Genomic DNA, 72,089 nt, shown 5'->3' on the forward strand with positions numbered 1-72,089 from the left:
GAGATGAAGTCCCATAGTTGCTGCTACTAACTAGTGATTAGAAGAACTGTGAATTAAAAGATAAGTGATCTGCCATCCACACACCCAATATGCAATACACTAAGACACAATGGAGAGTCAGAGAAAGGACAGTCACGGCAAAGGGTGGTTTTCTCATCCCTGACCCCCTTAGCTCTGTGTCTGTCCTCTGCCTTTGGCTTTGGCTTTTGGACTCCTGATGCTATGCTCTCAGATGTCTCTTTTTCTCTAAGAATTGGCGCCTGGTCTTAACTAAGAAGCATTTTCAATCTGCTTCCTACCGGTAGGAAGTTGGGATGGGGGCGGAGGGCCCTTTTCATTGTGAACTGTCGCTATCAGTTTAGTACAAATAGATACCTGTCCTTTAAAAGCTTTGTAAGTTTCCTATGTATGAGATTATTGTCTGCTTCCTTTGGTAAATGCCACATGCAACATTACTCCTGAGGCAGGCCTTTTCCTGTGGATCATGGTGCTGTGAGACTCTTAGAAGTCCTCTCTTCATGCTGAAAGGATCTACACTGCATTGTCTTCAATCTTCCTGAGTTCTTAATAAAGGGTTTTATTTGATTTGACCTTTACTCGAGGCCATTTATTACGTTGCCAACCTTTTTCTGGCTGAAGAGACTAACTTGGGCTCTCTACATTTCTCTAAATTTTTCTTGAAATCAATTTCTTATTTCATTTATTTCTCTCTTTATGCACGTCATGCATTTAAAAGGAATTAAATGATTCTTTCTACATTCTGCCTGAAAATCTCTTTATCCAGATCCACAAATTCATTAGTGTGTTGTTAATTTTATGTGTCAACTTACTGGGCTAGCGGTACCCAGATTAAACATTTCTGGGTGTGTCTGTGAGAGTGTTTCTGAATGAGATGATCATCTGAACTGGTGGATTCAGTAGAGTAGATCTGCCCTCCCCAGTATGGGTGGGCTTCATCCAATCCATCGAGGGCCCGAGTAGAACAAAAAGTGGAGGAAGGAGGAATTCACCCTTTCCTGCTTTCTTCCTTTCTGTGCAAGCTGAGGCATACGTTGTCTTCTGCCCTTGGGCTGGGACTTACATCATTTGCTCCCCTGGTTCGCAGGATTTCAGTTTGGACTGGAATTTCACCACAGGCTTTCCTGGGTCTCCATCTTGCAGATGGAAAATTGTGGGACTTCTCAGCATTCCATAATCATGTGAACCAATTCCTCTTAATAAATCTCTTCACATATATTGATTCTGCTTCTCTGGAGAACCCTGACTAATCCAAGTAAGCATTATCAGCATTATTTCTTCCTTCCAAAGTATCACAGTCTACAGGGTTGCCAAATATTTCACTTCTATATAACATGAGTCACCCCCTTTCCAGCCTCCAGACATTGGAAACTGCAAGTGGAGTTTTGCCTTTCCCAAAGTTAAAACATGTGGCTAACAGAGGCGGGAAGGACAGCAAGGAGCTTATTAGCAGAGACTGGAAGAGAGTGAGGACTTTGGTATTGGAAGCTGCCATCCTGCTCACACTGTGTTGGCCGCGTAGGGGGCAGGTAATTGGTCTTTTTAGTTCACATGTTTCTGTATCAGCTGCATCTGAGGAATTGGACCCCAGGATCCTCATCTCCATCTGGATCTTGTTTAGATGAGGAGATTCTGAACTTCAGGCAGATTCTGTGATGAGGATTAGACTTAGGGTGAGGGTGAGGAAGAGGTTCATATGGTTTGCATATTCAAGAGATGTGACTCATATGGTCAAAGGGTAGAGAGGAGTAGATGGTTTCCAAAGATGGCCACAAAAGTTCTGCCATCATGCATGTATTCCTCATTTCTTACAATGTGTCTTTGCCATTTTCCCAGCAGGAGGCGGAGTCTAGTTCACCTCCCTTTGACTCTAAGCTGGCCTTTGGTCTTGCTTTGGCAATAGAATGAGGTGGAATAGAACTTGCAGTCTACTTTCCCCCTCTCCCTCGGGGCCTTAAGCCACCTTGCAAAGAAGTTTAGCTGTCTTTCTAGAGAAATACTCTGAAAAAGAGAGACCTGGTCTGGAAGAAATGCTAACCAGACAGGTACATGAGGCCACCAGGGGTCATCCAGCCCTGATGGAGCTTTCCTATGACTGCAGCCACATGACTAACTCCAGCCAGTGATGCAGGGAACAGGATGCTCAGTGGAGCCCAGCCAGCCTACAGAATCAGGAAAAATACATTACTTTAATCCAGTGGTTCTCAACCTTCTGGCCCTTTAAATACAGTTCCTCATGTTGTGACCCAACCATAAAATTATTTTCGCTGTTACTTCATAACTGTAATGTTGCTACTGTTATTTATCGTAATGTAAATATCTGATATGTAGGATGGCCTTAGGCAACTCCTGTGAAAGGGTCATTCGACTGCCAAAGGGGTCGCGACCCAGAGGTTGAGAACTGCTGCTTTAATCCATTAGGATAGGAGTAGTTGTTATACAGCATTAGGTCACTGATACAGGGATGGAGGCCTTGGTTTTTGGATCTCAGACTCTCAGTCCTTCAAATGCTTATGAAAGCAGTAGTTTTCTTTGCAAGGCCCAAATTACCTGGAGCCCAGAAATTCCCCTCCCAAACCTTTGGATTGGAGCCTAGCAGGTGGTTGATAGCTCTCCCTGGCCCCCCACTGTGCCCTGCCCAGCAGCTTGTTCCCCTTGGACTTGAGAGGTCCTAGTGAGAATAGTCACAGCAGCTGTGGGAACAGCTGTAAGACAGAAGGCACTGGGACTGCAATTACTCAGCAGTGAGCCGGTGCTGGGGCTGCAGGCTGCACCTGGGAGCAGTGGCTGGGAGGGACTGGGTGGCCTGGGAAGGCCTACCCCCTCAAGGAATTCACCAAGATTCAGGCACTCTTCCTTCCTTGAATAAGCCATATACTTTCCTGTGCCCCTGCCTTGAACATCCCACCTTTCTTGTTCACTAGAGGAAACCCTTATTTTAATTATTTTTTAATCCTCACTCAAGGATATGTTTCCATTGATTTTAGAGAGTGAGGAAGGGAGCGAGAGAAACATCAATGTGAGAGAAACTATGATCGGATGTCTCCCATACTCGCCCTGACAGTGGATCAAACCCTTCAACCTAGGTATGTGCCCTGACCAGGAATCGAACTCACAATCCTGTTGGTGTATGGGATGGCAGGGCAACCCTACTTCATTTTAAAGACACTCACACCACTTGGTGATGCTTTTGTTAACCTGCCTAGGCAGTAAGTCATTTCTGTTCCCACTGTGCACTGCTCAGAATGCTACTTAGTTCTTACTAAAGTCTGACTTGTTGGCTGCTATACTAGTTAGGATTCTATTTAACTGAGTGTAACAGAAAGCTCTACAATAATAGAATCTTAAACAAGGTCGAACTCTCCCTTTCATATATTGGAAGCCTGGAGGGAGGGAGTCCAGGGCGGAGAGGTACCCATGGAGTCGGGGCCCAGACACGTTCTGTTCTGTGCTCTACTGTATATAGGTTCTATTCCAAGGGTCACCTCAAGGGCAAAGGTGGCTGCTGCATGTCCAGCCTTCATGTTCACATTCCAGTCAGCTGGAAGCAGGAAAGGTTAAGAGGGGCACATTCCTTCCCTTTAAGCACATTCTTTAGAAATTGCACATGTCTCTTCTGCTTATGCTTTTGGTTTCAGCTTCAGGCAAAGCTGGGAAATAAGGTCTTTAATCCCAGCTAAAAACCGAGAGTTATATTTCTACGAAAGAGGCGGATAAATAATACAAGGGGGGCAATTAGTGGGTTTTGTCAAAGTCCTATCTGTCTTCCTCATTTGAATGACCTTCTTGAGACCAGAATATATACCCCATTCATCCACGTTTTCCCCATAAGACCCACTCTGTGCCTGATGGGAGATGGGAATGTGTTTGATGAACAAGGACATAGCAAATCTACTTGCTGATTGGAAGCCAGTAGCTCTGGGAAAGGTAGCACCGTTCAGTATGAATAACTCAGCAGAACTTGGTCTCTGCCAGTCCTGGCTTTCTGCTTTCCTTTCTGTATTTCCTCCGACTTTTCCATGCCCACTCTCTGCTGTCCCTGGGTTCCCAGGCCCTGATTTAGGAGCCAGGGGTGTACTGATTGGGAAGCATGAGCTGCTTTCATCAGGTGAGGAGATGGTGAGGGGTGCTGTGCATTCGAACTAGAGGTCAGGGAACCTGGGTTACAGGCTCGGTTTGGTCATCATGTAAATCTGTGACTCTGGTAAACCATGTTTATGATCTGTAGCTTAGTTTCTTTTTCTGTAAAGTTGTAAGGTATATATATATTATTCTCATCCTAGAGGTTCAGAATGTACAACAGCATATTAAAGGCCATGTCTACTATATATATATATATATATTGTGGTAAGTTAGGCTAAGTCCACCAATATCTATATGTATGTATATGTGTGTATATGTTGCAAGTTATTATCATATGGAACAAGTAAGCAACAACTGATAAAAAGATTCCTTGTATCCTCCCTCATTGCAACTGGTTTCCAGAAAGGTATTGGCATGAAAGGTACAGGAGGAGCCTTGATCTTGACCTTGTTCCTCTTTCCTCAGTGTTTTCTCCTGAGCGCCCTGTGCTGCAGCTCAGAGCCTCGAGGTCTTCCTCCCAGGCATTGCCACTGATGGGCCTGGAGTGACCGGGTGATGGGTGTCGCTGTCGCTGCACTGGGATGACATGTTTCTCTGGCTGGCCCTGGAAGTCTCCCTGCCATGGATTTTCTTCGGGCTCAGAAACTTGACCGATGTGACCAGAGGTGGCCGGCGGGGTCCTACGGGTGGACTGGCCCAGTGACTCACCCTTTGGGTATTTTTAGGGGCTGTTTGGCTTTTGAAGGATTTACTGCATCATAAAAGTTTAGAGAAGAAAAGAGGGAAATAAATGATGGAGGCGGTCTGAGGGCCATGCAGGCCTGCGCCGGGCAGACTCTCCTTGACCGCTTGGCTCACTGCCCTCCTCCGCCTGGGGATGTGGCAGAGTGGGAGAGGAAGGAGTCCTTCCAGAAAGCTCCTGTGTGTCAGGACTGGTCTCAGAGCTGCCACCCCAGGCTGCCTGCTCTGCTGTCCTCTGTGTTTGTAGGAGTGAGGGAGGGAGAGGGCTTGGTGGGGAGAGGGAGGCAGGGTAAGGTAGGGGCCTGGGCACTGCTGGAGGTGAGCTGTGGGCGTGGCGAAGTCTCCGCAGCCAGTGCAAAGTGAGCACAACACAAATGGGAAGACTTCCTTGTCCACGTGTGGGATCCATGTCCCACCTCCAGCCTGCTTACTTAGGAGAGCACAGCTGCTTCTGCCTGAAGGGGGAACTGTGACCTCCTTAAACTCATTGCCGTTAAGCCTGGGACACAGGGTGCCCTCCCGTTTTGTTCCTCTAAGGGCACCGTACAAATCCAGCAAAAAGTAAAGCAGAGAACAAGCCACACAACTCTAACCTGGAACAATGACAGCCCTCCTGGGCCTCCCTTTTCTCCAAACCCCTTTGCTTGGATAGCTACCCCTATTAGTCCCTGCAGGTCCATAGTGAGTTCTTAAGGCTGAAAAAAGAAACCCAAGAAATATTTCTGGTCTAGAAAGTGAGGCCAAAGGAGGAATTTGGAATCTTCTTGGGAGCCGTGCAAGAGAGAAAACAGGATTCTGAAGATCTCCATTTCTGTGACATAAAGGGGTTGTGCTGGGGAGGGTGGGGGCTCTGCGAGCTGAAGTCCTTTGTCCCCCCTGCTGCCTCTGGCTGCCTCCTCTGGTCTTGACTTGGGATAAGAGCTGGGTAGAGGCGCTGGATGTGGTGGGAGAGGTTTCTCTGCTCAGACAGGCTAACTCTGGGCTGCAAAGAGGCAGATACTGATTCCAAACCCTGGTCCCTCTGGGAGGGGGCAGGAATGCAGCCCGGACATGCTGTTGGAGCTGATGTGGGCTCTGGAATGTTCTTGATGTAAAATTGTGCGTATAAAGGGAGCTGAGGGACCAGTGAGCTCCATGGAGAGGAGTTAATTACATGGCCAGTTCCACTAGATGAAACAAAGAGACCGGCCGCATAGCCTGCTCCCTGGCAACACTGGCTGCTGATGGCCCTCCCTCCCGGCCCTGCTCAGTTCTGGGTTGGCACAGGCAGCCAGGGGGACGGTGAGGTCCTAGCCAGAGTTCTGGAGAAGCAAAAGCAGCCAGCTCCTTGAGGGTCAAGCAAATGCTAAGGCAGAGCCATCAGGTTTAAGAAGGTGGACTTAGCCAGAGGGGATATCTGTGCTAAAGGGGGACAGAGAGGGAAAGGGGGTGGGAAAGAGGATAAAAAGTAGGAGAAGCAGCTAACTGAGAGAAAGGCCACCTTGGAAGAAGGAAGAGGACTGAGGGTAAATTTTGCACAAATCCGCCTGTTTTGGCAAGGAAACCCTAATAAATGACTGAGAAAAATCCCGGAAAAGCACTGAATGTTTTGGGAATGTTCGTGGCTCTGCCACTTAACCTCTAAAGAAAAGGCAGAGCTGGGCATCCCAGAGGCCCTCTTCCTTAAGTAGCTCAGTCACGGTGGATCCTGAGCTCCAGCGGCAGGAGCTGGCTGCCCGGGCCAGCCCAGGGCTGTGGCAGCTGCAGGCTCCGTGTCTCTCCCCAAAGGGGAGCACAGCTGAAGAGGAGAATCCTGTGCAGGAAGTCAGGACAGAAACAGACGCAGTAGGCTGGGCAAATCAATTAACTCCCTGTGCCTCAGTTTTCCCACCAGTAAAATGGGAAGTATAATGCCTCTTACTCATTTATTTACACTTTTGCAAAGACCAAGTGAGACTGTCTTCTTTTTCCTCCCTCCTTCCTTCCTCCCTTCCTTCTTTCCTTCTTTCTATCTACCCATCCACCCATCCATCCACCCATCCACCCATCCATCCATCCATCCATCCATCCATCCATCCATCCATTTATCCATCCATCCATGAAGACAGGTGGGCTCCTATCCCTGCAACTTGGTTTATTTTGTTTTCCAAGAGTGAAATGCCAGCCTCCTTCCTACACGTTGTCCTAGCTCTGAGTCCCAGATTTGCCTCATTAGTCTTCTCCTCCAAGACCCCTGTCCACTCTCCCCACCCACCTCCCCAGGCTAAGTTAGATATCCCTCATCTTGTTCATAAACTCTTTTCTCATGACATTTTCTCCCACTACTATAGATGCAGAGGGAGTAGGGCCCCATCTTAATTCGTGCTCAGAGTACAGCACACAGTATGAGCAGTGTTTGATAAAAGCGGATGGACCTGAACTGAGCTGCTCTGACACCACAGGGAAAGACAGGCTGAGGAATCAGGACAGCCACCCACGAACTGGGTCTTGGTGTATGAGCAGGAGTTCAAGGGGGAGAGAAGGGAGGGAAGAGTGTTCTAGAAAGGGGAAGATGTATGCAAAGGCTGGGTCAGGGGATGTGAGCTGTGGGAGCTGGGAAAGGGGCAGAAGCAAAGTTGATGAGTGTGATGGTTAATTTTATGTGGCTTCTTTACTCAGCCTCAGGGTGTTCATATATTTGCCAATCATTATTCTGGGTGTGTCTGCGGTCGCTTTGAAAGGACAGAGCAGGACTGATGGAAGCCGCAGGGTGTATAAGTTACTCAGCCTGCCCTTATCTCGGCCAATGGGAAAGAGGGGGAAACTAGCCCAAGGCCAAAAGTATGCTGGCCACCCCCCCGTCTTTGTGTAACCAGACCCTAGCTGCACCCTGCCCCAACCCCTGACCCCAAGCCCTATAAATTCTTTGTTCTCTTGGAATTTGGGGCTCTCTCTTGCACCCAGTAATGGAGGCAAGGGGGGGACCAAGCGAGCTTGTATAGGAGACCCTCTGCTTTTGCATCGGACTGGCTGGTTCCCTGGTGTGGTTTCCTTGGGGATCTTGAAATCTGGGCATAACATTTTGGGGGCTCGTCTGAGATCCCCAGCACCATTGAGGGACCCCCCCAGTCTGGAGGGCCCGCCTGACTGACCGCGGTAGGTGTTTGTATGTCATTGTATGTTTTATATCTGTCCGGTGTGAGCTCACGTCTGAAATCTGTAATCGTAATAGCCCACATGGCCTAAGGTGGACGCACTGGGGGGGCCACGGGCGGGAGGAGCCGAGGGACGCCTCGATCCTCCGTCTGAAGGGGTATAGCTTTGCTTCCGCGGAGTCGGAAGGTCTGTAGGAACCCCCTTAATCTGAGACAGGCAGGAGGAGTCGGGGGGTGCCCCGATCCTCCATCTGAAGAGGGGAAATTTTGCTTCCGTGGAGTCGGAAGGTCTGTAGGAACCCCTCAATCTGAGAAAAGGCGGGTCGCTCCTGCTGGTTGGCACGCAGCCAACATCTGGCTTTGGGTTTGTTTTGTTTTTTGTCTTTGTTTTTTGCTTCCATGGAGTTGGAAGGCTGTATTTCTTTGGGCCCTTTAGTTGTTTGTGTTTCCGTTTTATTTTGTGGACTTGCTGGATAAATAATTTCAAGGAGATTGGGGGAGGCTTTAGAGCTCCCTCAGGAATGGGGAAGTTGTTAGGAGTTGAATGGATTGTTTAAACTCTGAATGAATGTCTGATGAAAGTGTATGAATGTGGAGGGAGGGGGGACTGCTCTCACCCCTCCTTTGTGTGGCGGTCGGGCGGCCGCCTGAGTGAGGGTCTGTGGAAACAGGTCACCCCCTCCCCAAGTATTCTAAAATTAAAATCCTTCTTGTAATTGAAAAGCATTTACAAATTTATAAATGCATCCGGGATTTCTGTGCACATGTAAAGGGAAAAGGCCAGTTTAAAAACGAGTGCGCATAGTTTTGAGCTGGACTTGACTTTTTGCTGTGTACAGAATAAACACCCAAGACTGTTTTGGTCTTAAAAACGGTGAAGATGAACCTGAAAAAGAAATGCAGACAGGTTTCCCAAGCCGATTTAAAGTAGCTCTTTTGAAATTTCCCGCCCTGAGGCAAGTACCACCAGGAAGTTGCTGCTTACTAAGGGAGGATAGAATTTCAGAGGTGGAGTTTTAAGGCGGAGTTTTACTGCGGAAATGCGGATGGGGCAAAAAGTGTGCTAGCCTCGCGGATTTATTTAATACTTAATAAATTAGCAATCACGGTCTTAATATAATTTCAGTGGTATGATAGCAGTAGAACCACAGTTATACATAATATCATAAACAAATTAAGAGTAATTGATTCCATGGTCAAGACTAAATCCTATTATGTTGAGAACTGTTTTTAAGTGTTGAAAATGTTTTCCTAAGTTTTACCTAGGTTACCCAAAAAAGATTTTTCTTTTTTCTGTGTCTCTTAAAATGTATTGCTAATCACCTAAGAATTAAGGCTAAGAGTTCTAGCTACCTGGAAAGCATGGCCTTGGTGTGATAGGAGGAAAAAAGAAATGTTAAATGGATGGTAGAACAGTGAGCTGGGACTGGTCACTAATGGTGGATTGTGAGAAGGGCTGGTTGTGGCCTAACTTCTCCTTCCTTGGTACCCCTGAAACGTCAGAGGGTACTTCTGGCCTTGGTTTTCCAATGTGTTTAATCTGTCAATTTTGTTGTTTCGCCGAAATCCTCTTGAGTGACATTGAATGATTCTTTCCTTCCTCTTTAACTTTTGGGGGACTGTGTGAATGGATTAATAGCTTCTAGATGGTATTCACCATCTCTGAGACTTCCAGAGAGAAGTCAAAACTCAGACTGGCTACACAACTGAAACTGATTTGTTGGTATTTTGTGATATAAATGTGGACCGTTTCTATCTGGATGAGACATAGGTCAAAAGTCCTGTCCTAGGATGTGAGAAAGGGAGGCCTCCACATCTATTCCTGTCTGCTCAAGATCCCAAGACTGTAAAGGTAGACGGCGTCGCGACCTGGATCCATCACACTCACGTCCGGTCAGCGGATCCATCCATGACCCAGAAAGACTTCATCACCAAATGGAGCATCGATCAAGATCAACGCAACCCGCTCAAGCTCAAGCTACGGCGTGCTCGACCTGCCTGATGCCAGTAACATGACTCGCGATTGCTCCTGTCACCAGGAGCCCCCACAATACTGTGTAATACACCTAGATAATGCCTGCATCTTCATGGACATGGCTCCAAAGAGACAAGGACCATTTATAGGATCACATGTTTAGTGGTAGATTTGGCTACCTGAAGCAGCATGATGCCAATATTATGTTTATGTTATATTAACCTTTGATTCTTTTGCAGGTTTGAATGTATGTTGGCTGTTCTGGAAGGGAGCTGTGTGGGGTGACCCCCAAAAGTAAAGGGTGTCTAGCTGCTAAGAGGACAAGTGCCCAACTGGGCAGGGAAGAGTGCCCATCAGGTTTTTGTCTCTGTTGAGAGACAGCTAACAGTTGACAGCCTGTAATACTGTCTTGCAGGCCTGGGTCACCATGCCCATGTCAGGAGTAGTGAAGCTGGAGGGAGCCTGTTTAGACTAGAAAGTCTGCGGCATGGTTATGCATAGAAAGAAGGTTTTATACCAACAATTACTGTTTTGTTTTAAATCCATGAAAAGGAATTAGCAAGGAAAGTCAGAAAATCTTAGAGTAGATCAATATGTTTTTCTCCTTATGTAATTCCTCCGAAATCTGGCAATGCTAAGTAAGTACGTTTCTTTGCATAGATTCAGTAAGACTGGTTCCTAATAGTGGTTTTATTAACGGAAAACTTTGACTGGAGTATCATGTTTTGAAGAGCCCTATCTGAGCTCTAAAGACTTGAAGCCACTAAGAATGCCACGAAGAAAGCCTGGTGTCCTGCCTGGGAGCCCTGAAAATGGCTGGCGCTGGAGCGTCAGGCCCATGCCCTACCATCACTGGCGGTTGGTAAGAGTAGAAGGGGAGCAGTAAAGATGCCTCTGCATCCCTGCGGAACCCCCACACACTCTGGGCCGCAACGAGTAGGAGGGCTACTGAGATGGGCCTTAAAGCCTGGAGCGTGGGCTCAGGTGGAGTTGCTACAGGTGAGGGATTCACCTAACTCAGCAGATACTGCAGGCAGGCCTGATGGCATCTGAATGGCTTGGCTTCCTGGCCCTACGGGGCACATTAAGGTTCAACCATGAAATTCCAGCAAAGGTAGTCAGTTACCATTCTTGTTGTGTTTATGCAAACATCAGGACAGTAAATAAATTTATCTTGATTTGGCTTTTTAATAGCCATGGAGGAATTTTAAGAAGAAAAATCCTATTTCAATAGAAGTTGTTAAAGCTAAAATGATTTCTTTCCCTTCCACCGGACCATTTGTTAAGCTTAATAGTTCAATTGTTAGTTCTGTATGCCCAGTACGGGCCTCTAGCAACGGTGGAATAGAAATGCAGTCCGTCTCATGATTGAGCCGGAAGTTCCAAGACAAGGGGGGAATGAAAGGACAGAGCAGGACTGATGGAAGCCGCAGGGTGTATAAGTTACTCAGCCTGCCCTTATCTCGGCCAATGGGAAAGCGGGGGAAACTAGCCCAAGGCCAAAAGTATGCTGGCCACCCCCCCTGTCTTTGTGTAACCAGACCCTAGCTGCACCCTGCCCCAACCCCCGACCCCAAGCCCTATAAATTCTTTGTTCTCTTGGAATTCGGGGCTCTCTCTTGCACCCAGTAATGGAGGCAAGGGGGGGACCAAGCGAGCTTGTATAGGAGACCCTCTGCTTTTGCATCGGACTGGCTGGTTCCCTGGTGTGGTTTCCTTGGGGATCTTGAAATCTGGGCATAACAGCTTCTGGATGAGGTTGATGTCTGAAGGGTAGACTGAGTAAAGCAGATTGCCCTCCCAGATGTGGCTAAACGCCTGGAATGCACTGAGGGCCTCCATAGAACAGAAGGTTGAGCTGCTGTGTGGATGGGGAAACGCCTTCCTGCAGACTGCTTTGTGCTGGGACATCTGTCTTTTCCTGCCTTTGGACTTGAACCGAAACACTGGCTCTTCTTGCATTTCAAGCCTGCTGGCGTTTAAACTGGAACTTCACCTTCGCTCTCCTGGGCCTTAGCCTTTGAACTTGGCCTGGAACTACTTCATCGGCTCTCCTGGGTCTCGAGCTCAATAATTATTGATCTTGAGACTAGCGGGCATCCATAACTGCATGAGCCAACTCCTTACAATGAATCTCTCTCTCTCTCTCTCTCTCTCTCTCTCTCTCTCTCTCTCTACACACACACACACACACACACACACACACACACACACACACCCTGCTAGTTGTGTTCCTCTGGGGAATCCTGACTAATTCAAGGGGGTGATCCTAGGAGGCATCTGGGCGTGCTGAGGTGATGGGGGAGCACAGAGGGTAAGTCGGGGAAGGGGGGGGAAGGGCGTGATGAGGCTTGTGTTTCTGAATGGCCGGCACCAGGGGACCAAGACCTCCAGGCCCTCTCCCTGCTCTCACCCCCAGGGCTTTCTCTCTGTCCCAGCCACTGTCACCCAGTGCCTGCCTCACTGTGAGCCCGAGAGGCTGCCTCCAGTGGGCTGGGGTGCTCCTGGCTATGTCTCTCTTCTCTGGGCACCCTGGCCTCTGCTTAGCCCTGTGGGGGCGGGCCCTGGAGACCCCTTACAGGGCTGGAAGCTGTCAGCGGTGATATGAACTCACTGGCAGGATTAGAAGCCAGGCCTGGACCCCAGTGTTTCTATGTTTTGTCTCTTTTCCTGTGACATTTGGTAAAATCTTCACTACATCAACTGCCTCAGCTGTTTGAGGAGGAATCAGAGCCAAAGCCATACTTTGTATGAATGTTCGAACTAGAACTTCAGTGTTCCTTTGGGGCCAGTGAGGTGGCAGCAGCAGGCTGTGGGGGCCAGACCCCTATGGAGAGGGCTGTGGAGAGTGAGGCCAGAACTGCCTGCTGCTCAGCCCAGAGGCTGTCCTAGCTGAGACAAGACCTTGGAAAGCACCATTTTATCTCAATAAGGGGTCCCTTCAGAGCCTGTCACTTGGCAACGCCATTCTCTTGGCAGGAAGAAACACTGGTTCCCCCGCGAGTCTGGAGGCAGAGCTCCTGCTGAGTGGCTGTGCACCCGCATCGTCCCCACAGGTCCCTGAGCCTCGCCCCTCCCCTCCCCCTCCTCCGGCCTGAGAAGCAGAACAGCGCTGACCTCGGGCTACGGCGAGGACCACTGAATGAGATGCACACGTGAAAGCACTGGGCACGCAGGGCGTTCTAACACCACATTCCTCCCCCTCCTCTTCCAAATCTGGAGCAAAGCTCTCTGGATAAAGTGATCCATGCTCCCCTCGGGCCCCCTTCGGAATTCCATGATTTCTCGGTTTCATTTATTCTGAAAATGTTTGCTGCGTTCTCCTCAGTGGAACCTGCGCTAATGGCTGCAGCGTGCGGGCCAGGCCTCTGCTGAGCCCGCAGCCAGGGAAGGCCAGCGGCGGTGGAGGGACATGTAAGCTCATCTCTAGGCGACAGTTAAGTTCTTGGGCCTCCAGGACCACACTGCGGCGAAGGAGAACCCGACTGCGAATCCTCCTCCTCCTTCTGTCCGAATGTAAGGGCCCAGAGAGAGGGGAGACGGCAGTGCAGGGGGTGAGGAGAAATATTCAGATGCAGGCCGTGGGGGGGGGGGGGGGGCGAGGGGGTAGTTTTGCCTTCTTACATGTGACACATGATTGTGGAACCCACTTGACTATACACTCCAATGTGAGTTTGTGCTTATCACTCATTCATTCATTCATTCATTCATTCATGTAGTCATTCACCAATCAACATGCTTGTTCGAAGGTGAATATCACGGCCTCAGCTCTAGTCCTCCTCTGCTATGTGGGAATAGATAAGAGCATCAGTGCTTGTGAGACGTGTACTAGACTGTTCGATAGAGCAGCGATTTTCAACCTTTTCATCTCATGGCACACAAACTAATTACTGACATTCTGCAGCACACCCAAAAATGTGTTATATTTTTTGTTGATATGACAACAAAACAGATATAATTTTGATTCATTCACACTTGACGGCTATTGTTGTGTTGGCTGTTTTCATATTTTGTTTGACAATCCCAGGGAAAAGAGGTCAGTGCTCCTGACTCAATAGTCGGGCACTGCAGCACGCTGGTTGAAAATCGCTGTGATAGAGGCATATGCTGGTCAGGGGTTATCAAGCACAGAGAGGACTCCCAGACAAGGTGACCTGTGTTCTGGGTCTTTAATTACAAGCAGAAATGTCTCAACACAATAAGGGTGGTGTGGGGGTGGGAAGGAGTCCCTGACACAGGCAGACAATCTTGTGCAAAGCATGGAGGCATGAGAAAGTGTGGCCTGTCCAAGGGATTGGAACTAGTGCAGACTGGAAGGCATGGAGAGGGGCTGTGCGTGTGGGGAGGTATGGGGTAGGGTGTGTGCATGTCTGGTGGGGGCAGGAGGGCCCTGGGATGGTCTGGAGCAGGATGCCCAGCAGGGTGGTTGAGGCTGGCCAGGTAGAGTCCAGAGGCTCTCAGGGCACGACTTTGCTGTGTGGGGAAAGGAGCTGCTGGAGGATTTAAGCAGGAATGCATTGTGTGTTACTTGTATATTACTATGTCCCGTAGTGTAGGTATTAAGAGAGGTATAATAGGGGTGTTTCTTGCTTTTAGGGAGTTTATGATTTGATTGAAACAAGTACACTTGATGCTTGTCTCTCCTCTCATCTCTACCTGCTTATTTGCAATAGGAGTGCCCTTGCCAGGACCCCCAGGGGGGCGGGGGGCTGAGGCCACAGTGTCCAGGTGGCGTTGTTCTGTGACTTCCCAGAGCATGGACCTTGTCGCTGTTGGGAGGTCTGCTGTGCAGGACCAGGCCCCTCCCCAAACCACACCCGAACTCACCTGTAGTCAGTTTACCAGAAATGATTGCCTGAACTGCCTCCATCCAGGTGCGCAGGGCAGCCAGGATGTCCCAGTGAGTCCCCACTGCCCCTCCTATGCCCCAGAATCAGTCCTGGCCGCCTCCTTCTTTGGGGAGCTTTCTAGAGCCTGGCGTACTTCCTGCTTGGACTCTCTCTTCTCCTCAGCACATCATTTGTCACTACCTGGGCGAGGAGGCTCCCAACACTCCACTGACCCTCTGGACAACGCTAAATGAGAGAAAACAAAGGTATAAGGATCGTCACAAACCATTAAATGAGGAAGAGCCACAGGGTGGAGGAGTTTAAAGATGGGGAAGAGTGTTGGCCACATAAGGAGGTGAGCCAATTCCCTTAAAACATTCAGCCAAGACCACCCCCAAGTCTACCCTGTGCATTCTCCCTGCTGGCCCTCAGAAGCACACCGTCCCCGCCCACCTCTGCCTGTGCTCCGGCTCTGCGGGCTCACTCCTGCCCTTGCTTCCAACCTCCCCTGGAGCAGAGCCTCCTCCGTGGGGGCGAGGGGCTGGCCTTGGCCTTCCTCCCAGCTGTGCCAGCTGCCCCAGGCCGGGCCTGGCCCCTGCTGAGTCTCCCGCCGCTGAAGGCACCATCAGCACACCCATGCCCCTGTTCATGGCTGAATGGCCAGCCCCTGGTACAAAGTGAGTGTTATGTGATTCCTCTTCTGAGGGTGAGGGTCTCTCATTGTCTTGAGTCACTTCCTTGGTGAAGGGACAGAGAGAACCAAACCCATGTAAAGCAAGGTTGTCCCACACATAAAGTTCGCCTTTAGGGATGACCCCAAGCCCCTGTCCTGGTGGCTTTGCCTTTCGTTCATCTATCCCTGCTTCCAGCTGTGACTCGGGTTTGGCCCACCTGTTGAGTTGTCCTACCAGACATTGTCATTTATAAACACTCACATGGGAAAGGGACTTGCTGAAGGCAAGGGGTGAATTAGGAGTCGTGGCTCTTTAGGATTTGTGAGTGCCCTTCACAGCACCTCCCTCTGCCCGGGAGCTGGTCCGAGCAGACAGAGGACACACCCTGTGAGCTCCCTTGGACAGCACTGCTGTGTCTCAGCACCTGCCTCAGGGCTGTCCGGCTGGACAGGTGTGAGGTGGGCCAGGACATTTTTTGAATAAATGGAATCTGCATTAACTCATTCACTCATTCATTCAGTGATGAGATTCCATTAAACAAACAAAAGAATGAATGAAGAGTATTCTACTCCCACCAAAATGGAATTCTTATTTTTTCTCTCAAAAATGTAAGCCCTAGAGACTTCCGGTGTTCTTGAATGACATTTTCCTCCTCCTGGCATTGAAAAAGGTGATCCAACCAGATACTTACAGAGGCACTCACCATTCCTCTCAGAAACCCCATGTGGGATAAGTGATGCTAATTTATGCAGACTTATGGGCAACTAACTCCAAACCCTTGTGAGCTACATAGCCTTGTAAGTTCAAAGTTAAGCTTCCAACAATGGGCGCAGAATTCTAATTGAACAGGTAAAGTGGGCATCTGGCAGATGTGCGTGGTTTAGGGGACACTCTCTCAAGGAGCCACTGAAATGGCTCCGTAGCTGCTGTAACGGATTCTTATTTAAATGAGATCTCCCTTCCCTTTTGTTTTTGTTTTTTAATAAGGAGAAAATCGTCCACATTTGCAATGTTTTCCAACAAACTGAGATTTCTTTCTCTTTTTTAAAAAAATCATAATTGATTTATTTCGTAATGCAATATTGTCTAACATGCACAGGCTCATTTGAATAAATTATTCATCAACAGTGTTTTAGTGATGTGCCAGCCTGTGTCTGCTGGAGCTCCATTGTCCCCCTTGCCACCGAGGGATGGGAAACAGGTGCAGCCCTGGCTCTGAGCACAAAGCCAAAGCCAGAGCCGGCTGCTCTTAACGGAAGCCACAAAGGGCCAGGTTATTACTAAAGACAGTTGATGGATCCCATTTCTAATGCAGGGTGGGAAGGGCAGAGTCCGGAGGTGGCAGCTGCCCGTGTCCCTGTCACGCTCGATTATCCGAAGGTGCACTTCCTTGCAATCAGTAGCATCGTGAAGACAGGCCCATCAAGTACATTCAGTATTTTCACCAAGGACAACATATTTATTGATTTTTATTGGGAGGATGAAAAAAAATTCTCTGGTGTCTTATTCTGCTTGGGCTATTATAACAAAATACCATAGACTGGGTACGTTCAACAACAGAAATTTATTGCTTTTAGTCTGGAGGCTCAAGGTCTAAGCCTTAGACTCTAAGGTCAAGGTGACAGCAGATTTGGTGTCTGGTAAAGACCTGCTTCCTGGTTCATAGATGGCATCTTCTCCCTGTGTCTTCATATGGCAGAGAGTGAGCTCTCTGGGTCTCATTTATAAGGGAGCTAATTGCTCTCACAAGGGCTCCACCCTCATGACCTACTTATACCCCAAAGGCTCCATCTCCTAATGCAGCTCATTATGCATCAGGGCTTCAACATATGAATTTTGGGGGGGACAAGGACATTTAGACCACAATACCAGGTCCTAGTTTTATGACTCAGAATGTGAATTTAAAGCTGATACAGATTTAGGAAAAGTGCAAATCTGTGAAAAGTGCGGGGATCTTACAAATATTAGTCCTGGAGTGAAAGTTGGGGAACTACTTCCCCCACCCTGAGGTCAGGAAAGGCTGTCTGGGGTTATGTCCTCTGTCCCCTGCCTCTAATCCTCTCAACCTCAACAGGTAACTCTGGGTCAAAAGAAAATGCTGGCCTGACCTGGGGAGTGTGCTGCCTGCCCCTCCTTGGCCTGAGAATTTCCAGGACCTGTGCTGTCCAGCCTGTTGCAGGACCTTCTCCCAGGGCTCCGTGTGACGCTGGGTCTTGCAAGGAGATGGTGACTTCTGGCGCATTCCCTGGAGAGCAGGATGAAAAGGGCAAAGGCCCTGAGGACTGTCCGGTAGAGTCCCTGCTGCCGGGCAGCTGACAGTTGCCAGAACAACCCCAAGATCAATATATTCCCTACAGGGTCCTTTTATTATTTTTAAAAAATATTAATAGAACTAATTAAATATAGAGGTGCGCTCCAGCCCTAATCGGCAGCTTCTCATCTCTCCTTGCCTCCTGCCTCCTTCCCACTGGGCCCAGTGTATATTGTCAGAGTGTCAGGTGAGGAGCAAGGAGAAAGTGGGGAGATAACACAGAATTGGTATGCCGGGCGAAGGCTGCGGACACAAGGGACTTCTTTTAATCCAGTCCATTAATCAATTTCTCCGTAGAAATTGAATTAACTGTCTTTCATCAGCATCACATCCCAGGCTCGAAAACACCGAGCGCACAGAGGAATGTCAATGCAGTGAGCATGGAGGTGAACGCTTGGACTCCTGTACTTCTGGTCCAGGGCACGGAGAGACAAGGGCCTGAGGGCCAAAGGGATGGCCTGGGTCGGGTGGCCTGGAAGCAATCTGCCCTTGTGTTTTTCTTGCTCACAGCCACTGGAGAGACTTCTGACCCCCATCCCTCCTTTAACCTAAACACATTCACTATTGACTATCAGGCTCACGGTGATATTTCTTACTTTGGGCTTCAGTTGTACAAAAAACCATGCAGCACACCCCAGCTGTGTCCTCCGCCCTTACTAAGACAAGGCTCTCTCTCTGGGTCAGCAGGCTCTGGCTTGGGCTGGGGCTGTCAATGAGGGCATGGAAGACTCTCTCAGTCTCTGACACAGAACGTCGGACATTCCTGCATTTGCATAGCGTCACAGCTGCAGAGAAAGGTCAACCACAGGAGGTGCTCCTCAGAGAGTTGGGTATTTTGTTCCTCTAATCAGTTAACTAATAGATATTTATTGGCTGCCTGCAGGGTTCCAGGATCATTGCTAACTCTCAAGGGCACAGGTTAAAAAAAATGCAGTCCCTGTTGTAAGACTCCATTGGGGGAGACTGGTAAAATAAGAACTCATAATACAGTGTAATACAGAATACAATGGAATTTTGCAGTCTATGGGGTGAGGGTGGGAGCAAACCAGGGAGTGGTCACTTGGCCGGAAGAGACCCCAAAAGAGGTAGGCTCTGAGAAGACAAGCGATCCATTTGCTATAGGAGGAGGGATTGGAAGCAGATTCCAAAGAAGAGGATTTTGTTCTCCCTCATCTTCCATTCTTCACAGAGCCATCAGATAAAAGTATTATTGTGTCAGTCCCACCCATACAACCCCTGTGGCATTATATTGCTGTCAGAATAACATCAAACATGTTTCACCAGCAGGACCTCCCAATCACATCTAGGTCATGTCCCTGGTGTCCGCCTACTGAAGGCTGATGTGGCTTCATGGAGCCTGGTCCAGCCTCAGAGGATTCATGCCCGCTGTTCCTGCTGACTGAATACTTCCCCCGAAGGCCCTTTTGCCTGTCTCTCTCATTGCCTCGCTGAGCCTGTCTCACCTTTTAGGCATCTACAGGGAAGAGACCCCTGGCCTCTCAGAATGGGTTGGCCCTCCAGTTGCCTCTCAGAAACCTTAGCCCCATGGCTTCTCCTCCTAACCATTGCAATGTTTGTTGTAATAATTGTTCAAAATCCATCTCCCTCTGTCAACTTTAATGACTAAGGAAAGAGAGACTGCATCTGTCCTGACTGCTTTGTTAATGTCAGGGCCCAGCCCATTGTAGATGCTTGGTAAATGCTGCATAGATCTGTGCTGAATGGTTGGAAGAGGCGTGTTCCAGGGAGATGGTGACTGTGGCTAGCAAGTAGCTCATTCAGTGCAGGGTGAGCAGCCTTGTCCCGTGGAATTGCGTGATTGCACATCAGCTAAGGAGCTTGGACTTTGTCCTGTGGGCAAAAGGAACCATGAAGGCTTATGAGCGAGGGAGTGACTTAATCTGATTTGTGTTTTAGAAATGTCACTCTAGGGCAAGTGACTCCCGAGTTAACCATCCAGACTTGGTGCTTATTTGATTTCCCAGGTTCTCACTCTTCCAGTTAAGCAGAATGGAAGAAACAAGTTTTCGGTTTGGGTGGTGGGCAGGTTCAAAATGGGAGAGGGGCACATCATTTTCTGCTTGCCACTTCCCTCCACCCTGACTCCACTCTACACCTTAGAGCAGTGGTTCTCAACCTTCTGGCCCTTTAAATACAGTTCCTCATGTTGTGACCCAACCATAAAATTATTTTCATTGCTACTTCATAACTGTAATGTTGCTACTGTTATGAATCGTAATGTAAATATCTGATATGCAGGATGGTCTTAGGCGACCCCTGTGAAAGGGCCGTTTGACCGCCAAAGGGGTCGCGACCCACAGGTTGAGAACCGCTGCCTTAGAGGTTCACCATTACATCGTGCCCCTGCCCTTCCTCCTCATGGGTTGAGTGCCGTCCTGTCTTAGGGCCACTTCTCGTGTTGCTCCCCCTGCCCAGACAGCCCTCCATCCCATCTCTGCCTTTCCCAACATTTCCTGTCCATCTTGGCTTGGTTCAAGACCCACTCCCTCCTTGGAACCTCCCTGACCATCACAGGCCACATGGGACTCATAAAACACTCATGTTTTCTGACCGTCAAACGCCCATGGAACCCTGGAGCCAGGCTGTGGAGGTCATTTTAACAGGAGGGGCAACTGAGGAAGCATGACTTGTCAGGGCCAGACAGCTGGGGAACAGCAAGACCGGGATCACACTCTGAGGGCCTGGCCCAAGCTCATTGCTTTCCTCTTACACAGCTCTGCCTAACCAGGTCCCTGACACTGGGCATCTTGTATTTAACTTTTCTGCACAAGTCCAGGCTCTACAATAAAATCATGAGCTCCTGGGAGACCTGAACTCCAGAGCATCTCATTTATCTGAGTATCAGTGTCTGGCACTTAGTAGTTATTGAATAAAGTATTGTTGACACAAGACATTTTAGATGAGAAATACTCTGTGCTCCCCATCAGCTCCTGCTCTGTTTATTAGGGCAGCGACGGCCTGGGGACAAGACCATTGATTTAGGAGCGCACACTGAGAGCCAAGCCGGGCCCTGACTGGTGAGGCTGTGTGTTTAGTTTTCCCAGAGGCAGGTCTGGAGCATCATTTAATAGTGTCTCAGGGTCCTTAGAAGGAAGGGGTCTGTGATGATTTTACTTCACCCCGTCCTCCTCCCCCCTCCATGCCTTTCTTTGTTTGCTCTGTGTCCTGGAGGGCCGATGTCCCCTGGAGGGCAGCCTGGCTTCTGGTGGACTCAGCCAGTAGAGAAAGGAGGGGCAGGTCAGGGTAGTTAACCTGGGCTCTATCCCTCCAATCTGCCTGCACTTCTAACATGGCTGCATTCCTGCAGACAGCTCCCGCCAGGAGGCTCTTTCTAATGTTCCAGGTCTTACCTGGTTCAGGCCATACTGGTCTTTCCCCGGTGCCCCCTCAGGGGCCATGGCAGTGCTGGCTTCTTGCTGTTGTTGGTCCAGATGCCTTCCCCCTTTGTGGGTTCCCTACCCGCTCTAATAGGCGCTGTATCAGATTCAGCTCCAAGCGTGCCACCAGTTCCCTGGGACTCCTCTGATGAAAGGTCTTGAGGAAATTCACAGAACTAGATGGGTGGGGAGGAAGAGAGTGTGGGGCCAAGTATTTCTGGAGATGATGCCAGATGCTGAGGAACACCTGCCTGTACACAGTGTCATTGAACCTGCCCTTGGGATTGGCATGGAGGAGAGTGTGGGGCAGAAGAGTACTCCCCACCTTGCCTATTCTTAGCTGGCCTTATTGGGGTCACCTGTCTTTTAGGGGGCTTCTTTTCATTAAAGACATATTCATTCGGAAAATGAGTCACTATTCTTCAAGGAGCTGACAGTGTAGTGGGAATGAGACAAGTTCCACTTGGGGGAGGGGGAAGGGGACAGGTAGGAATGTCAGGTGGGGCTGGGTGTGGAAGCCACCAGCCACACGCCTCCAGAGCAGCATGGACACTGATGGGGAAAGAACTCTGGCTTTGGAGGTTCAAGATAAGCTCGGGCCCTCTGGTCCTTAATTACCCTCGGAGCCTTGTCGGGGAACTGGGAAGAGTAACACCCTGCTTGTAGAATGGTTTCAAGTCACAGGAAAGATACTATGGACCAAGTTCTAGAGCCAGGAACTCCTCAAGGAGTGGCTGCCATCAGCAGGAGTGTGCAGGGTAGGAGGACCTGACACAACGGAGCTGATATGTAAACACTGGATGAATGAATGAGTGAATGAATGAATGCATGAATGAACAGAGAGAAGAGTATAGCAGCTGCCAGGTAGGTGGCCCAGAGGTCTGACTCCTCCACCCAAGGGAACAATTCCCCCACCCACCATGGTGCTCTTTAATGCAGATCCCCCCATATAGGGAGCTAGAGGAAAAGGGGTGGGCCAAAGCTCATGGGACTTAAATTAGCCACTGATTCTTGGGACTTCAGGCTTCTGCCTTTGCTGTAGACTCTGAACTGACTAGTTTATTTATTTCATTTGGTTAGGAGCCAAGACAATGGCGCATGGAAGATACCAATGTCATTAGTAAAGTAACATTTTCCCTCCTTCCTTTTTTCTTCTTTAAAAAAACCCTGGGAACTGACCTAGTTTTTCATTCCCTTTGAACTCAACTAAGGCAGATTTTCTTTAAAGCAGGGTTGAAACACTTAGGTTCTTTGCTTAATGTGGGTCAGGGTGACTCCTCCAGTTACTGAAAAGAGATGAGGGCGATGCCATCTCTTTAAGCTGCTTGGTGCCCAGAACTCTCTTGGAATTTTCCTGTTTAGCTCCCTCCCCAGCCCTAAGTGCTTCAGCCATGACAATGAGCGGGAAAAGCGTGGCAAAGAAAATGTTGACCCTTTGATTGCATACTAAACCCCTTTTGGAAGATGGTGGGTGGAACAAACGAGGTCTGCACGGTGTCTTTACATTTCCCTGGTCCCTGGTGCTGGAGGAGGAGGCTTACCCATCTCACACAGTGGGGAGAACCCCTGATCAGGAGTCAGGGAACCAGCTTGTGAAGAGTGTGATTTTGGATAAGGCACGAATATATTGGTAAATCTTCACCTAAAAAGGTTCTTTACAGCCCTTTGGTTCTCTGAGAGCTCTGAAATTTGGATGGGGGCTGGGGGTAGCAGGGCATCTCACGAAGAATTCTGAAAATAGAAACACCTTCCCTTCTTGCAAACAGCCTAGTGTTTCCTTGCTGCGCCATTCCTGCAGGACGCAGGGCTGGGTGCATGCACGTCAGCGGCGGTTGCAGGCTTCTCCCCGGATGACCTGAGCTATTTTTAATGGCTAATCTGCTCCCAAATCTCTCCTGGACTGGTATGCTTCTAGCTTGAAATTTCATCATTAGAAAGTCATTCCTTTGAGTGGGACATTACTGAATTTCGGAGTTTCTATCTAGTTAAAATGAACTTTGGTATTTTATTTGAGGACTTTAATTTATCATGCAACTTTCCAAAGAGGCAGCTGACGGAGGGCCCAGCAAGTGAGGTAGATACACTCCGAAGGAGCTGGGGGTGGGGCAGTCTGGAGCATGGCGGGAAGGTTCGAGGCCAGACCCCTCTTCCTGCAAATGAGCAATCTGGGCCAACATCCCAATTATGCTGGCGCCTAGAGGCCCAGCTTGCACTCCTTCCGTAGGAAATTCAGCTCAGCATCCTTCGTCATACCCTCTCCTCCAGCCCCCACATTCCACCACTCTTTCTGGGACCCTAAACTCACGAACAGCACCATAAGGAACCCCAGAGCCGGCTCAGCCTTGGTGTGCTTCTCATCCCGCCCCCACGGGCAGGCCTGTCCCCAGCTGTCTCCCTGAGCTCAGAGGTGCTTCCCTTACTGCTGGCAGCCTAGGGTCCAGGTGTGTTCCCTCTGAGCTCTAACGCGAGGTTCTTAGAGACACTATTACACGTTTTACCAAATAGCAGGAGCACTGAGGCAAGGACTGTTATCGCAATATGAACACTGTAATTTCAGCCTTTTCGAGAAACCAATCTGTGGCATCAAATTCAACGCAGAGGCCGGGATGCAGAGCTGGGTTCCAGGGGCGAGCTGCCGCTGCCTGTGAGGAATTGGACTGGGGGTGGGAAGGGGACCCTCCTGGCGCTCAGCGCTGTAGGAAACACGTGGCGGTTCCCGGAGCTGCGCCAGGGAACACAGCCCGAGAAGCCGCGCCATCTCACTCACTCAGACTCACGTGCATGTTATTGATTGCTTACTGCGCCCAGCCTTGCAAAGCATCGGGAAGCCTCTGCTGCCACCAACACTAATACTACCTCTGCAGCAGCTAATAGGAGCTAATATGCTAATATTGACTGAGTGTTTACCAGGCACTATGCTAAGTGCTTGACACAGATTGTTACAATGAATGCACAGAACACCTCTATGATGCAGGCGCTTATTTCCTTTTGCATAGAAAGGAAAACGAGATCACCTGCCTACACTCTCAGACTCGGAGAGCTGAGTCCACAGCCTCTCTGCAGAGACAGCCGCACAGGCCACAGCGTCTAGTTTCCAGGGGGTGGAGGGAGGGATGAATATAGAATAGGCACAGCACACGGCAGAGGTGCTACATCAGACATGGCTCCGAGGTGCACTGGGAATTCATCCATTCGTTAACAAACACCTCCAGAGTTCCAGGCTGCAGTGCTGGAGGGTGGTGGTTATGGGGTGAGGTGTGGTTGCCACCTGGAGGTCATGAAGATCCCGGTGCAGGCCTGGAAGGCTGGTATTAGTAGAATAATCACACCAATCAATGTAGGTTTACCACTGAGGAGAGTAACTAACTTCCTGGTGGGCTCAGTCAGGCTGTGAAGGGGACACGTGATGAGCTGCCTGGTGGAGCAGGCAGTGAGTTGCGCCAGGATGTGCTGGGCTCCCAGGTGTGGATGAGCCGACACTTCGGGACAGGGGTCAGTCCCGGTGGGTCTGGCTGGAGAGGGCACACAAGGAGGGAGAGGCTGCAGAGTTACGTTGGTATGAGCTTGCAAATGATGTCGTTTGCCAGGTAAGGAGCCATGGGCACTGCATCCTGCAGGTTGGGGTTGAGGATGGAGTAGGCCGAGGAAGAGGCACATTGTGTTTGAAGTTTGGGGAGGAGAAAATTCCAACTTACCCCTTCACACTGCCCTTGGGTTCAGTTGACAAGGACTCTCTGGTGCTCAATTCAAAGACAAGAGTCACTGTAGCGGGGAGGATGGAGGTTGAGGCTGCAGGAGCCACAATCCCAGTGGTAGTTTATAGAGGAGGAAATGGAGAGTGATTTTACTGAGAACTATGGACAATGACGACACAGCATACATGTTTTTCGGTGGTCAGTACATTGCCTTTTCTAATTCATTCATTTGTTCATCAAACATGTCCTGAACACCCACTAGGTTCCCTGCACGTTTGAGCATGGGCTTATGCAGAGTTAGGAGTTTCTGAAAGATGGGAGAAGGTGCCAGGCCAGAGGGAAACTTTTCTTTGGTAATGCTCCAGGCTTGCATTTCCCAAAGCGGTGCTTCTGCACTGTGTCCTCTCAGTGCCCCAAACCCAGCCTCCCCAAACCAAACTCATTTTCTTGACCCTCAAACTTGGTCAGTGTCTTCATTTTCTATCTATAATAATAAAAACATAATATGCTAATTAGACCAGACATCCTTCAGGACATCCTTCCGGATGACCTCCTGGACAAAGCCAGGGCTGTGAGGGAAGCCCAGGTCTCAGGTGCCAGAGGGAAGCTAGTGCCGGCACTGGGGGAAGGAAAGCCTACTCTTGCACAGATTTCACGCATCGGGACTCTAGTTTTTATATAAGGAACCACAGTCTTCCCCGTTCCCCAATCTAAAATCTCAAGAGATGGCACATGGAACATGACAAGAGATCCTCCTTTACTAACAAGTGAGAATAGATGGCTGTTCAAAGGGGTTAGGTGTCAGATGGTAAGAATGGTGCAGCCACCGGGGAAGCAAAAATGAGGCGTGGAAGGAAGAGTTCATTTTTCTCAGAAGTCCTTGTGGTGGTGGCAGGAGGGTCATCTCACACCATGTGGGGCCACAGAGGAAGCATGGGGTTTGGTCAGAAACAGGAGCGAGGGGGAAGCCTGAGCCAGAGCCCTCACTAGGGCTTCCATGGAAAAGGCAGGCAGAGTTTGAATAGTTCTGGTGGGCTCTGGGCTATAGGGTGGTGTCTCACTGCTTGGCACTTGGCCCCGGAGTGATTTAGGGCAAGGAGAAGATGGCTTTGTTGTGTCAGATAAGAGATGGGAGGTATAAACTCACATGAAAAATGCTCTCCCAACGAGTTCTTTGTAATCTAAGAATTGGCTAGCCCGTGGAGGGCAGACTCTCCCCTTCCAGCAAGCATTTTAAGATGTCAAAACATCATAAAATACAAAAAAATCCTATGATTAATACACTGGCTTTTCCTTCCCCCTCATTCTGCACACCCAGGGTCTGATCAGTTGCTATCCTCTGCTCTCACTCTATCTGATGTCAGCAGCCCTTTGGAGAAGGCGGCGTTTCCCGCAGTTAATGATGTACACAGAGGAGGTGGCCAGCTGGACAAGGCTCGGGCTGCATGTGCTCCACACGGGCTCCTGAAGGTGCCAGATCTCATTTTTCCTCCAGCCCTTCTGCTCTCAGATTTGTTTCTTCTTTCAGTGTTTCTAAGCCATCTTCAGAGGCCAGTGCCAGACCTTCCTGGGGATCCTAGCATCTAGGATGACCCCCGCTGCCCATCCAGGATCCTCTCCCAGATTCCATTTTCTCAGACAGCATCGATGGTGTCCCCACCACCTGAAAGTCTTCTGTCAACTGTATCCAGCTACTCAAGTGCTGTCCCTACTTACAGGCTCAGTTAATATTCGCACAGCTTACCCCAACTCAAACAGAAATGCATGATCCTATTTCCTGTGCCCCATGATACAGCGGTTTGTCTTACACTCTGTGGTGATGTTCCAGGAATGGAGCGAAAGCAGCAGGATGAACAGCCCAAGTGCCCCTCAGGTCAATAGAGGAATGGATAAAAAAGCTGTGGAATACAGCTGCACCGTGGAATACTATGCAGCAGTGATAAAGTAAGATCTCTCACCCCTTGAGACAGCATGGAGGTAACTGGAGAGTATTATGCTAAGCGAAATAAGCTAGTCAGAGAAGGTCAAGTATCACAAGATCTCACTCATATGTGGAATCTAACAAATAAAATAAACTGATGAACAAAAGAGATCCAGAGACATAGAAGCATAGAACTGACAGATCTCAGAGGAAAGGTGTATGTGTGGGGGCATGTGGGAAGAGATTAACCAAAGAACTCGTATGCACATATGCATAATCCATGGACACAGACAATAGTGTGGTGAAGGTCTGGCGGGGGGAGGTGTGGGTAGACTAGAAGGGGTCAGTGGGGGAAAAAAGGGGACATAAGTAACATTTTCAACAATATTTTTTTTTAAAGTGGCAGGATGTAGGCTAGGAAAACTGCTCTGTTCATCTCCACTCTAGTTCCCCGAATCCCCCTCCATCCTGGGGCCAACTGAGGCTGGCACGTGCCCAGGCTCATGTGGGCCCTTGTCCTGTGTTCTGCCCTCTGGGCCACTTTCTGACTCTGTCTGTGCAGAGGTTGAAGCAATACGTTGAGTTGCGGCAGGACTCACATACCTATGGCTGTCCAGGCCCTGTGGCTGGGCTCCTGGAGGGTGCCTGGTCGTGGGTTTCTCCCACTGGCCAGCATGCTGTTACTTTCTTGAGATCACATGATTTGGTGGCTGACTTCAGGTGACTCTCAGTCTTGTCGAACTGAGTTCTAAGCTCTGGGCTACCTGGGGTCCACCACCAGGCCTTGGGCTTGAGCCGCCATGTGGGCCCGGACACTGACCCTTGCCCAAACATATTCTGCCTGTGGTGCTGCCTCTGGTCTGCAGCAGCCCAGATGGGCATGGTGACGGGGGCCTTTCACACTGTGCACCCCTGCTGTTGGCACCCCCACCCTCTCTGTGCCATGTGCCAACCAGTCCTCTTGGGGTGGCTTAAGACTGTGCTTCACAGCACCTGTAGCCCTTCCGATGTTCTCTCTTGCCCCATTGATGCGTTGACACTGTGTTCTCTCACGTTGGTCTTTTTTTAAAAATATATATTTTATTGATCTTTTACAGAGAGGAAGGGAGAGGGATAGAGAGTTAGAAACATCGATGAGAGAGAAACATCGATCAGCTGCCTCCTGCACACTCCCTACTGGGGATGTGCCCGCAGCCAAGGTACATGCCCTTGACTGGAATCGAACCTGGGACCCTTGAGTCCACAGGCCGACGCTCTATCCATTGAGCCAAACCGGTTAGGGCGCTCACATTGGTCTTAAGCCATACTTAGTAGTAGTAAGCAAGGGGCAGCCTGGTGGGAAGGAAACCTCTTTCTCACCCACCCGCAGCCTATCGCCTAGCCTTGCCCCAGGATGTTCTATACCAGTGGTTCTCAACCTTCCTAATGCCGCGACCCTTTAATACAGTTCCTCATGTTGTGGTGACCCCCAACCATAAAATTATTTTCGTTGCTACTTTATAACTGTAATTTTGCTACTGTTATGAATCATAATGTAAATATCTGATATGCAGGATGTATTTTCATTGTTACAAATTGAACATAATTAATGCATAGTGATTAATCACAAAAACAATATGTAATTATATATGTGTTTTCCGATGGTCTTAGGCGACCCCTGTGAAAGGGTCGTTCAACCCCCAAAGGGGTCGCGACCCACAGGTTGAGAACCGCTGTTCTATATGCAGGCAGGTGTGCAGTAAACTTGCAAAGCGATCAAGAGATCACACATTAGGAATTCAATAATTACAGCTTCTAATATTTGAAGGAAGATATTATAGGAAGATGGGTTGTTTTACATTTATTCTATAAAACTCTAAATGGTAAACCTAACAAGACTAGAAAACGAATTCTGGGCAGACCTGTCTGTGCCCATGATTATCGCCAATGCAAGCTGGGACAGCTTTGAAGTTATCAGAAGCCAGTATTCAGGGCGGCATGGGCTCATGCAGCGTCATAGGCAGTGATGTATCCTGCATTAAAATAATAATTTTAGGAACCTGCAGAGCCAAGAAAACCTTTACTATTTCAATGCAAATGAGTTTCAAAGAACTACAGCCCTGTGAGGAAATAGCAACATTGCTATCTTTGTCTTAAGGTGGGAGAGACAACATTAGCAAGGAATGACAATTCTACCAATAAAGAGTATGGGGAGCTGGTTCTATACCTGAAAAGGAATAGATGCTACTGGGATTTTAGGAAGAATCTTTTTTTTTAAGAGTTAATTTTTAAGAGAAGTCTTAGGTTCACAATAAAATTGAGAAGAAGGTAAGATATTTCCCATGTACCCTCTGCCCTCACACACACAGCCTCCCCCATGATCAACATCCCCCATCAGAGTTACCTAAGTTGCCATCTGTTACCAAAAATGAACCTTCATTGGCATGTCATTGACACCCATAATCTGTAGTTTGCATTAAGGTTCTCGCTTGGTGTTGAACTTCTGCGGGTTTGGACAAATGTAAACTGACACGTATCCACCATTGTTATCACACAGAGTATTTTTTATAAAGATTCTTGATGCTCACCAGTTGGGCAATAAAGCAACACCCACTGTTCAAAATCAAGGGCTGGCAAATACAACCTGTGGCCACCGCAGGGCACACCTGGCCACCCCTGCTTCTTTGCATGTTTTCTGGCTGCTCGAAACATTACACAATGGCAGACAGACCATATGGTTCACAGAATGGAAAATATTCATTATCTGGCCTCTGTCCTAGCTCTTCATCAATCAGCAGTATGCCTCACATGGATGCATGACTTAATTTTTACTTTCTATTTGGAAACAATTTCAAACGTACATGCACAGTGCTGACAACTCATATATTTTTCACACAAGAACCCCTTTTGAGTTTCTCCAATTACCCCAGTTATGCCTTTTATTGCAAAAGGATCCAGTCTGGGGTCATGAGTTGCACCCCACTGCCACGTCTTGCTTATCTCCTTCCACCTGGAAGAGTTTCTCAGCCCCTCCTTCACTTCTTTTAGCTTTTATTTTGAAATGAATACAGAGTCACAAGGAGTTTCAATAGTAGTACAGAGAGGGCCCATGTACCTTTAACCCAGCTTCCCCCTCTGTTAGGGTTCTCCAGAGAAACAGAACCAATAGGGTATGTGTGTATATATAGAAAAAGATTTATTATAGAGGATTAGCTATGTGATCATGGAGGCTGTGAGTCCACAACCTGAAGTCTGGACAGGCAGGCTGGAGGCCAGGAGAGCCGGGGTGCGGGTGAGGCGCACAGGCAGCCTGCTTGGGAGTTTCCTCCTGCTCTGGGCGGCTGAGCTTCTTATTCCACTCAGGCCTTCGACTGACTGGCCGTACCCGATTACAGTGGGCAGTCTGCTTGCTCAAGTTCACCCATGTAAATGTTAATCACATTCCAAGTTCTCCTCCAGTTGACACTGAAAATTAACCATCACGACTTTCATGGTAAGGGCTTACATAGCCGTAGTATAATATCCAAGCAGGAAATTGACACTGGATCCATGAATTTTATAGCACATTTTAAAACCAATTTTTTTTTTTAAATATAGACAAGACTCCACAAATACATTTTATCAGGGCAGCCCTGCCTGCAGTTTTCAAACTTGACTCCAGGAATCTCAGGGGTTCAACGCGATAACTTCTAGGTTCTTTCCTAGCTGGGTTACTATGGAGCTCCACTTGGAAAAGGTATTCACGAGTACAAGCATCTAGATTTCATCCTCTAGGTCAGTGGTCAGCAAACTGCAGCTCGGCAAACTGCAGCTCACGAGCCACATGCAGCTCTTTGGCCCCTTCAGTGTGGCTCTTCCACAAAATACCGACCTCTGCGCATGGGCCACGAAGTTTCAATCGCACTGTACGTGCGTGCCTGCACGTGGTATTTTGTGGAAGAGCCACACTGAAGGGGTCAAAGAGCCGCATGTGGCTTGCGAGCTGCGGTTTGCCGACCATGACTCTAGGTCATTTTTGGCTCTCCCTGCTTATACGCCTTCTGTCAAAGTCTGCTCCAGACCTGCTTCTTACCCAAGCACTTGCTTCATCCCTTGACTTTGACTCCTATCTCTGACCTCCCACAGGCCTGGTCTTTCTACCAGGCTTTTAGACTCCTCATGCCGTGGCCATCTTTCGGTCCCCCTCTGACCTCCAGGTGTCCTTTATCTTACATGAGCTCTTTCTGTCCCATTCTTTAGTCAGAGAGAGCCCATTTCCTCCTTTGGCCACTGATCACCCCTTCTTGAGAAGTTGATGGTAGGTCAAGTACCCTCTCTTCTTTATCAAAAATTACTTCTACATATGCACCATCTCCAATAGACGTCAGATATGTTACACGTGACAGGACAACCACCACAATGTTTTAATAAATCATTGTCAGGCTTTGATCAAGTAGATTACCAGTAAGTGATGAGAATTTCAAGGGTTTGACTGACACATAAATAACTTTGTTTTAATAAGCATTTTGACACTTGGTACTCAAGGTTTTTTAATCATGCCTTTGTTAACTAAATTATGCATTGTTTGCTTTTATCATCTAAATGACTTGATAGAGTTAATATCCCGTCTTAATTAAAGTATTGGATACCTTAACGCTTAAAAAACCCTTTACATTTCTAGTTGTTTCAAGTTCAAAGCCAAAATAATGATGAGGACCTCCCTGTGCAATGCAAGGGGCTTTGGTTTCCCCGGCCCCTCCTCTCAGTCTGCTCATTCTCATCTGGGTCTGTATTTTGCATTGGTTTTATAACCACACTTAAAACAAATCATTTAAACCTGTTTCTACTTAGTTTCAATGTTCATCACCAGGCTTTCAGAGTATTTCAGAGTATTTCTCTCCCCCCACCCCCCTTTCAGCTTCCCTATTATTGATTTTAGCGAACTGGGGAATTCATAAAGATTTTAAATAAATATTTTTGAGGTGAACACAATCTTAAAATATGTAGAGATTGATGTCTTTTGTATAAAATAATTGGCTCACATCTCTTGTCCTCTGCAGATTTTTTTCTTTCTGGTTAAAGATTGCTATCAAACCTATCCTTTAAACCCAGATATTTTTTACAGTAGTGAACTAGGTGTGCAATGTAATTTAGTTATGTCCATGCATGTAGTTTTGAATTATTTTGTTGAACACTGGCAAAGCCCCTCCCACGTTTTCATTTCAAACACGGAAAGGGCATTTTAAATTTTCTTCTGGTCTCTACAGTCACTCTGCTTCAGGATGAGAGTTCTCCTCTGGAGTGAAGGCTTTGCTCTTCTGTGCTGCAGATGGCTTTTGAAGTCTCCACGTTCATTTAACCACTCCCTCCCCAAACGTGTGTTGAGCATTACGGGCCAGATACTGTCCCCGGCACTAGGGACACATTCGTTAACACAGCAGACAAACTCTTTGCTCTCATGGAGCTTGCGTTCCAGGGTCAGAGATTGGCATTAGCCACAATTAAATAAATGTCCAGTATGTTACATCGTGGTGAATGGAAGGAGGAGAATAAAGCAGAGAAGAGCCTTAGGCAGTGCTGGAGAATGCTAGAAGTTTAGAGAGTGACCATAGAAGCAGGCGAGGCTGAATAAAGAGGCAGAAGAGGGAGCCCTCTGGAACAAAGTCAGGCAACAGTCCGAGTGCCAAGGCCGTGAGGCAGGAGCTTAGCAGCAGGGCAAGGACGCCATAAGGCTGGGCAGAGACAGCGATGGGGAGGGTGGTAGGACTAAGGTTAGTGATGTAGCAGGGGCTTGACTTCCATGGAAAGACAATGTGGTGTCATATTTCTGCTCCAACTCTGAGCATGATGGCCCCGACAGGAGGTGTCAGAGCAGAGATGAGACTCATTGTATTTTGGTGACTCACTCTGGCCTGTGTGCTGCAAATAGACTCATGGGGAAGGGCGGAAGCTGAGGACCCATCCAGGAACCTAGTGCAGTCACCGAGGAAGCACAGGGGCTTGGGAAGAGGGGTTAGCAGTCGAGGCTGTGAGAAGTGGTCAGGTGGTCGACGTATTGTGAAGGCAGAAAGTGTTTGCTGATAGATTCAATACAGTGTGTGAGGTAAAGGGAAGGTGAAGACTGACTCCAGGGTATTTAGACGCAGCAGCTGAGGACAGTGTGGCCATGAGCTGAGCTTGGAGGGGAAGTGCGGCAGGCAGGCTTGTGCGCAAGGATGCGAGCTTTAGACATAGAATTCGAGATGTTTAGTCGACACCCAAGTGTGTATGTGAGTCTGGAGTCCGGGTGGAAGGGTTAAGCCAAGAGGCACATTTGGGAGTCATCAGCTTATAGGTGGCATTTAAAGCCGCGAGACTGAAGGAGGCCCATCTAGTGGCAGCCAGGCTGAGAATGGGACGTGCTTATGGGACAGGGGACAGGGGCTGCAAGTAAAGGAGACGGAGATGGAGGCTCAGAAAGATGGGAAGAAAGCCAGGCAGCTGTGGGGTTGTAGGGACGAGAAGGGATGATGCTGGAGAGAGTGGCCCGCGGTACCCATGCGCTGACAGGTCAGGTAATTGACCTGAGAATTTGCCTCTGGGCTTGGCAGCGGAGAGGTCACTGGTATTGCAGTAGGAGCAGTTTCTGCAGAGTGATGGGAGCGACAGCTGATCGGAGTGGGTTAGAGAGAAGCGGAGGAGATTTGAGACACAAGTCAGTCCACTCTTTTAAGGACTCATTCTGGCCAGTGCGCTGTCTCTTTTCCCCTTCTGCTGCCAAAGGGAACAGAGAAAAGGAGTGGAGAACAAGTGAGGTCAGGAGAGGGTTTTCTTAATGGAAGGAATATCAATGTGTCAGTGTGCTGTAGAGTAACAAGTGCCACAAACTTAGGGGCTTACTATGCACACGTTCTCCGATGGCTCCCGCAGTCACAGCTCGGTCACCGCGGAGCTGGGTGCCTCTGGCTCAGGGTTCTCACGGGGCTGCCAGAAAAGCGTCATAGGCGAGCCCTTCCCAGCTCATGTGACCATGACGTTGGTTGGATTAGTTCCTTGCACTTGTGGGGCTGAGCTCCCTGTGTCCTTGCTGGCTGTCAGCCGGGTTCACTCTCAGCTCCAGGTGCCGCAGCCCCTCACACTGGACAGCTCATGGCAAGGCCAGAAGAAGAGCCTTTCGGCTCAGCAAAGGCCACGCCTCTGTGACTGGCCTTCCCTCTGAGTAGGTCAGGCCCATTCTGCACTAGCTCCCCTCTGATGGACTCAGGGTCCACAGGGTGGGGAACCTAACCACATCAGCGAGGCCCTCTCACCGTTGCCTGGTAACATAACACAACCTGGGAGTTACAGCCCATCATCTTTGTCAGATTCTAATGGCCGGAATCAAGTCACAGATTCTGCCTGCACTCAGGTGGGGTTTCACGGGAAGGTGAGGTTTCACTGGGAGCCGCTGGAGGGAGTGTCTGACATAGACATTGGTGGGGAGACTGCAGGGAGAGGGAACACTGGGTGGTGTAGGAGACAGCGAGGGAGAAGGCGGGAGCGACGTCCCGGGGTAGGTGAGGAGGGTGGGAATCACTGCACAAGCAGAGACATTGGGCTGAGCCCGGGCTACAGCCAGTCCACGTGCTAGTACAGGAAGGGAGGCGAGTGACCGGATGCTGTAGTTGTACATGTGCGGGGCAGAGCCCTGGGAAGCCTGTCTCCCTTCCACCTCAGTGTTCTCAGCGGGAGAAGGCGGGGGATGCCAGAGCAGGGCCTGGAGGGTTACGTTATGTGTTCACATTTCTTATCATCTGGTTAGTCTACATGTATCTATTTATTACAACGTGTTTACACTATCATTTAATTTGTTCTGCACTGTCATCTTACGGAGGGAAGGGAGAATCTATACAGTCAGTACTGGAGGCCATTGGGGACGAGTGGGTGGGCAAGGGCTCCATCACAGGTGGTCAGATGCCAGGCTGGCACATTGCAGGTGAGCAAGATGACCCACTCAGGCCTGGAGCAAAAGGGAAAACAAACCCCAAACAGAAATGCACCCTGCAAGGAGGCTGCCTGCTGGGGCTGAGCAGGGGTGGGGCCGGTGGCCTAATCCCATGGCTGCTGGCACTCAGGCATTGAGGGCACATTTTACAAGTGGCTCAGGCTGGGGCCTTGAGGCTAATAGACATTGCATATTCAATATTTTCATTTATGGCTCATAAACGCAGGGCTTGTCCTGACTTACAAACTGCAGGTAATGCCTGAATCACAGTGCCTTCTCCCCACACCATTGCCCAGGTAATTAGTTTTATGGAGTTTTGCCACTTGGCTCCTCTCCTCCCTTTCCAAGTACTCCTGGGGATATCTGAGCCACCGAAAAGGCCAGCTTACAGCATAGCAATACGTGGAGCTCAGATGAACAGGAAATAGTCCAGAGCATGACTAGCAAGCAGTACCTGCATAGTCCGAATGGAGAAACCAGCTCCCGGCCAGCCCCGGGCTTAGAAACCCATTCGCCTCACCCACCGCTCTTGATATTTCCTTATTCCATCCCCAGAGTGGCACCGGACACCTTGGGAGAGGCCTGCTTCTTTAGCCAGGCATTTACCCTCCAAGAATGCCACCAGCACTGGTTGGCACTCTCCCTCTTTCCAGACCCCTTCTGGGCACATCCCACCAGACCCCCCCCCCCGCACTCTGAATGGTCTTTCCTTCTCTCGGCAGCTGCTGACCTGGCCTCTGGGGGGTCTTCATTAGCTACAGTCAGTAAATCACGGACCCTGCAGCCCATGGTCTGTAGCCCGGCGTGCTGTGTACCTGAACCTATACTCATTTCCTGATGGAGAAAGAAGACTTAACTTATTCCCCTCGTTCTCTCTACGTTGCTGTTGCTCTCAAAAGTCACCTTTGGATCCTTCTGGGAGTCTCATAGAGAAGGAGGCCCAGGGAAGAAGAGGGAAGAGAATGGCCGAGCTGAATGCCCTGCATGACTCTGTGTCCACGTGGCTGGCAGGTCACACATTTCTAACAGCAGCTTCCAGTGAGGATCTGCTCCCACCCCCCCACCCCCCCCCCGCCCCGGGTCCTAGGACTGAGGTCGGCTCTGTAGGTGTCCAGGGAGAGTTTTTGACCTGGTTTAGTCAACTGAGGGCACCTTGAACAGCTCTCCTGGTTTTGCCGAGGCCAGCAGGCCTCCGTTGCCCTGTGGAAATGTGGGTGATTTGATCTGTTCCCTAACTGGTGAGGAGGAAGGTGGTTTGACTTGCAAATGGAGCTCCAGGGTCCAGTGGGAGGAGAAGGATGGAGCCTTCTAACCCTGCCTCTGGGCCCAGAGAGCCCTGTGGGCAGTGTGCCAGGAGCAGGGGCCACACACCCGGAAAGGAAGCAGCACTGAGAAAGCAGTGCCAGGGCTGGGCCAGGCCCCGCACAGAAGGAAGGGTGTTTGACACATCGCATGGAAGACCCTCTCAACCTACTTCTCCACAAAGTGATGCATTTACTCAATAAATATTGGCTGGTATTTACTGAGCACCAGGCACTGTGCTGGGCTCTGTGGGTACCCTGATGGACACAGCCTCCTCCCTGGCAGTGTTTACAAGGTGGCTGTGTTCAGAGGACCACTGCTGAGCTTGTGACCAAGGCTGGGATCCTGGCCTAGGGCTTCCCTGCCACTCTAGTGGGTCTGTTCCTCATTGCACATATGCTGTTTGCACTGTGCTGTACAGTCCACAACAGCGGCTCCATGTGGCAGCTGGACATGCGGGTGGGGGGGGGGGCGTTATGCCCTTCCAGCTCCCTTTCATTAGAGAGGAAGTGGGGAGCATTCTAAGCAGAAGAAACAGCCTGTGCAAAGGCCCCGGCTTAAAGGAGCAGGAGGGAGGTGACCTCGGGAAACAAGGCATTACATGTAGGTCTTTGTTCTGACGGCAACAATAAGAGCCAAGACTGAACAGATGAGTCGGCTGTGGGCTGGAGGTGGGACAGAAGGGTGCAAGGGTGGGTGTGGGGAGACCCTAGGAGTGGTCATTACATTTTTAGGTTATGCACTCCACAATAAAAAAAAAGTTAAGCAGTGGCCACCCAAGTAGGTATTTTTTTTATTTATTTCTAAAAGTATAGTAATATATTATGTGCTTCATAAAAAATATATACATAGAACTAATATTGATGTAAAGATGGAATAACACTCAAAATATTTTTGTGTTTTTTTATTTGTTAATGCTTCAAAAATATGATTGAATATGCTCATAGAGTCTCATTTTGTGATCTATAAATTCAATTTTAAGTACAGTTTCTTTCAATATTGACTTCTATTCTTTGTCCACTTCTGGGAAAGACATTTTGTAAAGACATGTAGATCCAAATGCAAGAAATACATCATTGGCTGCTTTTTCTAAATCATGATGTTTATTATTTTAGTCCCACCTACTAAATACAGGATTGTTTTGTGATTTGGCTGGTAAATTTCTATTTTCCTTCATGCCAGCCGATTGTTCTTTGAAACAAATTGAAGGTGTTTTTATTGTTATTTTAACAAATGGATTAAAAATTAAATACTTAAAGATTTTAGACAGGCTAGAACAATACATTTTCCTTTTTTAATTTTTTAAAAAATAATATGTTTTTATTGATGTCAGAGAGTGGAATGGAGAAAGAGAGAGATAGAAGCATCAATGATGAGAGAGAATCATTGATAGGCTGCCTCCTTCACACCCCCTACTGGGGATCCCTGCAACTCAGCTATGTGCCCCAACCAGGAATCGAACTAGTGACCTCTTGATTCATGAGTTGATGCTCAACCACTGAGCCACACTGGCCGGGTCATTTTCCAGTTTTTAAAGAAGTATGTGTACATGGCACATTTTAGAAGTAAAACACATACTTTTGGCAGCAAAAACCGTGTAACTTTTTCAAATGCCCATTTCAAGATGCTCTCTGCTCAGTGCACGTTTTGTTGAGAAGAACCCTCTTGTCGCATTCCCGAAGCACTAATCTCTGAAGGAGCTTGAAGCAGTGTGTTTATGTTTTAAAATGATCCGCCACGAAGCATACTATTAATAGCCTCGTGCCATTCCAGAAGATCGGCTAATTGAGAGCACAGGCCCTTTTTTGTAAAGGAAAAACAAGTAATCACCACGTTACATGACCCCATGCACTTGGGCAGGTGCTAATCTCTGAGTGGTAAAGAGAGTACAGGTGATTTCCAGGATCACGTCCCCTCTCGTTAAGAAGGGTGGGGAAGATTCCAGTGCCATCTAGAAAACACCACTGTTAGCCAATCTCACCAAGACAGCATTGGGTGGGGGAGCAGAGCACTGCCCTGCTGCAGTCACACACACCCGCCCCCGCTTCCTGCAGACACCTCGGATTCTACAGGGACACGTGGCGCTGGTTTGGGAGCCTCCCTAGGGTGGTGAGATTGGACTGAAACTCAGGAGACAGCAGTGGAATGAGGCCCAGGGAATGGATACAAGTGCTGAGTGGGGGTAATGTTGACTAACTTGCTGATGGGTAGGCTCTGGGGTGTGGGGGAGAGGTGGGTATCGGGGTGATTTCTGCATTTCTGATTTGTACCCTTTGTGGGGTGTTGGGGCCATGCCCTGAAGGAGGGAGCACAGGAAGGAGGTCCAACCTGCAGAGGAGGTCCTACGTTCGGGTTTAGGGTAATTAAGAGTGAGCCCCCTCTGAACTGCAGAGTGGGGCTGCCAGGCAGGCAGCTGCGTATGGAGGTGTGGTCTAGAGAGGCCCCCAGGGCGGGGTGTGTGCCCAGGGTCTGTGGGGCAGACCCTGCCAGTGGGCAAGCTTTCTCTGGCTCTGGATGCTCCCTGGATGGCATGTTTTCCCTTAGATACTTTTCAGTCTTGGAGAGACAAATGCAGAACAGAAGGACAAAGGACTGTCTGGGGTGTAGGCAAAAGGTGCTTATCATGTGGTCCAGCCTAAGTCACCAGGAGCCTGGTCATCACAGTTATAAAGTGGAGGCTGGCTGACCTTGTGGTCTGCGTATAGATTTCCCTTGTGAACCTCAGAGTGAGCAATGACCTTGATGGAGCATGATTGTTGTTCAGGCCCTGGTATCCTGACATCTGTGCACAAGATGATCAATATGTCCATTCATACCCCCACACACATATGCCTCTGCCTATGCCTCTAAAATGTCTAATCTTCCTCCTGGGATGACTTGCGTTTGGGGCGGGTCATACAATTCTCAGTTGTGTGAGTGTGCACGTATGTGTGTATGTAGTCATGTGTGCCACATGGTAGCATCCTAGGGGCTAGGGTTGCAGGTCATGAAGTCTGACAGCTACATTGGTAGCCCAGCTCCTCCTCTTCCCACATGTATTTTCTTGTTTCATTTACTGAACTCTCTGTGCACGGGTTTCCTCATGAGCAAATGGTGAAAATACCACACCCACTACAGGAATCTTTGCACACGCAAAATACTTACCATGGTGCTCGACATAAAACAACCCGTTACTACATGTATGTGTCCATCCACCCTCAGGTTACGCCATGTAAAGTAACAATGTTTTCCTTCACAGTCTTTCCTTGGGGCCTCTCCTTCCCCAAGCACCCCCCCCCCAACCACCCCCCACCCCCGCCTCTAATGGTCTATCTCTCTAAAGAAGTATTTTACACGCTTACAAGCAAGAGCACAGCTTCGCATCCAATACTGCGTGGGGCAAACTTTATCTCCCTGCTGCCTCACCTCGCTGGGGAAAGGTTTCCTTCCTGACTGGCTCTTCCATCAGTCAGTCATTTCCTCTTCTTAGCCATCTGACCCCTACAACACAGGCCGGAGGTGTGTGTGTTCGAGGCCATCAGGGAGCTCGCAGTCTAATGGACAAGCTGACTTGTTCAAAATAATTCCGGTTCAAGGAACAGGCCAGAGGAGGTCCTGGGGACACAGGGCTGCTGAACGTCAGCAGCCCTGGCCTGGATTGTCACTCACAGCTCACAGCAGACTTGAACTGCTAGTCCTGCGGGGAGGTATGGGAGCTCAGCAGCGGGTTTGGAGGTCACAAGAAGACTGGAAACATGGGCTCATTCTGTGGGAACTTGAGGGGGACAGAGCAGGGTGGGTGGCATGGACACACCCTGCTTCCTGTTCTCCACAATTTGGAAATCTCTGTGCCCCAGATAGGAGCACAGCCCTCCTCTGGTTCTTTTCCAGGGGTTGATGTTGAATTTCTGTGGACTGGCCACTGCTTGCTCCTCCTGTCTCACTTCCTCCTCATCACGTCTGACCAGCTTTCATCCCAGCGACTGAGGTGTACCTCCAGGCCTTAAATGTCTCAACTCAGGTCAGTATTTCCTGCTGGGTGCCCACCGTGCCCTGGCAGGTGCTTCCTCTCCCGTCTCCCACAGCCCGGGAGCACTTAGCAGCCTGTGTGGACATGGTGACTTTTCTGTCTGCTTGAAGAGATGCCGAACTTCTTCTCGGACCCGCTGAGTAGCTGTGAGGAAGAAGGCACTGTGCTAGGTGCCAGGTGGGCTCCTGTTCCTGTGGGTACTGAGGAACACACGGTTGTGAGCAGGGCAGTGTGGGGGTCAGAGGACATGCAGGGGGCGGCTGGGCCCGGGCACGCCCTGAGCTCCTCACCCCAGCCCCTTACAGTGGAGGTGCTGTGGGACCAATCTCAAGGAGGGGGTCATTCTCCCCACCCCTCCAGCCCTCTCTTGCCTGGCAGCAAACACAGACGGGTGCTGTTGGATTCCAGACTCACCCTGTGCCCTTGACCCTTCCCTGTGCTGTTCCCCACTCTGCATCGGAGCTGCAGTAAGTCATCTCTCTGCACCCAGCTCCACTCGATTGACTGGAGCCTTCCCAGGCAAGTGCTTTTATCTAAAATTTGAAGAACCCACTTTGGTAACAATTTTTATCCTGGCTGTGCATTTTCAAAGCTATTAACGATACTTTGTCCTCAAAATGGAGCTGAGCCTGGACTAGGGGGTCAAATGCCCATCGCAACACTTAGCAACCTGTGTGGAAATGGTGACTTTTCCATCTGCTTGAAGAGATGCTGATGGGTGTTGGGGGTGAGTCCAGCTCTGGGAGAGCAGTAGATCCTGTCTGAGTTTGGAGTGAAGTGGGGGTGCACATTCCCAGCCCCTAGAGGCCTGCCCAACCTTGGCCTTCTAGGAGTAGGCAGTTGGGACTGTCTCACTAGGGAACACTCTGCAGGTGGCAGGATCCCCGAGAGCCTGGAGTTTCATCAAGGGCCACAGTGTGCCTCTGATCCTGGGAGATGCCCACATTTCTAAGAAAAAATTGAGCCTCCATCCCAGATGGCCTGCACATCTGTGTCTACAGGTGGCTGGTGTGCTTGGGGAGGGGGAAGCTATGAGGTCTATAGATAAAGAGCAAAGAGTGGGAGGAGTGCAGAGGGAATGACACAAGCAGAGCAATCTGAAGGCTGGTCTTGCTTCTCCTCCTGCCCTGTGTCCACACTCTTCACCATGTAACTTGGAAGCCCGCCCACTCCCACCAGATGGGCAGTGCACTTACACCTCTTGACGCTGGACCAGGCGCATGATTTGCTTTGGTCAGAGGACTATGGGTAGAAGGGTCAGTGCACCAGTGCTTAAGCCCTGCCCTTAAGATGACTGTTGGTGTCTGACTGCTCATTCTCACCATGAGAAGCGCTTTCTGTAGGTGCCTGTACTCACCCAGCTGGAGTCGTAGAACATGCAAAGTGGAACAGACCCGAGTCTAAAACCACAGCAAGGAGCCTAGTCCATCCAGACCCACAGCTTTAGCAGAGATATCCAGCTCAATTGCCTAATCCACATACACCTGAGAAAAAAATAGTGATCATTGTACTGAGTTTTGGGATGGTTTCTTATGCACCGGTAACTAGCTGCGACAATGTCTCAGTGTAAGATTTTGACATCTTACATTGTGTGAGTGCTTATTACTGTTCAAGCTGCTTTTTCCAGATTCCCTTCTCTCCTTGGGTAAGAACATATCTTTCTGTAATCAAATAAAAATCTGATGAACAGCAGCATCCCTGATGGAACACGGGCAATGTTCAAAGTTCTGTTACAGGTACTCACATGTGCTACTCCATTTTATCCTCTCAACAAACCCTGTGAGCAAGGTATTGTTATCAACCCCATCTTACAGATAAGAAAACTGAGGCCCAGGGAGGTTAAAAGATTTGCCTGAATTCCCACAGCTAGGAAAGGATGCAGCAAGGATTCAAACCTAGGCTGGCTCTGGACCGTACTCTTGGCTGCCACTAAGTGTGACTTTACTGCTCTCCTGTCTTTCTCTTATCAAGTATCTAAAAAAAAGTGGTCTCAATTGGGTTGCGTAGTATGACTCTAAGCTAGTCTCTGTGAAGGGCTTACCTATAACCCTGAGCTCTGGGAGAGGACTAGGAGGGTTTCTCACTGGAAGCATTCTTGAGCCCTTGGAGGAGATGGGTTTCATGGGGCTTCGCCCTGCTCCTGAAACCATGCTGTTCAGGCTAAGGCTGGCTTAGCATCCCAGCAGAACGAAGTCCTAACCATATCTGTCTTCTGGCTGCTGGGGCACATTGGGCCACCCTGAAAGCACAGCCCAGAGCATGGGTGCGGCACTCTCTGCCTGGGGCTGGGTGGTCCAGGGTCTGGACTGTGTTCCAGGTGTAGGCCACCATCTATTTAGTGTTGGGAGCATCCTATTAGTGCTAACTAGTGCTCATTGAAGTACTAGTGGAAGTGGGCTGGAAACTGTGAAAATGCATAATGCTAATGATTACACTTAAGATCGCTAAGACTCACAGCTTGAGGATGGGGATGCTGCTCTTTAACTCAGGCTAGACTGTCCTTGTCCGATCCCCGGGGCTGCTAGGAAAGTGCTAGAAGCTTGTTCTCAACATTTCGTAAAGCTTACTTTTATCCCTTCCTTCCTTCCCTTCCCTTATTCATTCCACAGCGTGTTTCTAAGATAGGCATGGTGGAGGGGGGTGCAAAAGCCAGTGCATTGCAGCTAAAACTATCTCAGGATGGTTCTCCCTGCCCCTCCCCAGTTACTGGCTATCTGGTGCAGGTGACTTGCATTTCTTTTTCTCTATGAAGGGCCAAATTCAATTATGTACCCAGTTTCCAAGTCAGAAACATGGGGACCCAGTTTCCAAGTCAGAAACACAAGGGCCGCTTTCCTCTCGTCCCACCAAACCTGAGTAATAGCGGATGACTGGTGGCAATATCCATATCAAACCTGCATCCCAGCCAGGGAGAAAAAAAGGATGCCGGGGACGGACAAAGAGCATGTGACATGCTGAAGAAGACGAAGAGTAAATTGCCCACGACATAAAAGGAAGGGAATTGCATACATTGTAACCTAATCCTCTATAAATAAGGCAGACGTGGCTGTTTTAATAGACTCTGGAAAACCGAAGCGAACCACAGGGAGAAAGCACGGGTAGCAAATGAGATGCAGATTTTGGAAGAGAAGCGGGCAATAGCTTATTCCTAGTGAAAGCTAGAAGATGGGGTGTTTTTCAATTAGGCTTGAATTGCCGGGGCCCAGCCCGGCAGACTCTAGGGCAACAGAGGGGCCACTCAAGCTCTTGGCCCCTCAGGGACAGTAGCGGGGCTCTGAATGGAAATGGGCCACAGTCCGTCTCCAGCAGGGCCTGGCCAAGCCCCTGAGCCTCATGCATGAGCCTGAAGTTAGATGCTGCTATGGTCTGCCTCTAGTCCCCAGTTGAGGAGGGGCCAGAAGCAGAGATGGAAGCAGAGATGGAAGCAGAGATGGGTGGGAGGGCTGGAGTTTGGACTGTGGGACTGTGAGAATGCAAGCTGAGTGCAGAAGTGGGTACATGCTAGGTGTAGGCAGATTTGCCGGCCCTCACTCAGCTGGGGGCTGGGTTTGGGCGGTGGGCTTTTCAGAAAGCCTTGAGGCTGGATCCTAGGCAAAGCATCCCTGCAAGTCTAAAGGCCAGTCAAGTATAACTGTTGCATTTGTCATGTGGGCGAGGAGCTTCTGTGTAATTAAAACAACTGAAGAGCAATGGCTAAACAAGGCTGGGACCTGTACAGGGTGATGGTCTACACTATTCATTTCCAAGCCAGGAAATCTGGGCAAAGTCAGCGGGAGGAAAAGCATCTTGAGACAGAGAGTTATGGCAGCACACGTGGCATGGATGGGGGTAGACTCAGGGAGACAGCTGCTGAGGTAGAATCCTGGCCCTGCCACTCACGGCCGTGTGGCCATGGCCGGTTACTTAAACTCCTCGTGCCTCAGTTTCCTTATCTGTAACATGAAGGTTGGCATGATAATTAAATCAGCAGGTCTTTGCAAAATGCTTAGGATCCTGTGTGGTACACAGGAAGCCTTGTATAAGGGTTTGTCAAGTCACAGATAATAACAAAAGTTGGAAAGAAAAAGGACACCAGGCCTCATTCCCTATGAGATGGTGCCAAGAATATGGAGGGGATGAGGTGTGGCATGGGGCCTGGCGCTAGAGGAGGCGGGGCTCTCTCAAAAGAGCCATAGCTCAGGCTCTGCTTCCAGGCCAGGCGGTGGGGCCCACCAGCTATTACCATCAAGTTCTTAATGCGGTGAGTGAGCTGCTATGTTTTGAAATGTTTCTCTCTCTCTCTCTCTCTCTCTCTCTCTCTCTCTCTCTCTCTCTCTCTCTCTCTCTCTCTCAGCAGAGGATGAAGTGCTGAGGCCGGAGAGGTAATAGATTGACCTCTTTGTGACCTTGTAGGTTCATAGATAAAACTTGGCCTAAAACCAGTCAACTCACCCACCCACCCACCAACTAACCAGTCAACCAACCAACCAAATAACCAACTAGTATCTATTTTAACAGCAGGCACCTGGAGATGCAAGCTTGGGTTAAGAGAGAGGAGTTCAACTGGATATTGGTTTTTCCCAGGGGCCATAGCTATTCTCCTGGACCCTGGAATCCAGACCTCGGAGCTCCTGCTCCGCTAGACTGGGGCCTTTGCTCCCCTCCCTCTGGACTCTCTGCCTAGGCCTCCCCTGCTTCTAACTGCTCTGCAGCACCAGCAAAAACAGGAGCGGGAGCCACGAGGGAGCATGGGGAGCGCCGCCTCCCTCCTAATGACTTTCTCTTGACGCTGCTGCTAGGAGTAGTTGTAAGACTGCGGGGAGCCAGCCTTCCAAAGTAAAAGCTCCTGCCAGTGGATTTTGTTTTCTGGAAATAAATTAATTGAACAGCCGTGTGAAAGGGTGAGGAGAAGAGAGCAGGGAAGTGAGCAGGCGAGAAGTGAGATTCAGGCAGTCCAGGGAGAAAGAGGAAGAGGTGCCCGCAGGTATTGGGCAGGGATGGTGGAAAGAATGTAAAATTTTCCAATAATTATGACCAAGATTAACAGTAATAATATAATTAAGTCACCTCAAGACCTTGGCTATATCCATGGTATTCACCGCCCTGTGAGCATCAGCCAGCTGTTGAGGCTGTTAGAAGCTCCTGCTAAGCCAGAGAACCTGGAATGAAGATGAATTTCCCTCTGGGACTCCCTCCCGCTGGGCCCTGCTGTGGCTGTGAACTCTCTCATGATGCCACCACCTGGCATTCCCCCACATTTGACCCCGCCCCCACAGGAGTGCTGGCACTGCAATTCACACATGTCCCCACTTTCCTGCCTTGGCCTGAAAAAGTTGGACAGGAGGAGACTCTTAAGCATCCTCTGGGAAAAGGACTGACTGTTAACCCCCCCCCCCGCCCCCACCCTCCCCAGCTGGGCTCCAGGAACATGCAGAACATCCATGCTTGGAGCAAGGACAAATGATGGGAAGGTGGGTTTCAAGTCATGAGCGGAACCATTCTGAAATTTGTTTGGGCCATTGTTCCTACCTTTTCTGTCTCCATCCAAAGGCTGGGGAACCTCTGTTAGCTTCAGGGAAGAAAGCTCAGCTTCTCCTGAATCCTAATGCATCTTCATGGTGAAGAATCACACCAGAAATATACACCCAAGTTAGTGGGTAAATCAGGGAATCATGGGCCTTCCAATATGGACAGCAAGGCCCAGAACAGTTGAAGGATGCCTACAGGAGCACCACAGATGCAACCTCTGGCCTTGAAGACAGAGATATCTCCCAGCTTCTCTCCACAGAAACAGTTCCAGTCTAGAGACAGGAAACCTTGAGTCTATTGTCCACAGTCTTGCTGATCTCGTGGAAGCTACCATACCTTTCTGGGTCTCAAGTTTCCTTCTCTTAAAAATGAGGGTTTGGTGATGGCTAGGGATCCTGAAGAGAGGCTTTGGGTCTGTGAGCCGCTGTGCCCTCTGGGACATTCTGTGTTTGTGATTTTACATTTGTACATTTTTATTGGATGTAGGTCTTTGCTTTTATGAGGAGATCCTTGAAGTAGCTATTTCTCTGTTCCCCTAGACATCTAAAAATTTCTCTGTACTTTCAAACATCTAAAAACCTTCTAGAGTCCACAAGTCAGGCACAGGATTATCCTAGACCAGTGATGGCGAACCTATGACACGCTTGTCAGAGGTGACACGCAAACTCATTTTTTTGTTTGATTTTTCTTTGTTAAATGGCATTTAAATGTATAAAATAAATATCGAAAATATAAGTCTTTGTTTTACTATGGTTGCAAATAACAAAAAATTTCTATATGTGACACGGCACCAGAGTTAAGTTAGGGTTTTTCAAAATGCTGACACGCCGAGCTCAAAAGGTTTGCCATCACTGTCCTAGACCATCTTTGGTCCCCTCTGCTGGGCTTTTCACCCAACTCTTCTGGTGGTATTATTCTCTTAATCTGTATTGATTTTTGGTACTTTGTTTTTTTCTTTTTCTTGTTATCTGGAACAAGGCATGTCTAGCTTTTCAATGACTAGAGTCCAAGCTCCATATTCAGGATGGTCTGACAAAGATTTTCACAGCATTTGAGATGGGAGAACCACCTGTAAAACACAGTTGCAATGTCCCAATCTTTACATTTCCATTTGGTTGTCGTGCTGATGAGAGTAGATTCTTGGAAACTGGTGATGGGACCCCCTGAATCTTACGTTCTCTTTTGTTCTCCTATCTTTTTTCTCCTTCTAGGAGATTTTCCGATTTCTTCAGGCACAGGGAACATCAGATTCAGAAAGTTTGTTTCAGAGAGGAAATGTTCTTCAGACACACCACATCGTAGGTGCCCAGACCTTGTGGGTATGCTTGCTTCCGGAATTATTAATAACAGTTGCTTTTGTTTAGAGAACACTTTTTAATTTTTCAAGGCTCTTCCTTGATTACCTGACAACTCTGTTAGGTAGTTAGTTATCAGATGAGATGGTTCATATGAAATCACCTTGTGGTGGCCTTGGTATAAAGCAGGAAGGGAAGGAGCATCATTTCACAAGTGATGACATGAACATACCCACTTAGACCGGAGCTGGGTAACATGCTAATGTGAAGCCAGGGGTTTTGGAAATAGGCAATTGAGGGCTGAATATCAGCCTTTTGTTGATGAGCTGTGTTATACTGGGCCTGGTGCTCAAACTCTCGGAGTCTGTTTCCATGTAAAAAAATGAAATGGTGACAGTAATGCTTATACGCCAGAGATGTCATGAGGACCACAGGGAATGGGGAACACAGAACATAGAACACAGTGCCTAGCACGCTGTGGTGCTACTTGGTAGGCATTATTGTTTGGGAAAGATTAACACAGAGATGGGCATGCACTCACTCCCATCATGGAATTTTTGCCTCTGCCTCTTGATTGTAAGTTACTAGAAGATCCCAGGACAGTGGCAATAAAAAGTCAGATATGAGCCCAGCCAGTGTGACTCAGTGGTTGAGCACTGGTCCATGAACCAGTAGGTCACAGTTTGATTCCTAGTCAGGGCGCATGCCTGGGTTTCGGGCTCAATCCCCAGTAGGGGTCATGCAGGAAGCAGTTGATCAATGAGTCTTTCTCATCACTGATGTTTCTATCTCTCTCCCTTTCTCTTCCTTTCTGAAATCAATAAATTTTTTTTTTAAAGTCAGGTATGAAGGAAAGAGTAAAAGTCTGATATACTGCTCCCAATTCAATTTATAGATGAAGATTTTGTAGGTCAGAGTAGGAAAGTAGTTTTGCTCAAGATGCACAGCTATGTAGAGACAGCGATAAGGTGAATAATTGATGTCTCACAGAGGGGTGTCTCAGGATGCAGGACTTTCAGACCTAAAACTGGGATCATCCTGGACAAACCAAAATAACCTGGAGCCCAGCCAGTGTGGCTCAGTAGTTGAGCATCAAACTATGAACCAGGAGGTCACAGTTGGATTCCTGGTCAGGGCACATACCTGGGTTGTGGGTTTGATCCTCAGTAGGGGGTATGCAGGAGGCAGCCAATCAATGATTCTCTCTTATCATTGATGTTCCTATCTCTCTCTCCCTCTTACTTCCTCTGTGAAATCAATAAAAAGTATTTTAAAATATCTTTAAAAATAAGCTGGTCACCCTTGGCAGTGATGAGACAAACAAGAGCCTGCCCTAGCAACTTCCAGCCAGATCAATAAATAGCCTTTTAACTTATGAAACAAATGCTCTATACAAGTGGTCCTGAGAAGATCTTCTCACTGATATACCAGTCCCCATGCTGTTCTCATGCTTCACCACACCCCATACAGAACTTACCTATGCACCTACCCCTCATCCTTTCTGAGATCACAGTCTTAGATTAACCCTGGGGCTATGATAGTGCCAGTGTGTAGCCCAAGACCAGAGTGCATATCTGACTGAGGATGGCTCTGTCTGCTGACAGTGCAGTGCCTTATGGGTACCTGCACCCAGGCCCATGGAAGGGATATAAAATAAATCATGTTTGTGGGCATCTGTGCTGACAGTAGAGAGAGTGGGGTGAGTAATACTGTGTCTAAAACAAAAGTGGGAGGAGTTGAGGTTGGTGGCATGGAGTTCTCTCTCTAAGGGACATGTTATACTTTCAGCCTGGATACTTATAACCAACCAGGAACTTGTCTCCAGAATGTATAAAGAATTTCTATAAATCAATGAGAAAAAAAACAGAATCCATTTGAAAGATTAGGAAGCAGCCTTAACAAAAGTGATGCAAACAGTCAAACTTTAGTACTCTGGAAAGGTGCAAACGTTAGTAATCAGAAAAACGCAATTTAAAACCACATGCACTCATCAACATGGCTAAAAGGAAACAGCATGTACTAGTGGGAATTAGAGCAGCTGGAGCTCTTAGACTCTGCTGGTGGGAGGAGAAAGTGGTATAGATGCTTTAGACAAACACTGGGCAGAATCTACTAAAGCCAATTCTACACAGACCCATGAATGAGTAATTCTACTCACAGGTCTGTACCTAAGCAGAAATGAATACTTATGTGCACCAAGAAATAAATAATGTTCATAGTAATATTATTTCCAAGAGCTAACAAACTAGAGCTAACACACATGTCTATCAAAAGTATGCTGAATAAATACATTGTGGCACAATTATACAATAGAATTCTCTACACCAATGAACATGCATGACTCATTGCCATATCTAAGAGCATGGACTAGAGCCAGGGGTGGGCAAACTTTTTGACTCGAGGGCCACAATGGGTTCTTAAACTGGACTGGAGGGCCAGAACAAAAGCATGGATGGAGTGTTTGTGTGAACTAATATTAATTCAAAGTAAACATCATTACATAAAATGGTACAGTCTTTTTTTTTTTTTAGTTTTATTCATTTCAAACGGGCCGGATCCGGCCCGCGGGCCGTAGTTTGCCCAAGGCTGGACTAGACACAGAAAAGTGCACGTACATATATGAGTCCATTTGTACAAAGTACATGACTAGGCAAAACTAGTCTGTAGTTTTATAAATTAGGGTGATGATCCCTTCTGGGAGTTAGTTACTCCGGTGCGTGAGCCAGCTCCTTGAAATGTTTTAACTTCGATCGGGGTTGTGGTTGCAGGAGTGCATTTGCCTTGTGAAAATCTATTGAGATGAGCCCTTAGAATCTGTATCCTTTTTTGTATGAATATAATTCTTCTATAAATATATTTATTTTTTAAAAAAATGCATGCAGTGTTTCATCTTGTGTCTTCCCTAAGTCATTGTGCAGCTACAAGTAAACATCTGGGCCTCATTGCCCCAGGACACGAATCTTTCTATCCAGGGTTATGTGGACAGAAAGGTGTTCCTACCTTCTGTTGGGTTCTGCTCTATAAGCTGGATGACCTGGGGCAAGTGGGGTGCAGTGGGGTGATTAGCTCCTGCCAGCCCCAGTACCATGCTGCTTCCTCTCTAGGGAAATAAACGGGTTTTCTATTGGTTCTGAGCCCCAAAGAGTACCAAGACACCTGTTCTAGAACTTTAACAAACTGACTCATGCCCATCTCCTGGCTTCCTCTCCAGCCATTCCACTTCATTTTTTGGCGACTTAGTCCATTTTTCCTCCTTTTGTCCTTGGTTTTTTGAGAACAGCCCATTTGGGCTGAGCCCTATTTGGTGACAAGTTGTCAGAACAGCTGAGACCTCAGTTCTTTTGTGTGATTTAAGCCAAAAAAAATTCTGACTGGGGAAATTAGATGGAGGTGATTGCAGCTAAAGTGCCTCTTATTGAAGCTTTTGGAAAACGTAAATGTCATCAGTCTTGTCAGAGCTGGACATGGGAGGAAATAACAGGACTGAGGGTGGACAGGATACACGCTGGGACTGAACAAACTTAGAATTAGCCTTCCTACTTGTTATTTTTTTTTTCTCATAAGTAGTGGGTTGGGAAAGGAGGGGAGAGGAGAAGAAAAATAGGAGGACAGAGTAGGGCGGGAACATGGGTGAAAATGCTAAACCTGAGCAGCGTTATCTATTTTTTATTCCTCGCAAGCACCGGCAGCATCCCTTGACTCCCAGACAAGTGAGATGAGAGTGGCTAAGGGTTGACAGCGTGACGCTTGGCTGGGAATTGGCATGGAAGACAGTGGACCATGTGGAGCTAGCACAGGAGATAGGAGCACTTTGGCCTCTGTGCTGTCACCACAGTAGTCAGAGGTCGGCCAGGTCATTCAATGTGCCCTTGTTTCAGTGACCTTTTAGGAAAGTCACATGGGAAGGACCTGTCCATCACTCAAGAACCACTGAGAATTGAGTACTCTCGGTGGGGTACAAAGAACATGATAATGCAGCCTTCCTCCTCGCAGGGCACGTTGCTAAGAATCTAGGACTGGGACTAGGGTTGATGTGAGCCAAAGTTCTATAACCTGAAGGAATTACATTTATGCAAATGAGTTGACACTTGGGTCTGAAGCTGATGGACTAGAAGATGAGGAGAAAGGACAGGAGACATGTGAGTTACTGAACCAGAAACCAGCAGACGTGGCGGGTGAGGCATCTACCCAGGCAAGGCTCAAAGATCTGACCTTTAGTGCAAAGGTCCTGAATGGTGACAGGCAGCTCAGGTAAGGGCAGGCATAGTCAAAGAGAATTAAATAGAATCCAGTCTGGGTGTGACCTTGAAGAGCAAAAGCTTAAGCCCAGTCATTGAAGAGTAGAGGTTCAGGTTTACAATGAGACCCAGTAGCAACATTACCTCAAAAATCTCTGGGACGTGATGTGGTGGTCCTTACAGCTTACCACTCCGAGGATAACATTAATTCCCCATTCTGCAGGGAAGTGAGACTATATTTGTGGTTGAGTAACTACAGCTCCTAAAGTGAGCAGGAGTATGACTCCTATGTGAGGTTGCATCTAGCCGCTACACCAGAGCCAGGAAGACTTTTCTTCTATCTAAGTAGGCCAGGCAATCAAGAGCTTTACATGCAGAGCAGGGAGGAATTGTTCAAGAGAGGTCATGGTGATGGTTTCCTGGAAAAGTAAGACTCAGACTCAGTGTCCATCACACTCAGTTGTCAGGGACTGAGGCCAGATGACAGTCCCTAGAATCACCTTGGTCTTGTCACATCTGCATCATCATAATAAAAGGCTAATATGCAAATGTCCATCATGCCCTCATGAATAACAACCAATCAGCAGGAGGCGGGGCTTGACAGGGGACATGAGGCTCATGTCCCCTGCTGCCCAGCGCTGGGCTGGAGGACCTGAAGCTGTGTCCCTAGACTGGTGGGACTTGACGGGGGTAGAGCTGACCTGGTCTGGGTCTCATGTGATTTCGAGGTGTGCTGGGGTGGGCAGGGACTTGACTCTGGGTCCTGCACCACACCCCAGACTGTCAGGAGGGAGATTTTCATATACATTTTACTGATTTTCTTTCATCTATGACACTTCTATTATAGAGAAAGGGCAAATAGCAATATTAAAATAGTTCCTCTGATTAATTCCCTTTTAATGTGCACAAATTTTGTGCACCTGGCTGCTAGTATAATTATAATGACTCAATTCCTCTTTAGAGGACTCTCCTTTTTTGAGAAGTGAGAGTTTGTACTAAATAGTCTTTAGGACCATTTCCTCAGCCTACCTTTAGTGACATCATTGCCTAGTGTGGAAGTGCTTGAGTGTGACACTACCAATCTTTGTAATTCCTGAATTAATATCTGTTTTTCTAGATGTCCAAGGGCAAAGAATCTGTCTCTCTTATCTGTAGCAATTATATGGAGAGAAACTGTCATGAAGGAGGCACTCGGTACATATTTATTGAAGGAATGAATGAAGAGCAGCCACTATTCTTTGATATCTACCCGTAGGTTTGAGCCATGAGGCCATCAAGAGCACCAGCAGCCTTCCCTCCCCCACCATGATATTTTTCCTCTGAGGCTTCTCGTATCTAAACTGTGTTTCTCAGGGCAGGTGATTTTTAAAGAAATTGATTCTCCATTTCAAAAATGGTAAATCCAGAGGCAGATAACCTACAGCCTGAGTTAGATGTCCATAGAGGGCAATCTGACTTCAGTAGATAGCTGGTGTGACTTATATCTTCCTCCCACGGCAGGAGGAGGCGGCTGCACTGTGCTGTCCCTGGACAGTGGCCCTTTTTCCAGCATCGGCCATATGTCTCTGGCAGCAAAAGCAGTGCCATCCCACCGTCCCTGGGTACTTTCCATGCCTGACCCACCTCCACTATCCAAGGGGCATTCTACACTGGGTGGCCTTGCTGACAGATTCCCCTGTGGTCCTGTGATCTCATCCTTCTTAGAATTGAAGCCAGATCAAATTCCCAGAACTTTCTCCTGGGGCCCACGTTTCTGACTTGGACAAATCTGCCGATCTCAGCTCCATGGCCTGATACTCCTTTTGGTTGGGCGAGTGTCCTAGGCCCCTGGGGGAAATGCATTGAGGTCTCTTCCTCCCTCCCTCCCTCCCTCCCTCCCTCCCTCCCTCTCTTTCTCATTCTCTCTCTGTCCCTCCCTCCCTCTCCCTCTCTCTTTCCCTTATAAATCACAGCCCCAAGGGCACTGCTGTGCAGGCCCCCCTGCCTGCTGGTCTCAGAGCTGGCTCCTGGCTGATGCTCCCGGCCACTTCTTAAAGCCAGCTAATTATATGTCCTCATGCAGGCAGAGACAAAGCAAGGCTGGCCAGGGGTTGGTTCTGTCAGGCTCTTTTTGCCCAACAGACAAACAAAAACAAAACCTCTTGGGTTCTCATTGGGTTTTGGAGAGTTCTGGATCCCGCCTTCACACAGAGCACCTGCAGTCATGTGCTTAGTGAATTCACCATCTGCAGATGGCTGACTGGCTGGGAAGAGAAGGACGGGGTGAGTCCCCAAGGTCACTTCTGTCCTCCCGCTTTGTCCTGTCCTTTCTTACATCTCTTTCTCTAACCCTGTCTGTCCATTTCTTTCAATGAGTGTCTCACTTCCCAAGTCGGACACCTCCTCCACCTCCTTCACTTTCCAGTCATTTCCTGTTGGCAGACTCCTCCTGCCCAGCTCAGGCCCACCCAGTCTTCATACTTCGAGCAGCTGCTACTCATGCTCGCTCTCCTGAGGCCAACGCCCCAGGCCTAGACTAACCATGCCCCTCAGTCTGAGAAAAAACTTGGTGATGAGTTCCTATCACAGTCACTTTCCACCATGACCCACAGTCAGCTGTATTAATTTCATTTCCCAGATGAGCACACTGAGAGAGGTCCTAACTCTCCAAAGTCAGCCTGCTTCCAAACAACCATCTGGGCTCTTTGTCAAGAACTTCCCCTACCAAGTTTAATGCCCTTACTGCCAAGGAAGGGCCAGCGAGACAATACGGCTGGGACATGTCATGAACTTTCACATAGAATAAAAATTCAAAGGTTGTGCTCCAAACAGCAATTTCTGTTTGTGACTTAGTGTTTAGACACACTCTCCAGGCAGCTCCCTTTCCTGTCCAGGGAGCATTCCCCTTAGCCAGTGACAGCAGTGTGGGGGGAGGGCAGGGACTCCTACTGCCCCACTTTACCTTGGCGCAGTCGGGGGAGTTTGCAGTCCGATGGGGAAGAGGAGATGACCCGGCCAGCAGGCATCTCAATTAGCAAATGCACTTTAATTGTTAAATTCATTATTGCAGATTAATTGAAAACCCAGAATGAGGCTAGACGGTATGGCTTCATTGCACGATTGGAAAAGCCAACCTCCTGGCCTGGGAGATGCAGGAGGCTCCCAAGGCTGCAGTCTAAAACCTTGTTTTCTCCTCTTTAATCTGCTCTTGAATTGATGAACCTGACGTTTTGCAAACCCAGCAGAAAGGCGCTCCCTTTATTGCCTTTCTTCCCTAGAACTTGGCCATTTAAACCAGGCCCCCTTGAAAGTGGGCTCTGTAGGAGACCAGCTTTCATTTCAGGCCTCTCTGTTTGCATCTCACGTAACACTTTCAGTGATGGCTTGTTTCATCACAGGAACCCTGTCCCCCAAACAGAGGATTTGGCTGACTGGAGGTGCCGAGGGGTTAAATGCTCATAGCAGAAACAGCAAGGACAAATACACAAACCAGACAAAACAAAACCAGACTCAGAAACAGAGACAAAAGGGATGGTTACCAGGAGGGAGGGGTTGAGGATAAGTAAAAAGTGAAAGGGAATATAATGAGTCAATAATATTGTGGTAAGTTTACACAGTGATAGATGATTACTAGAATTAGTGGGGTGATCACATTGTAAGGTATAAAAATGTCGAATTGCTAATATAACCAATATAAGATTGTATACCAACTGCACTTAAATAAATAAATAAAAATTAGAGAAATAAAAAGCAAGGACATTAGAACCAGACCAATTCAGGTTTGAATCCAGCTCTCCTGCCTCTACATTGTGAGATTTTTTTTTTTTCTTAGAGCATCACTTCTTAACTGTACATGGAGAAAATAATATGGACCTTTAGGATTATTCTGAAGAAGAAATGAGGCCAGCGATGTGAATTGCTTATTCCTCCAACTAGCATGTAATAGATTCAGCAAATGCCCCTTCCCTTTCTCCTGCCCCTTTGGGCCCCAACCAGGTTCGTAAATATATTTGAATATGATTTCCCAACTCCAGGTACATTCACTCCTCTTCTTTCTTCATTTTTTCCTGCTTTTCCTTGTCAGCACACACACTTCAAATGCCTTAGGAATGCAAGGGCCAATTTGTAACAGCTTGATTCCACGACTTTGTTATTTGCGGTTAACTTTACCCTACAATTTAAGAAATAGATCGATAGGAGGTGGCAGCATAGTTTCAGGGTTCCATTGACAGGCATGCACGTTTCATGATACTCTGGGTGTTAATTACTTTATGTGGATGATCTTACTCCTTACCTTGTTTTTGGAAGGCATGTATTAGTTTAAGGAAAGCTTGGTGTTCTGTCACAGATAACCCTGATATCTCCATGGCTTAATACAATACACCTTTATTTCTGGCAAAGGAAAAGCCCAGGGTGTGGGCTGTGGGGTCAGAGGTCCCTCTCTCTGCACTCAGGGACTTGGGGGGCTAATGAGGATCCTATCAAGGTTGGTCAGTCATTCATCACACCTGGCATCCCAGGTGGCCCTGGGGGTGGAGAAAGCCTGTAGAAAAAGGAAGAAGGAGAAAGACAGATAGCTCATCCTTTGGGAAGTTCTTTGGCTTTTGTTATTTTGCCAGAAGACAGAGGCATCACTCCCCACCCCCACATTCCTATATCTTTGGCCAGAACTCAGTCAGGTGGCCGCCGGACCTCCCTGCCAGGGGAGCTAGTCCTGTTATGTTCCCAGAAAGAAGGGGAAAGTCTCTATCACAGGTAGCTGTGAACATCTCCATTTTGCAAAGGAGAGGGGTGGGCACGGAAAGTAAACAGGAGAGCCAGTCTCTGAATGTGAGCAATTGTTTCATTTCTCTTCAACCTTCTGAGAATTGTTTTTGAATTTCTCAGTACATATCAGAGATACATATTTTACTAACTAAAAATCCAACTATGGCAAAACTTGAACTAAAAAAAGGATAATTATAGTGATTCTCAAAATGGAGTGTGTATTTAAAAGCCAGCGGATGCACGCCATAGAAGAAGCATTTTAAAAACACATTAAATTTTGCTTAATAGTAAGGCATTTAAAACATTTTCTATTGAAACAAATCTGGATAGGTACATAGTAGAATGCAAATTTATATGAATTTTTAAAATTAAAAATGGGGGAAAAATACTTGCTTGTAGTGGGCCACTGCTGTACCCTTGAACACTCAGGGGTTCAAAGCCACTCCTTTTAGTTTTAGTGGTGGAAAGTTTGAGATATTTCAGTAATTTTTAGATGAAAAAAAATTATGGGGTACATTTAAATGTAATTTCTGACCAAGTCTTACTGCAATTCTTCTAAATAATAACCTATATTACATTTTGACACTTGCCTCAAATTTTATTTCAGTTGTTAACATTCTACCAGTTGCTGGAGCCCAGGTTTATGAGACGCTGAATCCAAAGTGTTTTAAACATATCTCTCAGCTGACAATGTGTCTCTTCTTCAGGGGCAGTCTCACTGTTTATCCCCCAAACCAAGAAATGCCTGGTCTTATTTCTCTAGTCAGGAGCTAATTTGAGCTTTTTCTTAGCTGAAAACCTCTTTCTTGTCCACTGGGAAGAATAAAGATCTTGCATTCTTTTCTTACCATAGCAAGAGAACATCACTCCAACTCCTCTCATCTGCTTTCTATATTGAGTTAACCAATTTAATCTGCATATAATGATGTGGCTAATTAATAGTTTTCCCACAGCTGGTTCCCTCTAGAAATATTTAGCAACTGCCTGCTTGTGGAAGCTGCCCTAGATACAGAGTTCAACTTAGCAATATCTCTTTATAGTAGAACAGAGGGTTTTCATGTTAACTGGCTTTATCATGAGGGGCAAGAATTGCTCAGTGGTATCATGGATTACCCTAACATCTTGTACAAAACATTGTGTAACTCTAAAGATGAGGGGGGAAAATCCTCTCAGAGTTATTATTTATTCCTTTACTTTCTACTTCATTTTAAAACTTTATTCCATTTTACTTCTTATTTCTCAACTTCCTCCTTATTTTCCACAAGTGACCGCACCTTAGGACAGTATCTCCATTAAATTATTCCCCCCATTTTTTCCTACTTTTTAAACTCTCCATGACATTTGGTGTATAAAATTGGATTAATCATATCTTTAATACACTCACTCTCATCACTGGAACATGAGATTTTATTTTTTAATTGTGTCATGAGCATTCACGGAACCCAGTGTAAATGAAAGCGGGGCCGTGGACAGTAACCAAGGACAATAACCTGTATCTTATCCTGTGGTTCTCCCAGCCCATGGACTCTCTGGCTCCTCCCATTGACACAGGCATTATCCTGAACTTGTTCCCATCACATTCTTGCTTTTTAAATTATTTTATTTCACCTACATGTAGTCTAAAAATGCCTATTTTGATATTAGTTATTTTAGACTTTATAAAAAATCAAGATCTATGTAATTTGGGGGTTTACTTTTCCACTGAACATTAAAGTGCTAAGATTTATGCATATTATTGCAATTTAATATAGTTTGTTCCCTTCTACTGCTTATAACCTTTATTTGACCATTTTGTAGTTGGTTCATCTCTTCTCCCATTGATGAACATTTGGGTAGTTTCAAGTTTTTTGTTATGATCTACAGTGATTATATGAATGTTCTTTTATATATGTCCTTTTGTACAAGCTCAGAAATTTCTTTTGAGTACACATTTAAGAGTGGAATTACTCAGTCATAGAATATTACAAATGGTCAAACTTAGGAAATATTACCAAACTGTTATCCAAAATGGTTGCATAAATGTATTATATCACTGCTAACAGCTATACAATCCTGTGTCTTTTCATATACTTGATTTTGTCAGCCTTTTAAAAAATTTTGCTAGTTAAGTAACTATACAATGTAGTTTTAGTTTTATTTCTGTATTTAAAGCCATCTTCTTAAGATTTTGGCTGTGCATTTCTCTTGTGAAATGTCTATTTGTATATTTGTTTATGCTTTTCCTAATTGTTTTTGCTTTTTCTATTGATTTTAAAAAGTCCTTATATAGTTTATATGTGAATTGTTGGAGCTAAGTAATACAAATAACTTTTTTGTCAATTTTAACTTTATTTTTACTTTCCTTAAATACTATTTTGAAGAATAAAAGTTCTTTATTTTAACATGTTCAAATCTATCAGTCTCTTAATTTATTTCATTCTTTAAAAATATCTCTTAATAAAATTTTAAAATTTTCCTTATAGAGTCTCTCCTGTCTTTTATTGAATATATTTTCAGATATTCTCTCATATTATTGTACATTATGCCTTCTTTTTAGATTATCTCATTGTTTCTTAATGCATTATAGATAGATCTTATATCCAGCTACTATGCAAAAATCCCTTATTCTAGTAATTTATCTGCAGATTCTTTTGGACTGTCTATTTGAAAACCATGTCATCTACAGATCCTTATGAGTCTAATTTTCCTTTTTGGTTTATTTTGCTGCCTACGACTTTCAGACAATCTGAAATACAAGTGGAAGTTATAATTATTCTGCAATAATAAGAATGGGGTAATATTGTGTTTTCTGTAGGGAGCGGCTATAGGGTGAAGCCTCGGACTGACTTGTAGGCAAAGCCACAAACAAGTCCCAGCTTAGAGGGCACAGTCCTCTTAGCATAATTAGGCTTGACCTTATGATGCTCCCTAGATCTTATCTGGGTAGCTAATGGGCTGAGGGAGATGTAGCAAGTGCTGCCAAAACAAGTGAAACTCACAAGAACACTGTAACTATGGTGACCACTACCTTGTTTACCTCTGGCTATAAAATAAAGGCTCAGCTTGCTGTCTGGGTCTCTCTCTGTGGCCTCAGCCAGGCACAGGAGATCCACCTAGAGGTTCTCAACCTTCCTAACGCTGCGACCCTTTTAATACAGTTCCTCATGTTGTGGTGACCCCCAACCATAAAATTATTTTCGTTGCTACTTCATAATGTAATTTTGCTACTGTTATGAATCATAATGTAAATAGCTGATATGCAGGATGTATTTTTATTGTATGCGACCCACAGGTTGAGAACCGCTGATAGACCCAGCTACATCCTTCACTATCCCCGTCCCCCCCCCGTCCCCCCCGCCCCCCAGCTCAGGCTCACGGAACCATTGGCTGAGCTGGCCCTGCACAGTTTTCCTTAGATGTTAAAATACATATTTTTCATAAGTTAAAGAAGTTTCTATTTATTACTAACTTAATGAGAATTAAGAATGGTTGATGAATTTTATCCAGTTGTTCTACATTTATTGAAAAATTCTATTTTTTCCTATTAGTTTCTTAATAATGATTATATTTCTTAATTTTCAAAGTATTAACCCATCCTTGCATACTAGGGATACAATTGGTCAAGGTGTATTATCTTTTTAATGTTTTTACATTAGATTTGCTAATATTTTAAAGGATATTTGTACCCATATTCAAAATGGAATAATACGACTTTTTTTTCTTCTTTTTCTGCAACATCTTTGTGTGGTTTAGTATTGGGGCTGTGATTTTGGTATTGGGAGCTAATAAATAAGCTGGAGAATATGCCCCCCTCTCTATTTCCTGGAAGTGTTTGCATAAAATTAGAGTAGTATATTACTTGAAAGTTTGGAAAAATATCACCTGTAAAACAGAATCAGGTGGAAAGATTTTATTTGTGGGAGGATTTTAAAGCACAGCTTCAATTTCTTTAATTTTTATAGGACTATTTAATGATTTTATTTCTTCTTGTGTTCTGGTAAGTTATTTCCCCAGGGATTTATCCACTTTAAATTTGAAAATTATTGACAAATAGTTGTTATAATATTATTTTATCATTACTTAATCTTGCTTTTATTTCTGTTAATCCTCACCCAGGGATATTTTTCCCATTGATTTTTTTTTTTTTTTTTTTTTTTTTTAGAGAGAGAGAGAAGAAAGGGAGGGGGGAGAGAGAGAGAGAGAGAGAGAGAGAGAGAGAGAGAGAGAGAGATTGGTTGCCCACTGCACATGTTTCAGCCAAGGCCGGAAATTGAACCCTCAATCCTTTGGTCAGTGGGAAGACCCTCTAACCACTTTGCCACACCAGCCAGGGCACACTTAGTTTCTTTTATAGGAAGTTTTTAATTTAATTTTATTGATTTTCTTTTTTCATTCACAATATTTTTCATTTGTTTCCTCTCTTTGTAGAGTTTACAGGTTTGTTAAGTTTTCTGTGTGTTTTTTTTTTTCAGAGAATCAACTTTTAACTTTGTTATACGCTCCAGTATATCTTTCTTTCCTATTTTGTTAATTTCCATTTATATTTTTCATCTCTCTTCTTTTATTTCTTACTTTTTGGTTTATTCTTTGGTTAATTAAGATGAAAAAAAATTTAAAAATGAACACAGTAACTTGAGGCTTTAATACTTTCCAATATAGGTGTTTACAGCAATAAATTTCCCTCAAAACATTACTTTAGCTGAAGCCTACAGGTTTTGATTATCATGATCACATTACCATGTATTATCAATAATCCATTATTAGATGTTTCGTTATCATATGGTTATAAATATTTCAACATTTAATTATGATCTATTCTTTAACTTATAAAATAAGCACAGTGCACTTTTAGATTTTCAAATTGTGGGAATTTATATTAATTATTTGTTATTAATATTTAGCTTAAATAATAAGCTAAGTTCAGAGATCACTGTTTGTTTGATAGCTGGTTTGAAATTTGTTGAGAGTTTTCTTATGAACCCAGTACATAATTAACTATTGTAAATGTTTGGTATAAACTTGAAAAGTCTACATTATAGTAGACAAATACAGAAATCTGCATAGGTGCTTTAGGGCAAGTGTTGTTTATATCATCTTTACCCTTGATTGTTTTTCTTTACATGGCCTATCAATAATGTAAAAGGTGTATTAAAATCTACCAGTAAAATGGTGATTCATTACAAGTTCTCATAAGTTCTATCACTTACCTTTTATGCATTTTAATGTTATTAGCTAAATACATTTTTAAAAATTGCTATACATTTTTGGTGAACCAAAACTTTTATCATTATGAAGTAGCTCTCTCTTTTTAAAATTCTTTATTGTTTAAACTATTACATATAATATTACATATGTCTCCTTTTTCCCCATTGAACTCTCCCTGGCCATTCCCTCACCCCCCATAAAAGCCCTTGCCCCCCACTGGTTATGCTTATATGAGTGCTTACAAGTCCTTTGCTTGATCTCTTACACCCACTCCCTCCCCTGCCTTCCCTCTGAAGGTTGATGGTCTGTTTGACGCTTCTCTGTCTCTGGATCTATTTTTGTTCATCAGTTAACATTGTTTATTATATTCCACAGATGAGTGAGATCATGTGATATTTATCTTTTTCTGACTGACTTAGTTTGCTTGGCATAATGCTCTCCATGTCCATCCATACTGTTATGAATGGTAAGAGTTCTTTCTTTTATACAGCAGCACAGTATTCCATTGTGTAGATGTACCACAGTTTTTTAATCCACTCATCTGCTGATGGGCACTTAGGCTATTTCCAAATCTTAGCTACAGAGAGCCCAGAAATTGACCCAAGCCATTATGCTCAATTAATATTTGACAAAGGAGGCAGGAGCATACAATGGAGTTAAGAAAGTCTCTTCAATCAATGGTGTTGGGAAAATTGGACAGATACATGCAAAAAAAATGAAACTAGATCACCAACTTACACCATACACAAAAATAAACTCAAAATGGATAAAGGACTTAAACATAAAACAGTAAACCTTAGAAGAATCCACGGTTAGCAAAATATCAGACATATGTCGTAGCAATATCTTTACCGATATAGCTCCTAGGGCAATAGAAACTAAGGAGAAAATCAACAAATGGGACTATATCAAAATAAAAAGCTTCTGCAGAGCAAAAGAAACCATCAACAAAACAACGAGAAAGCCCACTGCATGGGAGAACATATTTTCCAATGTTATAGCTGATAAGGGCCAAATCTCCAAAATTTATAGGGAACTCATACATCTTAACAAAAGGAAGATAAACAATCCAATCAAAAACTGGGAAAAGGACTGAAATAGACACTTTGTGAAGTAGCTCTCTTTATCCCTTATAATATTTTTTTCTGGTAGTCCAGCTTAAGTCAGATTAAAATACCTATATCATCTTTCTTTGGTTAGAATTTGCCTGATGCATTTTTCCATTCTTTATTTTTCAATCTTTATTTAGGATTTAGATTTTTCTCTTTTAGCAGAATGTGTCAGAATTTTAAAATTCAACATGCCAACTTTTGTATAATAATTGTCTAAAATATATTTCAATTATTTGGGCCTATTTTATCATTTTAATGTATTATTTTAATTTTCCAATATTTTCTTTTTATTAAAGTTTTGATCACCCAACTTCTTCAACTTTACTCTCCATTATTAAAATATTTTAAACTATTTTCAATGGCAAATTATTTGAGACTTTATATACCTTGAATATCATCTGTCATGCCCTTATATTTGAAATATAGTTTGAATGAATGTAACATTCTAAATTTTATGTTCATTTGTTCAATACTTTGAAATCACTGCTCCCTTGTTGCCTTTCATTCATTATTCTTTTCAAAAATCTGATTTTGGGCAGATTGTTTCTTTGGATGTTCTGCTTTCTCTCTTATTAAGTTTTTATAACTTTCTTCTTTAAAATATTATATATCCTTAAAAAAATAAAGATGAGGAAATAACTTGCTACCAAATTAGATCCCCAATTTCAGAGACTTGTGAAACTAGAAGAAACTTTGAAAATTCAATGAGGCATTTCCCTCCTTTGTCATAGATAAGTTGTGAGGACTAAATGAGGTCTGTGAATCACTGTTTTTTTTTATATAACACTTAATAAAAACTCAACATTTTAAAATACATTATTTTGTAATCATTGCATTTACTCCATTATGATGTGGGGGAAATGTGAATCCATTAAATAGAATATAGGGTTGGTCAAACTTTTCCTATGAAAGGCTGAATAGTAAAAATCTTAGGTTTTGAAAACCAAAAAAAGTATAAATATATAACTTAAATTTCTCTGTAGTGTGTTTAGATGTGGTTTTTCTTTATCTCCATTCTTTGCTATTTTGTGTGTGTGTGTGTGTGTGTGTGTGTGTGTATGGGTTTGTTTTTTTCTATCTGAATCTGACATATTAATCCTTTTTCAATTCCAGAGAATATATTTCTACTATTCAAAGAGAATATTGAATAGTAGAAATATATTTCTACTTATATTTATCCCTTTCAGGGATTTATTTTTAATCTATATATCACCACTTTAACTTCTATCTTCCATTTCTCTTAGCTTTTCTTTTATGTTTCCTATTAGTAATGCCTTATTTCAAGAGATTTCTTCAATCTGATCTTTCAAATCACAAATTTCTTTCTTAGCTGACTTCTTTCTGCTATTCAATCTTTTGTACTTATTTAACTGTATTTACTTCTGTCTCTATTTTTGCATTTTTATTTCTTTTTCATATATTTAATATCTTCCCTTTTCTCTCTTAAGAAAAATTGTTACAAAACTTGGAACTAAGGCACGGGATAATTGCAAGCCCATTCAATGTCTGACTGGAACATCAGGATGTATCTAACTCTCTGGAAGAATGTACCTTTCACTTACTATTTATAACCAACTAGGGCTCATACTGTGTGAGGCTATGAATTGGCTTGAGATATTGATAAATACAAGATAATTTCTGTCTGGCAGAAAAAGATAACTTGAAAGGTTATAGTTTTTTCTTTTGCTCTGTAAGACCAATTTTGTGTTGAATTTAGCAATCATGTTCCATTAATCTTTCTTGTATTGGCTATACATAGTCAATCTCTCAAATTCTCATTTGAACCAACTTTACCATTGTGCTGGTTTCAGTGAGCTAAATAAATCTGAGTTAAAATATGTGTTCACTATAATTTGTATGTGAGCTATATTTTTAATTTTTGAAAACTGCGCTTTGTAATCTCTCTCTTTTTTAAAAAAGGCACTAACCAACAACTTAGAATGCTCTTTATTTTATGTATGTATGTATGTATGTATGTATGTATGTATGTATGTATTTATTTATGTTAATCCTCACCCGAGGATATTTTCCCATTGATTTTTAGAGAGAGTGGAAGGGAGGAGGAGAGACAGAGAAAGAAACATTGATATGAGAGACATATTGATTGGTTGCCTTCCCCACACACCCAACCCAGGGCTGGGGATCTAGCTGGCAACTGAGGTGTGGGCCCTTGCCCAGAATGGAACCTGGGACTCGTCAGTCCACAGGCTGACACTCTCTCCACTGAGCCATATCGGCTAGCAATCACGGAACATGGTTGCTAAATTCAACACATATTAGCCATATTAGCCATATTAGTTAAATTTAAAATGTAACTAATTTTAAATGATTGGTTCATCTCTTCTAATTATTTTCCTTTTAGTGGACACGATAACCCAATATGTTGTTTTTCTTGTAAAATGGTGGTGCCCTTCAATGTCTCCTTATTTTGGCATATGTGCCTTCCCATCTAAAGAATGGATTTATTTTTCTTTTTTCTTTCTTTTTTCTTTTGGCCAGGAAATGATTCTTAGGGGAGGCTATACCACAGCACCTGTGTAATCTTGCAGAGAGATTTCAGTCTTCCTACTGGTTTACCTTCCTGGAAGGAACAGGATTAGCATGAGAGACTCAAGGTGGCTTTGTGCTGTTCTCTTGCCTTCAGAAGGAGAAGTTTCTGAGAAGTCACCATCCCCTGCATCCTGGGACTTGATTTACTGCCATGGCTTCCTCTGCTGCTCCTTTTACCTTTGGTGCCCTCATGAGAATTCTGTGCCCAGCTGGCCCCCTCTGGGGCTGCTGCCCTGTAACTCTGGCTGTACAGGGGTGGACACTGCTCTCCACTTGTTTACTTTGTCCCAAAGAAGATACAATATCTGGCTTTAATTTATCACATTATGGCTCTAGCAAGTTGAATGGTCACCCCTCCAAAACAAACAAACAAACAAACAAACAAAACACTGGAACCTGTGAATGTGACTTATTCGGGGGGAAAAACTCTTTGCAAATATAATTAAGTGAAGGATCTTCATATGAGAGGATCCTAGATTACCTGGGTGGGCCATATATCCACTGACAAGTGTTCTTATCTATCTATATATATCTATATCTTTCTATATCTATCTATCTATCTATCTATCTATCTATCTATCTATCTATCTATCTATCTACCTACCTATCTATCTATCTATTTATCTATATGGCTAATATGCTAAGTGTCTATCCGACCGGTTGCTATGATGTGCACTGACCACCAGGGGGCAGACGCTCAATGCAGGAGCTGCTGAGCTGCAGTGACTTGGAAGCAGTGGTTCTCAGGTGACTCACCCTGAAACCAGAGAGGAGGGAGCCCAATTTCTCATGGGGCCATGGGTTATGTTGTTGCTGGGGCACTGTCGGCCCCAAATCTGGTTTACTGGGCACTTGTGTTTGTGTTCCACACCCAGTACGACAGCAACTTTGCACAGTGCCCTCTCACACTTCAGGACCCCTCAGGGGATGTCAGAGAGCCGGTTTTCAGCCTCATGCCCATAGGCCAGGCCAAGGGACCCCACCCTGCTGGAGGGAACCTGCTCACTCTGAAGATGTCCTTTGAGCCACGGCACCAACCAAGATGTGGATGGCTGGGGAGGGACTGTAGGAGGTTGGCTCCAGGACATGTCTAGCCCCTCTCACTCAGTTCTGCTCCACCAGCCACCTCCTAATTAATTTCCTTTCAATGTGCATGAATCCGTGCACCGGGTCACTAGTAAGAAATAAGGAGAAGATACAGACACAGGAGAAGCCCATGTGAAGACAGAGACAGAGTGGACGGATGCGGCCACCTCCAGGGAACACCTGGAGCCAGGCTGGGAGGCGTAAGCAAGGATTCTCACTGATGCTTTGAAAGAAACACAGCTGGATTTCAACACCTGGATTTCAGACTCCTGGTCCCTGGCACTGTGAAAGAATAAATTTCGGAGGCTTTAAGCCACCAAGTCTGTGGTAATATTTCTCAGAAGCTCCAGGAAACATATTCAGATATCCAAGACTAGACTGTAACCATTAAGTATCTTTACTAAAAGTTTGGGAATAATAGGAGCAAAGAACAACATGGAGAATAGTTACGACACCACATAGGCCCAGAGGCACCGGGACCTCGTGGACTGCCTCCTCACCAGGACACTCCCTGCCTCCTTGTGGCCAGGAGCAGCATTTCCAAGAAGTTGTCAGGGGGTTGGGACGGGCCCAATGGCATGCCCAGCTTAGAGAGAAGAGGAAGTTCTTCCTCTCACAGCTGACTAGGGCTGGCTGCTTACACCCTCTTCCCAGCCCCAGGGTGAAATTTCTCTCCCATCATGAGAAGCCAGTCCCATCTACAGGCTCTGTGTCCCCAAACCATCAGATCCTCCAGCAGATCCTCCAACAGCACATTTCCCAGGGCCTGGGATTTCAGTCTTGTCCGGGGTTGAGGGGTGGGGGGCTGGTCCAGGTCCAACCCACTGTTTAAGGTTTGAAAAAAAAAAGTCTCATGATCAGTGTCACTCAGGGTCATCTTGTTACCTTAAGTTCACTTTAAGTTGCCTTACGTTTGGGGTGCTTGGAGGGACAGAAGCTCTCGTTGAACTTAGGGTTACTAATAATCACAGCTACATGAAGTCAGCGTATATGGATGAACACTGGGAAGAAATCCAAAAATTGCTAATGGTTTCATTAAAGAGGTAAGATTATATTAAGATTATAGGTGAGATTATGTTTTTTTTCTCTTTAAAAATATACCTTTTAATGTTTCTTTCAGAGTGCATAATGCTTTTTTTTACTGTAAATAAGGATAGTCATAAAGTTTTGATGCTATAAGAAAGGAAATATATTCCTTTGCCTATCTCCTCATTACTCTGAGGGGAAAAAAAGATACTAGTGGCTAGGGACACATTTCTCTGCTGAGAGAAACTCTTACAGTTTATGTGCATTTCAAATAGTTGTCAATCTATTTGGGAGGAGAAATGCTTCCCTTTCTTGGTAGTAGGGAGGGCACATTTCTCCTCATCTTATTAAAGAATATCAGTCATGAGGCATCATGCTGATTGAGTGAGGTGAGAGAGGGAAGGAGTTCAAGAGTGAGAGAGAGACAGAGACACACACACACACACACACACACACACACACACACACACACATCCAAATTCAGACACAGAGAGAGACAGAGGCACAGAGAAACAGCAAGCAAGAGACAGCAAGAGCCCTGGCTGGGTAGGTCAGTTGGTTAGAGCATCATCCCAATACTCCAAGGTCGCAGGTTCGATCTCCAGTTATGGCACATGCAAGAATCAACCAATGAATGCATAAATAAGTGGAACAACAAATCTCTCTCTCTCTCTCTTTCTCTCTCTCTCTCTCTCTCTCTCTCTCTCTCTCTCTCTCTCTCCCTCTTTCTCTCTCCCTCTCTCTCCCCTTCTTCTCTCTCTCTCTCCAGTCAATAAATTAAAAGAGACAGCAAGAGATAAAGAGGGAGAAAGGAGAGAGAGAGAGAGAGAGAAGCCTGCGGGACTCAGGAAGGGAGGAGGATGGAGACGTAAGAAGAGAGCAGTGAATCTGAAGGAAAGTCATGGCTACCCCCTTAATTAGCTGCAAACCCAGCAGGGCCAGGACAGAGGACAGCCGCTAGGAGGAACCAGTGCAAAGACCTGTTTGTAGAGTCTGCAACACTCTGTCAGGCTCCTCTACATCTGGAATGCATTTCTCCATCTCCAACTGTTGGCATCCTTTGAGGCTCACCAGCTTCTATAAAATTTTTATTGATCATTCCATCCCCCATCACACACTTAGGTTGCAAGTTTCTTAAAATATTTAGTATATTCTTGCCTCAACCTCTCTCTTTCTGAAGACTTCATGTATCCCCCACACATCACATTAAGGGATTCTTAAGGGCAGCAAATGTGTAAATTTTTAGTGTCTACATTGTGTGTTCTATATTGTCAAGAAAAATATGTTGATGGAAAGTAATTGGAAACCCAGTGATAAGATGAAGGTTAGATTGTTCACATAACTCAGTGAAAAGAATATCATATTATAATTCTCTATTCATTTTTAAAGCTTTTTAAAATTTATTTATTTATTTTTTTTGAGGGAGAGAGAGAGAGGAAGGGAGAGATAGAAACATTGATGATCCATTGACTGCCTCCTACATGCCACCTACTGGGGATCGAGCCTACAACCCAGGCATGTGTCCTGACCAGGAAACAGACCTGTGACCTCTTGGTGCATGGGACTATGCTCAACCAACTGAGCCACACAGACTGGGATCTATTAATTTTTTAACACAATTTACATAAAGCTGTATTTCTATTAAAAACACAACAACAAAATGTAAGGACTGAAAAGCCATACTACTGCCTAGTAACCATGCCCATTATCAAAATCTGTTCACAGCACATAGCCACTATCTAGTGCCCCCACCACAAGTGGATAGTAGTGTAACAACAGTCAAAACAAGGGTGCAATGAATGATACTGAAAATTAAAACACGCTCATGCTGTACTGGATACCGATATTGCCTAAAGTTCCTTTAAGCTCGTCGGGCTCACGATTCTGTGGTTATCATTACTGAGAAAACAGTAATAACTAACATGTATTGTTGCTAACTCAGTGCCAGACCCTTTTTTCCCAATGTTTTGTGTGTTTTTACTGGTTTAGCGTTAATAAGCAATCTGCGAAATTCAGGCAGAGGGAGGGTAAGTACAGGGTAACGGTTGGAGCCCAGAGCCAAGCCCAGGAAATTCCTCCCAGAATCCACACTCTTTAACATGGTGATCTACTGCTTTGCATGCCTTGCCTCTTTCCAAAAATGTTCTGAGATGTGGTTTTTAATTCTAGAAGCAATGATAAAATTGTGGAAACACCATCCTTTCAGAGAAGCTAAGGGCTGTGGGAGAAAGCACAGTGGTGAACAGTGAGAGGGTGGTGTATCCTGTACTAGCCATGTGGCCTTGAGCAAGGCACTTACCTCTCTGAGCTCTATTTTCTCTGCTTGTGAATGGAATGTTGTGAGGATTAAATGAGTTAACGTGTGTGAAGCATCCAGCAGGGTGCTGAGCACCAAGAGAGTGCTAGAGCAGTGTTTGCTGATGTTCATGGAGCTCATTGAACGCCACTGTGTCCCCTGCAGGCATTGTGCTGTGCTCTGGGGATGGAGAGAGATGGAGAGAAGCCTTTATCCTTAAGGGAGCCCTTGACCTAGTGGAGGAGAATGACACGGGATCAAATCATGCTACCAGAAGGCAATAGGAAGCAGGATGGAAGAATTGAAGAAAGTGCACCTAGACCCTGCCTGTGTGGTTCGGTGGTTGAGCATCCACCCAGGAAATAAGAGGTCGTGGTTTGATTCCCAGTCAGACCACATGCGTGGGTTGTGGGCTTGATCCTCTGTAGGGGGTGTGCAGGAGGCAGCTGATCGATGATGTGTCTCTCTCATTGATGTTTCTATTTATCTACCCTCTCCCTTCTTCTCTCTCTAAAAATCAATAAAAACATATTTTTTAAAAAAGAAAGTGTACCTAACTTAGTCTCAGTGGAAAGAAAATATTTAGCTGTCCTTATTCTTAGACAAAAGCAGTTTTTATCCATTTTATCTATCGCATATCTGGTCTTCTCCTTTCCTAAGCCATAGTGCCTGAGATTTCAAAATTAGAGATTTATTTATTTGGGTCAAGCATTGCCCTTTTCTCATGGGCTTCTATAAAACTTCAAATTAACTTGGAGTTTGCATCAGTGTCCTAGTGACATTTTGGCGGCATCTTACATGATAAATTGCAAGAAATCGCACCCAGAGACTCAATTCCGTAAGTCTGGATGGGACCTGGAAACATGTGGCTGGTTCTGAGGCTGGTCCCCCCAGGTGCCTTGTCCTTGGCACAGGCTGAGGGCCTAGGGCACACTGGTCCCTTGGCACAGCTGACGGGCAAATGCACTTGAGGGAGGGAGGTATGCACTTAAGTGAAGGGGCGATGTGGGAACTTCCATCCTTTATCCTCCTACCCCTGTCACTTCAAGTGCCTTCTCTATCCCTGTCTGGACAAAGCTCACTGGGAGAATCCAGGACCAGGGACACGGGGCCCCAGTAGCCTGCCAGCCTGCTCATCCCTCTGCCTCCCCAGAGCTCCACCACCTCATGTCAGTCCCCAGCTATGTGGCTAATGAGGGGCCTATTTAGACCTCATTAGGAGATCAACTTGGTTTCTTCCGCTCTCCAAGGCTAATTGTGCTCTTTCATTAGCTCAATTTTGGCAATTAATGAATCTCCATATACACAAATGGCTGTTTGTTTTTTTATCTAAGTGACATGTGTGCGGCTGTCCTCTCCTCTCTTGGCATACATTCGTCTCTGCCTTGTCTCCCTTTCCTTATAAATGCCCTGGTCAGGGTTCTAGCTTCAGTGCTTTGTGTGTTTTTACTGCTTTAATGTTAATAACCATCTAAGAAACTCGGGCAGAGGGAAGTTAAATGCACAGTTAACTGTTGGAGCCCAGAACCAAACCCAGGAAACTCGATAGAAACTAACAAGGCAAACTTCAAAGCTACAAGGGTTTGTGGTAGAGAAACTGGGGAGCTCATGGAGTAAAAGGAAGCACCAAACAATTGATCCTTAAACATCAGAGGAACCAGGGAACCCCAGGGGCCTGAAGTCCTTAAGCAATAAGACGTTTTACCAGTAATCTCATATTCAAGACTCGCCCGCCCAGCGGGTGCTCATTTGTTACATCCAGTGGCTCCATGATGTCATCAGAGACCACCTCAGTATTTTGGCTGGTCCTCTTAGCAAATCCCACTTGGTTCTAAGATGACTAAGGCAAACACTCTTGTGTGTTTCCTTCCCACGTCCCCGTGGATCAGGGTTCAGGAACTGGAAGCAGAGCCGCACACAAATGAAAATGAAAAGACAAGAGATAATTTGGGAATATTGGGGGACCAGGCGGACAAGTCTAACTCAAGGGGAAGGACTTCCACCCATGCTCAGGCCTCACCAAGCTTTTATTGATCTGGGATGCACCCATAGCATAGCCCTTAGGCAGGCGACCCCCCATTAACAGGCAGACTAGCCCATCAGCAAGGATTTACATAATAATAAATGGGGGAGTAGTTTCTGCTACCACTGTCTGGACAAACAGAGGTGGCGCCTAGCTCCAACCTTTGCTAGGGCTTCAAAGGCACCCAGCCTTGGGGGGGAGGGGGGCGTTCTCTGTCTATGCTTATCAGATAGCGAAGGCAATAAACAGTTTCCCACACACTCTGAAGCTGCAAAGAAAGTATCTTTCTCTCCCCGCTTCCTGTCTTTCAAGTCATTCCATGAATGAGACTATATTGTGACCATTGTCTATGTTCTGGTGTGCACACCTGTGCCAAACCAACCCATCTATATGCCAAGCTCAAGTTTTATCTTTCAACTGATCATACTGGATCCCCATGTGACTGATGGGGAAAATGAGACATTTTTGGGGGGCTAGCAGTCTGAATGTGCCATTAACCTAATGCACATTCTTGTTAGCCTATAGTCTAGCAGCCGTGGGCAAACTACGGCCCGCGGGCCGGATCCGGCCCATTTGAAATGAATAAAACTATTGAAATAAAAGACCATACCCTTTTATGTAATGATGTTTACTTTGAATTTATATTAGTTCACACAAACACTCCATCCATGCTTTTGTTCCGGCCCTCCGGTCCAGTTTAAGAACCCATTGTGGCCCTTCAGTCAAAAAGTTTGCCCACCCCTGGCTAGCCACTGCCCCTTTAATTGTCTGGTCCTGCAAGACCTGTTTACTCCCATTTTAGAGGGGCCCTAAACAATACAACCCTCAGGCTAGCACCAGACCAAGCCTTGAGATATGGTCTCACTGCCCCCATCCCAGCACATGGGGCTTTTAGCAAAGCCTGAAAAAGGTCCGGAAGTATAATCCATATTTGGGGGACAGCAAAGGGGTATAAAGGGAAAGCTTCCTCCATATTGGTTTACTCAGGATTTGGAGAGAGACAGACTCCCCTGAGTCACTGTGCTGGTACATTGA

The sequence above is a fragment of the Myotis daubentonii genome, chromosome 5 (genome assembly GCF_963259705.1).
Source record: "Myotis daubentonii chromosome 5, mMyoDau2.1, whole genome shotgun sequence".
NCBI classification, from domain to species: domain Eukaryota; kingdom Metazoa; phylum Chordata; class Mammalia; order Chiroptera; family Vespertilionidae; genus Myotis; species Myotis daubentonii.